Genomic DNA, 72,089 nt, shown 5'->3' with positions numbered 1-72,089 from the left:
TGGATTTGATGCATTTTTATGATACAGTATGATTTGCACTGGTAGTGTTAGCTTTGGTCACATAATTATCCTTTTTTTTTTTTTTTTTTCTGGTGAGAAGATTTAAGATCTAGTCTCAGAAAATTTGAAGTATAGATGGTCCCTGCCTCACAATGGTTCATTTTAGGATTTTTTGACTTTACGGTGGTGTGGGTGCAGGAGCAATATGCATTCAATAGAAACAGTACTTTTGATTTTTGAAGTTTTGCATTCTCCTGGTCTAGTGACATGTAGTATGATACTCTCTCATGATGCTGGGTGGCAGCAGGGAACTACGTAGCCTGGAGAACAACAACCAATGCACTTAAAACCATTCTTTGCCCAGCCAGTCATTCGGTCTTTCACTTTCAGTACGATAATCCATAAGTTACATGAGATATTTAGCATTAGTAAAAATAGTCTTTGTTAGATGATTTTGCCCAACAGTAGGTAAGTGTCCTGAGCATGTTTGAGCAACGTTGGCTAGGCTAAGCTATGATGTTTGGTAGGATAGTTGTATTAAATGTGTTGTGACTCAGGATATTTTCAACTTGATGCATTTATGAGGATGTGACCCTGTCATAAGTCGAGGGAGGTCTATATATCATACATTACTGTGACTATAATCCCTATACTGTGTATTTGATTTTTAGAACTTACTCATCTTCTAGTTCCTGGTTCATACCTTTTAGCAACATATAGCTCCTTGATTCCACATCTTAATCTTTCCTTATTCTTTAGGTTTGCATATTCTGGAGAAAAAGGTGGTGGGGATAAAATCATGAGAGAGGGACAGAGGGGAAACTGCAGATGTTTAAGAAGAATGCAAGAGCCACACACATTGGCAGCCAACAGATGTTTTGTTTTGAACTGGTGTTTTACATTTTTAAATTAGTTCTAACAGTTGAAAAACAAGACGTTTTATATATATAAAAAAATCCAGATTTCTGGCTTCTGTGAGAATAGGAAGATCTAGCAGCTCAGGGACCACTTTTGGAGCAGTAATTGATTGAGCTGAGCATTGGTTATGACGTTGGGTCCGGTGTGATCTGTCCAGGGCACTGAAGCTCCTAGCTATTCCTGCTTGATTCATTCTTATTAACTACCTGCCCTTTGTAGGCATTTGCTTTTTGATTCTAGGTCTCATTTACCATTATGGCTGGTCTGCTTAAGCAGCAAAGTAAATCAGCCTACGAGTTTGGTAGGTACAAGTGAAAAATGATGATTCCCAAGGCAATTAGTTTAGGATATATTAAGAGTGTTGAACTGGTATCAGCAATTAGGTTTAGAAAACAAACTATTTTGGTAAATTTAAAGTCACCTAATTCTTGATGATAATTTTTAGATTAAAATTTAGATAATTTAAAAATTTAATTCTTTGTTCATATCAAAAAAAAGTATCGTATTCCTAAGAGAAAAGTATTAAGTTAATATGTTCTTTCCTATTGGTTTAGAAAATATATTTATTCTTTGAAGTTGTTAATTTGTAATATATGTGGAAAGCTAACTGATTTACAAATTACTGTGCAAGCTAATCTTATGTTCAAAGTTGAGCAAAGATGATATATGTCAAGAGGGATTTTTTTTTCTTAATTAAGTCTCCAAAGAGGAGTGACCAATTTTAAAAACCGCATTAGAGCTTTCTAAATGTTTGATTTATTTTCCCTAAGAAAAATAAGAATTATATCATTACCCTCCAATGGATAGAAGTTTTCTTCAAAGAACATCAAAGCACATTAATTTTTAAAGTACATTTGCCCAAAATTAATAATTCATTGTTATGTTCGTACTTATATAGTGAGAGAAAATATTCAGAAATAATCTAGTCCAAAATTTGGTATCATTTAAAAGGGGTTCACAGGTTATAAAGTGCTCTTATATACGTAATTTATTTAATACATGAGACAACTTTGTGATTTTAATAGTTATTCCCTTTTATAGACCCTCAAGGTGAAGGAACTAGTAAGGGGCAGACTGCTTTAGCTTTCCTACTTCTATTATTACACCACTTAATAAAGGATTGTAATAAAGGAAGCAAACAGTATAACTAACCTTGTTTTCCTGCTACATATAATAAATACTTCCAGTGAGGTGTTTATTTGTGGTCTTCAAATCCATAGATTCTTTTCTTTTTCCTTTTCTTTGGCTATTGTTATTTTGGGAAAGGGGATTTTTAATTACTATTTTTTTTTTTTTTAAGGTTGAGCTTTTATTTCTTAAATCCTTTACTTGGCTAAGGTCAGCTTCTTATTTCTGTTGATAGGTCCTCATTTTTTCAGTCAGAATGGCAAATTTGAAGATATTACTGATAGGAATTTATTTTGTTTTCCCCTGTTTTTTGTTTTTTTTTCCTTTCTTTTGGTTTTTCTCTGCTGGAAGCCTAATGGGAATGCTGTGGGAAAAAAAGCAGCAGTGAAATGAAGTAAATACAAGTCTTCTAGAGTTAGGGGGGAAAAAAAGAAAAGTTATAGGAGGAGTCTTTGGACTTTGCAAAGGTTGAGAGGGATTAGCCTGTGGGAGAAATATCTGACCTGTTCGTTTATGTAGACATGTTACTTGGCAGGCTACTCTCTCTTTCTTTTTTAAAAATTGTGCTAATATATGTATAACAATATTTACAATTTTTATGATATTTTTATGATTTTAACTGTATAACTCAGCATTATTAGATACATTCATAATATTGTATAATCATCACTACTATCTGTGCACCAGACTTTTTCATCATCTCTGACGTTAACTCTGTACCCATTAAATAATCATTTCCCATCCTCCATCCCCCCCAGCCCAGCCTCTGGTAACTTCTACTCTATTTCTATGAATTTTCTTTTTCCAGATCCTTTTTATATCATATAGTATTTATTTTTCTATGTCTAATATTTCACTTGGAATAATGTTTTCAGGTTCCATTCATATTATAGCTTATCAAAATTTCTTTCCTTTTTATGTTTGAATTGTACGTATATATCACTTTTGTTTATTGAGTATTTTTTTTTTTTGCTTATCTATTATCCATTCACTTGTTGATGGACACTTGTGAATAGTGCTGCTATGAACATTGGTACGCCTGATTCTGTTCTAATTCCTGTTTTCAATTTTTTTGGTGGTATATACCTAGGAATAGAATTGCTGGGTAGCATAGTATTTCTATGTTTGCCTTTTGGGGTATTTTCAAACTGTTTTCCAGCTCCTTTTCAAAAAAGCTTATTTGATTTTTAACATCTGGGTATGCTTATGTTTATTCCTTTCCTGGAGACCTTCCATGCTTGTATTTCAGGTGAAGAATGGAGTCCAGGCTCTAATGTGGCTTGCAAAGCCTTGCACATTTCTTCTTCATTATACCCTTCCCATACCCTCTTCTCCAGCTACCTGGAACTAATCCCCCAAAATATGTTTTTTTGTGTTCTAATTCATGCCTTTGTTCTGTTATTCCCTTTGTATCAAATGCTGTTTCCTCATCCCTGGTGTCTGAGATGCTATTCTGTTTCAGGGTCCAGCTTAAATACCTGTCTTGCCTGTCTTCTAAGTTTGAATTATTTACTCTTCTGTTTTTTCCATGATACTAGTGGATTCCTGTGGCTTAGCCTTTTCCTACTTCTTGTGTCTTTAACCGTATATTCGTAATTACTTGTAGACATTTTGAATTGAAGAGTTTAAAAAAATCTTTTTTTTTTTAATTTTTATTTATTTATGATAGTCACAGAGAGAGAGAGAGAGGCAGAGACACAGGCAGAGGGAGAAGCAGGCTCCATGCACCAGGAGCCCGACATGGGATTCGATCCCAGGTCTCCAGGACCGCGCCCTGGGCCAAAGGCAGGCGCTAAACCGCTGCGCCACCCAGGGATCCCTCAGCTCAGGTCTTGATCTCAGGGTTATGAGATCGAACCCTGTGTTTTGCTCTGCACTCAGCCTGGAGTCTGTTTGAGATTCTTTCTGTCCCTCTCACTCTGTCCCTCCGCCTTCTCACATATGCACGCATGCTCTCTCTCAAATTATAAATTAAAAAATTCTTCCTCTTTATCTTTTCCCTCCATTCTTTCCTCATTTTCTTCCCTTCTCTTCCTCTACCTTCTCCTTCCTCCTTTTCCCTTTTCTTCCCCTATTCTCCCTCTTTTTTTCCTCCTCCATGAAATATCATTATTATTATTTATGAAATTGGTCTATTTTGGAGTTAGTTAACTCTTTCCATGTTAGAGTAGTTTTTCTAGATTTAGAGATTAAGGGCAAGTAAATAATGTTACATGTATTGTGCTCACTATGTATTGTGGTCACTATAAATAAATTGCCTCATGATGGAGATTTTGTTATTCTGGGCTTTCCAAGGTATTCATTTTCCAACCACAAATAAATGTTACATTGATGAAAAACACTTTTTTAGGTACATCAAAATCAGTGACTTACTCCATAGCATTATTATAGTCCCTTAAGTATGTAAGCATCAGGGATCCCTGGGTGGCGCAGCGGTTTGGCGCCTGCCTTTGGCCCAGGGCGCGATCCTGGAGACTCGGGATCGAATCCCACATCAGGCTCCCGGTGCATGGAGCCTGCTTCTCCCTCTGCCTGTGTCTCTGCCTCTCTCTCTCTCTGTGACTATCATAAATAAATGAAAGCTAAAAAAAAAAAGTATGTAAGCATCAGTAAATTAAACCTTATATTTTCTCTTTTATATCAAAGAAAATTCTCAGGTCTCTTGAGAGTCCTAATTTTATATAAAATTAGGAGGAATACTTCCTTAATGAATCAGCTATATAAGGATCTGTATTTTAAAATACAGTTTTTAGGTAAGGAAAAGAAGAAGAAAGAATAAACAAAATGAAGATGTTTTTAGTAATGTGATCTCTTAATTCTGTACTGTTCTTTGTAAAACATCTTTAATGAGGAAAGCTGGTCCTTGAGACTTTAGTATTTAACTGCGTGCTTGTCAGGGTGGACATTCATGCAGTTGACTTTCCTTGGCCAGTGGATAAGAAATAAAATTCTGTTACACACAGACCTTGAAGCTCACTTTGATAAATCATGTGGATATTCTTTATTCATTCAATCATTATTAGTTCAATATCCAGTTTCCAATAAATGTATAGGTTGGGCCATAGAAAATGATTGAGAGATTATCTCCTCCAAAATTTGTAGTCAACTGAGTGTAAGTGCAAATATATCTAAGTAATATTTAAGACAAATTATGAAATCATAAAATAAAAGTTTGCAGAGGAAAGAGTGATTTAATTAGCTACTAAGAAGGTTGTTTTGTTATTTTTGTATTTGTTTATGTTTCTATAAAAGAAAATAGAAAGTAAATAGTATGATAGCAATATAGATGATTATTTATGATTACTTAAGATTCTCAGTCTTAGCTGATTTGTCACTTTGTCATTGAAGTTTTGGTAGGGGCTTTATATAGCTGTTCTGTGTAGTCATTGGTCTGGACACAAGGCTTTGTTATCCAGGCATCTGGCTCTACTTAAGGCTTCTTATATGTAATAAAATTTACTAAAAATTTTCTTGATTATAGTTTCTGTAGTTGGAACAAGCTTATCTCTAGGCCAGTGATTCCAAAGTTGATTACATACCACAGTTAGTTAAAAAGTTTAGGATGAAATTCTAATAGATATTTTTTCTATGGTTGTGTGTATTTATTGTATATTAATGTATGATGTGCCTCATAAACCATACACACACACACACACACACACACACACACAGATTTTAAAAAGGAAGAGGCAATGTTGAAATAAACCATTTAAAAATGTTTTGCATATTGTGATGGAGTCATGCTACCATTACCTGTTATTTTGAGGCATAATGTATATATATGGTGGGGTTCACTGTTAAAGGCAGTAAGATGTGAATCCACGTTCAACTAATCTTTATATTGCTTTTTAAAGTTACTGTCATAAACTAAAAAATGGAAGAACAGATAAATGAAACCAGGAGCAGGTTCTTTGAAAAGATCTACTATTCAAAGAAGATCAACAAAATTGATCAGCCTCTAGCCAACCTCATAAAAAAGAGAAAGAGAGAGAGAAAGAGAGAGATAAGACTCAAACAAAATCACAAATGAAAGAGGAGAAATAACAACCAATACCAAAGAAATGCAAACAAGACTAAGAGAATATTATGAAAAATTATATGCCAAAAAATTGAACAACCTAGAAGTAATGGATAAATTTCTAGAAACATATACCTACCGAAAACTGAAGCAGGAAGAAGTAGAAAATTTGAACAGACCAGTTACCAGCAATGAAATCAAATCAGTAAACAAAAGTCCAGGAACAGATGGCTTCATAGGTTAATTCTCTCTAACATTTAAAGACAAGTTAGTACCTATTCTTCTCAACAATTCCAAAAAATAGAATAGGAAGGAAAACTTCTAAATTAATTCTGTGAAGCTAGCATTACCAAAACCAGCTAAAAATACTACCAAAAAAGAGAACTACAGGCCAATATGTCCGATGGACATAGATGCAGAAATCCTCAACAAAGTATTAGCAAACTGAATCCAATAATACATTAAAGAAATCATTCACCATGATCAAGTGGGAAATATTTCCAGGATGCAAGGGTGGTTCAGTATTTGCAGATTAATCAATGTGGTATATCACATCAATAAGAGAAAGTATAAAAAACATATGATCATCTCAATAGATGCAGAAAAAACATTTGATTTTATTCATTCATGATAAATTCCTCAACAAAGTAGGTTTAGAAGGAAATAGAACTGAATATAACACAGGCCTTATATGACAAACCCATAGCTAACATACTCAATGGGGAAAAACTGAGAGCTTTTCCCCTAAGGTCAGAAACAGGGCAAGGATGTCCGTTCTCACCACTGTTATTCAACATAGTACTGGAAGTCCTAGCCACAGCAATCAGACGAGAAAAATTAAAGATATCCATACTGGTGAGGAAGAAGTATAACTCATTCTTTGCAGATGACACGATATTGTATATAGAAAACCTTGAAGACTCTACCAAAAAACTGCTAGAACTAATAAATGAATTCAGTAAAGGCATAGGATACAAAATCAATGTACAGAAATGTTGCATTTCTATACACTGAAAATAAAGCAGCAGAAAGAGAATTTAAGAAAACAATCCCATATACAACTGTACCAGAGATAATAAAATACCTAGGAATAAACTTAACCAAGGGGGTGAAACACCTGTACTCTGAAAACTATAAAACATTGATGAGAGAAATTGAAGACAACAAAAAGAAGTTGGATTTCATGCTTATGGATTGGAAGCACAATTATTGTTAAAATGTCTATACTACCCAAAGCAATGTGTAGATTTAATGCAATTACTATCAAAATATCAGCATTTTTCACAGAACTAGAACAAACAATCCTAAAATTTATATGGAACTATGAAAGATCCTGAATAGTTAAATCATTCTTTAAAAAGAAGAAATTGGAGGTATCACAATCCATACTTCAGGTTATAATACAAATCCCTAGTAATCAGTATGATATGGGCACAAAAATGAACACATAGATCAATGAAACAGAATAGAAAGCCTAGAAATAAATCCACATATGGTCAATTAATCTTTAACAAAGGAAAGAATATATAATGGGAAAAAAGTGTGTCTTCAACAAATCGTGTTGGGAGAATGGGACAGCTACATGCAAAAGAATGAAACTGAAAAGAATGGAGTATTATGCAGCCATAAAAAGAATGAAATCTTGCTATTTGCAACAGTATGGGTAGAGCTTCAGACTATGGGGCTAAGTGAAATAAGTCAGAGAAAGATGAGTACCATATGATTTTATTCATGTGTGGAATTTAAGAAACACAATAAATGAGGAAAGGGAAAAAAGAAGAGTGAAAAACCAAGAAACAGACTCTTAACTATAGAGAACAAACTGATGGTTACCAGTGGGAGGCGGGTGGGAAGATGGGGGAAGTAAGTGAAGGGATTATAGAGTACACTTATCATAATTAACACTGAGTAATGTATAGAATTGTGGAATTATATTGTACACCTGAAACTAATATAACACTGTATATTAACAATAATGGAATTACAATGAAAAACTTAATAGAAAATGTTATTGTCATACCAGATTTTATTTCTTAACTCTGATGAAGTACTTGAAGTAGGAATAGGTAAGAAACAGCTCTCCCACAAATTTACTCATTTGTGATTGTGTGATCAGAACTTCTTCAATATAGATTCTTTGACAAGTGTATGTCGTTTCTTTGTGGGTGCTATTGTTAACACTCCATGTTATGGAATGCCTTGTTTTCTATCAGGATCTCACTTATCCTAACACATTACCATATGACCTATCAGCATAAGGAGGGAGTGTTAATCCATATACTAAATATTAGTAATGCTTAATTCGAAGTAGAAGTGGTAATGACCCATTTGCTCATTTTACTTAATCCACTTCGGAAATCACTATTGTAGACATGCCCTCTGGGGGCACAGGTCTTTGAAAGTCTCATCAAAACACATTCTCTTTATGGAGTTATTTTTTCTCTTTTAACAGTGATTTTCTTTTCTTTCTAAGCCTATCCTTCCTTTACTCCTAGAAGAAGTTATAAAATAAGGTAGTGATAAAAGCAACCTTGGCAGGTATGAGAATATCATTGTTATTTATATTTGAAGTAGTCAGACATGGTAGATGTTAACTGTTTTTATTCCCTTTATGAAATGAAAATTTATTTAATGTATTTATTATACAAAAATTTAATTATAGTAAAAAGGAGATGTTTCTTCTCTCATTGGTTATATTGAATATAGTTTGAGAAATTTAAAAACTAGTTTATATTATAGATTAACTTTCTCTAAAATGACAGTAGAGGGCACTGTGGTATTTGGTTTTTCAAAGCCTATCTTAAAATTAGAAAGTTGTTGGCATTTTTGTGTGTAATATAGTGTATCTATTCAACTAATCTGTTGAAAAGCTATGCAACTCTTTGTTCTTTGCTTTTTCTCTCCATTAGGACTAAAAAAATTTTGTTGAGTACTGGGAAGTGTGACGTATACTCTTTTTCTGGGTTCTACATTTGCCTTTGTTTAGTGGATGAAAGAAATCCTTTAAAAATAGTCATTCTTGTAAATCTCTTCACTAATTTTTAAAGTTTGCCTATGTGAGATTTTCTTGATTAAAGTCAGTAAGATGAGAAAAATAGCTTTCAGTGAACATGATATAAGAATTTAATTAAACTTTTGAAAGATGATTTTTTTAAGTCCTAGCATCTCTAACCGTATGTCAGATATAATTTTATTTGCCTCCAGCCTGTCAGAGATAGCGTGCCCAGAGTGACAGATTACCCGTGTATTACAGCATTCACTGAGGAAGCCAGTCAGTCTGAGTCTGACAGGAAGCCTACATATTTATTCCTACCTCCTTAACGAGAAAAGAAGAAAAAGATTATTCCATAAAATTTCCTCAGGGAAATTATTTGAAAATCCCATTTATATTTTAAGAATGTAATTAACCTTAATTGGGTTGTATAGATTTTAAAGAAGATAAATCTCAGTGATGGAAAACAGTATTTATAACACATTTGCAGTGCACTGTACATTTTTCTCTCTTCTCCATTTACAAAGCATTGCAAATCTAGAAGACAGAATGATCTCAACTCCTTCTTTGGTCATTCTGTTATAAATTAGCTGGAAACTACTAGTATTAATGATTATATTTTTATAACCTTTGTCTGCAGTTCAGGAGCTATTCCAGGATCTACTTGATGTGTTACCAGTTTTATGAAGGTGGACACTGAGAATCTGTGATGTGCTCAAGATCACATAGCAAGATAGTGAATGACTTTGTCAGTGATATACCTTAATAGTTATTCCCTAAACCTATACCCAATTGACCAGTTGATATTTCTTCAGATATTAATATTCTTCAGAGCTATATAAATTCTGGAAGTAGCTTGATTTTTATTTAATTAATTTATTTTTTAAGACTTAATTTTTAAAAGTAATCTCTCCCCCCCAACATGGAACTCGAATTCATAACCTGAGATCAAGAGTTGCATGGTCTACTGACTGAGTCAACCAGGCATCCTCTGATTGATTTTTTTTTTTTTTAAGATTTTATTTGAGAGACAGAGCACAAGTGGTAGGGAGCAGCAGATTCCCCACCGAATAGGAAGTGCGATGCTGGGCCTCGATCCCAGGACCCTGGGATCATGACCTGAGCTGAAGGCATTTAACCAACTGAGCCACCCATGCACCCCAGGCACCGCTTGATTTTTATTTCAAAATGAATGTTTACTATTATAAATAAATAATCAGTTTTGATGTGTAGTTGTTTGGTATTTATTTTCCTATCACCTGTAAAGTTCATAGGAAGCAAGGATCTTTTAAAAAATTCCTTCTGGCACAGACAGAATAAATAAGTTCCATGAGGGCAGGAAATTTTGTCTGTTTTATTGTCCCAAGTGTCTAATGTCTGGCACACAAGTGTGCAGTAAATATTTGAAAAAAATTGGTTGAAGTTGGGACACCTGGGTGGCTCAGTGGTTGAGTGTCTGCCTTTGGCTCAGGGTGTGATCCTGGGGTCCTGGGTTCAAATTCTGCATTGGGTTCCCCTCAGGGGGCCTGTTTCTCCCTCTGCCTATGTCTCTGTCTCTCTCTCTGTCTCTAATGAATGAATGAATGAATGAATGAATGAATGAATAAACAAAATCTTAAAAAATTTGTTGAAGTTATAAGTTATTTAATCCATTATCAATTTAAAATATTTAAACCTCCTAGAGTTAAGTTTGGATATAGCAAGACTTTTTTGTTCTTTGGAAAAGGTTTTATTTATTTATTCTTTAAAAAGATTTTATGTATTTATTTATGAAAGACAGAGAGAGAGCGAGGTAGAGACATAGGCAGAGGAAGAAGCAGGCTCCCTGTGGGGAGCCTGATGTGGGACTCCATCTGAGGACCCTGGGATCACAACCTGAGCCAAAGGCAGACGCTCAACCACTGAGCCACCCAGGTGCCCCTGGAAAAGGTTTTAGAATGAGGAGAGGGGCACCTAGGTGGTTCAGTCAGTTAAGCATCTGCCTTCAGCTCAGGTCATGATTCCGTGGTCCTGGGATGGAGCCCCATGTTGGGCTCCTTGCTCACCAGGGAGTCTACTTCTCCCTGTCCCTCTGCCTCTGCCTCTACCCCTGCTTGTGCTCTCTCTCTCTTTCTCTCTCTCTCTCTCAAATAAATAAATAAAATCTTAAAAAAAAAAAAACATAGAATGAGGAGAACAAGTACTCTGCTACTTATCCAGCAGTGGTAAGAGATGGTTTGACAGTTTGAACAGCTAGGCACCAGAGTAGCATATGCAGACCATTGTCAAAGAGGAAATTATGAGAAAAAGTGCTGTTAAAGTAGTAAATAAGCACAAATTTATATTGTAAAGTAACTTGCTAAACATAAAGTTGATCAGTTGGAATGCAAAGTGTTTTAAAGTACTATAGTTTTATTAGTTTGAGCTAATTGGAAGTAGAATTAGGTTAATAAAGGGAACATGCTTTAAAATAAATAGGTAATGATGTTTTATGAGCCTGTCAAAGTAGAAGCCAAAAAATTAGTTTTAGCTTAAATCATAGTTATGGTTTTTACTCATAAAATGCTGTGTTTTTTAAAAATAAATATTTCCTTCAGTAAATATTTTTGCCCCTTATGTATTGTTGTTTGGCCAGAATGATCACAAATTACAGCAAAGGGAGATCTGAGATTCTGAATTTCATTTATAATACAAACTAATTGCTCAAGTATTAGGGAAGAAATGAAGGGGAGATCAATATTTGGTATTTTAGACAATGAAGAGGTAGGATAAGAAATTGTGTAGGAGAAGAAAGGCATCCCAAGGTGGAGCAAGGGGAAGAGCAAAGCTACTCCTTCATGTATTGAACAGTATTTATTGATAGCACAGTATTTACTGTGCTAGGTGCTGGGGTGAAAAGTGAAAAGGCAAAGTCTTTGCCCTCCTGCAGCTTAACACTGTAGGGAAGGAAGCCCACCTTCAGAAAACATGATGCTAAGTAGTAACAAAATGCCTCTCTCTTACTAATTAGGTTAAACATTCTGTTTCCACTGCATTTTTACATTTTTTTTAAAACAACAGCTGTATTGAGATATGATTCACATACCATGGCATTCATTCTTTTAAGGTATACAACTCAGAGGTTTTTATTAATGTTAGCAGAGTTGTGCAAACATCACCACTATCACATGGTTTTAGCAGGATTTTCTTTGAAGACCTCTTTTCCAGATCTTTCTCTTGAGCTGCCTTCTTCTTTTGGTATCACATCCTGCTTGTTAGGCTCCACTAATTACTAGCTGATTGTCCTGTCATTTTCGTACAGTGCCTTCAGCTGTAAATTTCTCAGCCTGATCCCGTTACATTCAGGCAGGGATAGCTTTTGAGGCCCCCTCTTTGAGGTTTGCTCTGACTGCAGGTGTGCACTTCTTAGCTGTCTCTTCCCTAGGTTCTTGCTGGTTTATCATACAGCTTACTGGTCTTCATTAAGGGGAGTTATTATCTTTGAAAGCACATGGAAGCTTGAATTTGCTCACACTCTGTTTCAAATGAATTTCAGTTCCTTGGGGGAAGAGCTTTAGAGCCCTGTTTTCTTATAGTCTGCCTGTCTTGGGCAGACTGTCTTAGCCACTATTCTGGGCACAGGGTTGAGCAATAGCCTCGCTGCTTCTGGAATAGAACTTTTGTCCTGAGGGCAAACTAGGTTGGTTGAAGACGCTTGGGGCTCCAGCATTGCCAGCCTCCTGCACTATGGTGAAGCTTCTCTTCTATAGGTGGAGGCTGTATGGAGGAAGGCAGCCTCTGCTCTTGGCCACACTCACCAGGAATGTAACCTCTTCTCTTAGGGTTGGAGGGGATGAGAAATGGCCTACCTTTTTTGTGACGTATGGGGTAATCCCCGATGAGGAGCTGAGAGGGAGCTCTGTTCTTGCGGCCACACCTACCTGGAGTGGAGTTTGTGAACTTGAGCTGGGGCAATGTCAGAAATTGGTTATGGTTCAGATGCCAGACTGTCCCAGTACCAAGTTTTAGTAGATTTTCTTGAATAATGTTTCTTCCTTTGGATGTGCTACTAGGACAGTCTCCAGAGACTTTCAATGATCATTTTTGTTGTTTTGTTTTAAACTTTTAATTTTCATTCTAGTTAGTTATCATACAGTATTATATTAGTTTTAGGTATATGATTTAGTGATTCCAGAATTCCATCCATCACCTGGTGCTCGTCATGCTCATCGTAAGTGTCCTCCTTAATCCCCATCACCTATTTCCCCCAGTTCCTTATCACCTCCTCTCTGGTATCCATCAGTTTGTCCTCTATAATTAAGTCTGTTTCTTGGTTTACCCACCCACCCTCTTATTTTCCCGCTTTGTTTTGTTTCTTAAATTCCACATAATAGTGAAATCATATGGTCATTTGTCTTTCTCTGACTTATTGTGATACGCATTATATGCTCTCACTCCATCCATGTTGTTACAAATGGTGAGATTTCATTCTTTTTACTGCTGAATAATACTCCATTGTGTGTGTGTGTGTGTGTGTGTGTGTGTGTGTGTATACCACCTCTTCTTTATCCATTCATCAATCCATCGACACTTGGGCTGCTCTCATAATTTGGCTATTGTAAATGATGCTGCTATAAACATAGGTGGTCCATGTATCCCTATGAGGTGAGTGTTTTTATCAGCTTTGCTTATTTCATTGGGCTTTGGGTCTGTGAAGCACTTTCCCTGTCATCATAGAAGTGGAACTTTACATACTACTTAATTCCAAATCTTCCTAAAATTCAAAGATGTGTTCCCAATCCAGGTAACTGAATTTTTGTTTTCTTTTATGTACAGAAGTTTTGGTCATATATGAAATCCAGAGCTACCAAAATCCAGAGCAGTTCCTTGCACTATCTCCAGTGTCATACTGAGGACTTTTATAACCACTATATGTGTGATGAACTAAAGATGTTATTTTCAGAGTTTATTTTACCTAGTGTTTTTTTGCCCACAGAAATCTGCAGTGTCTACCCAGCTTATTTACGTGACTGGATTTTGCAGTCTTTTGACTTCACTGATATGTGGATGTTTCCTTTATAGGATAGTTGACGTTTTTTCACTTTCTTTCATAGTTTGTCATATAACTTACAGACATCTAAGATGACATCTATTTTTTAATAAATATATATTTTTAAGTTTATTTAAGTAATCTCTACACCCAGCATGGGGCTCCAACTCATGACTCTGAGATCAAGAGCTGCATGCTCTACTGACTGAGTCAGCTAGGCACCTTGGTGATACTCATTTTAATTCTGAATTTTTAAATTGGCTCCATCTGTTATTAAATTATATTTTGTAAAAGAATTCTACTGACATCTGATTGTGCACTTCAGTCATATAGAATTTCATATAAAAATCAGAATCTTAAAATTTTAGAATTTGAATGTACTTTATCTTCTTCATCTTTATACCCAATGAGTAATCTTTTTTTTTAACACTTTATTTTTTCATGAGAGACACAGAGAGTGGCAGAGGGGGGAGCAGGCTCCCCACAGGGAGCCTGATGTGGGACTCGATCCCAGGACCTTGGGATCAGGACCTAAGCCACAGGCAGACGCTTAACCACTGAGCCACCCAGGTGCCGTGTAATCTTTTTTTTCTAATTGCAGCCCTCTTTTATCACTTTACATAGTATAGTATGTCACTATACATAGTTCCATCAACCACTCTCTTTTCCTCTCTATATTTACTTGTGTTTACTCTTCTTGTGACCACTGAAAGATATTCTTCATCCCTATTAATCTGCTCAGATTCCTGAGAGTTAATCCATGGTAGGGCAGAGTAATCATGGTGAGTCATTTCAGACATCACTGGAAAGGGAGTATATTGGTTTTCCTTGGGTTAACCATCTATTCTAGGTTCAGTGATGGAGAGGGGAGATGGGATCATGTTGTACAATATATTTCTATTTCTAAGATATCACCTAGACAATTTCTTCAATAGGAGCATAGGTTTGACAGTTTCTTACAGAATGAGGTGGTAGATACAATTGAACCAATTTGCTCACATTCTATGGCTTATTAAAGTAATCATTTCTTACCTCAAACTATAACTCTACATAGGTTAAATTGAGGAAGGTGTTGATAGCAGTCAGTTTTGTGGTAGTAACAGTATGCTGTTGGGAATTCCCTTAAATATAACATTCATTTGTATACTGTTGTAATGTCATGTAACATCTGCCTGTGATAGTGATCTGTCATGAAAATTTACTCCCATGATATCTGGCTGCTTGATGAATTTCATACTATAAACACTCATATCAAATATGGGATTTAATGGTAGAAGATTCATGTGTATTTTTTTTAAGATTTTATTTATTTATTCATGACAGACACACACACACACAGAGAGAGAGAGAGAGAGGCAGAGATACAGGCAGAAGAAGCATGCTCCATGCTCCCTGCACGGACGTGGGACTTGATCCTGGATCTCCAGGATCAGGCCCTGGGCTGAAGGCGGCGCTAAACCGCTGAGCCACCTAGGCTGCCCTCATGTGTATGGACACACAGAAACTGGTCATTGGTTGCTTCTAAGGCAGAGAATCCTCTGGTTTGGAGGACCGAGATGGACGTATGTACTTTATTCTATTTGAATTTTGTAATGAGTTGTATGTGTTACTGAAACAGTAGTAAAACACTAAGAAGTAAGTAAAATAAAAACAAAATAATAACAAAAGAGAAAATAAATGAATTAGACATTCTGTGGATATAATTCTAGCTAAATATAATCTGGTGGCCTATTTCAGTTTCTTCTTACATTGATAAGCTCCTTGTGTTCACTGATGGCAAATTTGATTAGAATTCTTTTCTAGGTGGTAATCATATTCTTATATTTTATCATTATATTGTTCCTTCCAATATCAGATGATTAAGAAGAGTTGCCAGGTTTCTCTTTGACATAAGATCTATTCTTGATTTGTAATGCCAGTTAGAAGTGTAGCTTCATGAATAAAAAGACCATGGTGGTGGCTTATGAGTATTCTTCACTAGTGATAACTAAGATTTTTTGAGGTACTTTAATCTATATAGATGGTACAGAATTTAGCTGAATCTTTTTCCAAACTCTCATTTCTAAAGTCTAATTGATTAAATTCATTCTTGGTGTTTCATTTTAAAAGACTTTAGCAAATCTCTTTACATAAAGAAGAGGCATTATGTTCAAGTTTTAGGTTATTGTTATATCATTGTACTTTGAACATTTACAGGATTTCTTTTTCTTTCTGCCCTTTAGCCGGCCTCAGGAAGTATGTTTGTGTCCATTTCTACCATTGCATCCTCTGCACATCTCTACTCATTTGTACATAATTCAGCATCCGGCGGAGGTGAGTAAATTTTGTAAAATACATAACTTCAAATAGAATATCAGTATATAAGAGGAAACACCTTGATGAGCATATGCATACCTTCTAGCTCTTTAACATTTCTGAAAATAAATTGATGATAAATGCTTTGTCTTTGGGAAGAAATTTCTTTTATATGTTATAGTATAGTGTCTTAACGCTTTAGAGACAGATAAAAATTGTTATTTCATAAAACTGTAATTCATACAAACAATAATTGAATAGTGGAGAAATTTAGAATGCCAACAATTTTGTGTGAAGATGAGATTTTTGTGAGTGAAGAACTAAGAAAATCATTGCTTTTAAATTTTGATCATAGCTTATATTTCTTGATATTTCTTGTTAAAGTAGAAGTAACTGTCAATATTTTTAGCATTACAAAATGAATGTATAGTTTTATTTAAGTGAATAGAGCAAATATGTATAAATTATATATTTTGCTTATAAAGACTTTTAAATTAGTACTTTCCTGTATAGGTGAGAATTATGCATGTGCTGGTGTGTATGTGTGTTTGTAATTCGTAATTAACTGCAATAATGAAGGGAGGGAGGGAAAGATTTCATTGATAACCATAAATGATAGTCACTGTAAAACTAGTTGATGCATGATACGAAGTGGGTTTTGATTAACTGAAGTTAAAATTCTTTTAGCGTTTGGGAACTCAGGACATAATCTACTGAATCAGACTTCTGAAGAAGGAATAATTTTTCTTTTAAATTTCTGAAGAAATCTTTAACAAAGACTTAAAAGATATCAGTCTGTCTTTTCCCTTTCCAATAATGAAAACACTTATTTTTGTATTGTAAATTGTTAAATATTCCATTTGTTGGGTAGCCTTTTAATTTTTTAATTTTTAAGTTTTTTAGTGTTAACAACATGCTTTTGTTAGGATTTGAATAATTTGGTCACTAGCTTTTTTTTTTTTTCTGCATTTAAATTTGCAACACTCTGCAGCTCAGATTTTTTAAAAATGATAGTTTACTGGCCATAACAGTTTTGGATAAAACTTGACTTTTGATGGTGAATGCTTTTTTCCTTTTGCAGTGTGTATAGTATGGTGTCTGTTCATTATCTCACTATTTTGTATATTTCATTATTTCCAGACATAATATTGCATTTAAAATGTAGGTGGTTTCATTGATTTATGGTAATTTTGTTTTCAAAGGCCTCTACATTGGTAAGAAGGAAGTAAAACTGTCACTATTTGAAATGACAGGGTACTACAGAAAACCCTAAAGACACCACCAAAAACTTTAAGAACTAATAATTGAATTCAGTAGAGTTGCATGATACAAAATTAATATACAGAAATCTGTTGTGTTTCATTCTAACAATGAAGTAGCCAAAAGATAAATAAAAAAAATCACAGTTATAGTTATGCCAAAAAGAATGAAATACTTAGCAACAAATTTAACAAAGGAGGTGATGGGGCGCCTGAGTGGCTCAGTCAATTAAGCATCTGCCTTTGGCTCTGGTTGTGATCTCAGGGTGCTGGGATTGAGCCCCGCATGGGACTCCCTGCTCAGCAGGGAACCTGCCTCTTCCTCTCCTCTCTGCTCATGCTCTCTCTCACTACCTCTGTCGTGTGCTCTCTCCAATAAAATAAATAAATCTTTTAAAACAAAAACAAAACAAAAACAAAAACAAAAACAAAGGAAGTGGAAGACCTATAGTGTGAAAACTATAAGACATTGATGAAAGAAATTGAAGATGACATAAACAAGTGGGAAGATATACCATGCTCATGGATTGGAATAATTAATCTTATTATAATATTTATATTGCTCAAAGAATTCTACCAATTCAGTACAATACCTTTTAAAATATCATTATCATTTTTTCACAGGACCAGAGCAAATAATCCTAAACATTTGTATATCACCACAAAAATAGCTAAAACATTCTTGAGAAAGAAGAGAAAAACTGGAAGTATCACAATCCCACATTTCACAATATACTACAAAGCTGTAGTAATCAAAACAGTGTTATGGTACTGGCTCAGAAATAGACACATAGATCAATAGAACAGGATAGAGAGCCCAGAAGGAAACACGCTTTATGGTTAACTAATTTACAAACAAAGGAGGCAAGAATATACAATGGGGAAAAGATGGTCTTTTCTATAAATGGTATTGGGAAAACTGGACAGCTGCCTGAAAAACAGTGACCACTTTCTTATACACAGAAATAAACCCAAAATGGATTGAAGTCCTAAATGTGAGACCTTAAACCATGAAGCTTCTAAAAGAAACATAGGCAGTTAAGTCTTGGACATTGGCCTTAGCAAACATTTTTATAAATATGTCTCCTCAAGCAAGGGAAACAAAAGCAAAAACATAGTGTAATAAATAGTGTTAGTGGGATGCCTGGGTGGCTCAGTGGTTCAGCGTCTGCCTTCAGCCCAGGGCATGATCCCGGAGTCCTGGGATCGAGTCCCACGTCAGGCTCCCTGCATGGAGCCTGCTTCTCTCTCTGCCTGTGTCTCTGCCTCTCTCTCTTTCTCTCTCTCTGTGTCTCTCATGAATAAATAAATAAAATCTGTAAAAAAATAAATAAAAGTTTTAAAAAAATAAATAGTGTTAGTACTACACTAAAATTAAAGGTGTCTGTACAGTGAAGGAAACCATCAGCAAAAGGAAAATGCAATCTGCTGAATAGAAGAAGGTATTTGCAAATGATAAATCTGATAAGGGGTTAATATGCAAAGTATACAAAGAACTTATACATGTCAACATCAAAAAACAATAATCTAGTTGAGAATAATCATTGTACCTGAAAGAAGACATACAGATGGCCAACAGACACAAAAAGACACTCAACAACATTTATTAGTAAAATGCAAATCAAAGCCACAATGAGATATCACCTCACTCCTGTTAGAAAGACTAGTATCAAGAAGACAAGAAATAACAAGTATTGGCGAAGATGTGGAAAAAAAGAAACCATTGTGTACTTTTGGTGGTAATGTGAATTAGTATAACCACTATGAAAAATATGGAGGTTCCTCAAAAAATTAAAAATAGAAATACCATATGACCAATAATTCCATCAGTGGGTGTTTGCCAACAGAAAAATGAAAACACTAATTATGTATGTAGAAAAGCGCTTAAGGATAAAATAAAACTGTTATCTCAAAAGTAACAAAATTATCTATAAGGAAGAAATGTTTTGTGAAACTATGTTGCCTTTGCTTATGAACAATGTCTTTGTAGCCATAGTGATGTAAGTGCTGCTTATTGATTTAACTAAAAATATTAGAAGATGTGATGGTAAGGAGTAATAGAAGAAAGATAAATCCTCATTTATTATAAGAGGCTGTGGTTATACAGTAAGTACATTAGTTAAGAGTAAAGGCTCAGGAGCCAGATTGCTTGAATGTAAAGCCTTAATAGCTCTGTAAACTGTAACTCTGGGCAAGTTAATTAAACTCTTTGTGCTTTAGTTTCATCATTAGTAAAATGGACATGATAAAAGATACACTTCTTTACTGGTGTATTGTGGGTGGTAAATGAATCAGTTTATCTTTCTATCCATTTATCTATAATGCACTTAGAATTATGCACATTAGAGTCAGCTGTGATGATGATAAATGGTAGTTTGTAAAGAATATTTAAAATTGATAAATCAAGAAATAGTAAGACACTCATATTTTATAGAAATATGGCGATAACTACTAGAAGAAATAGCCAAAAGAGTTGAAGTGATTGCCTCTGGGAAGTGGTGGTGGGAAGTGTATCTGGGAATATTATAAATCTTTTGGCACTGCACTATTTAATTTGACATACATACATATGTTGTTAGAAGTTTGGAGAGTAGGGCTCATGGGTGGTTCACTTGGTTAAGCATCTGCCTTCGGCTAAGGTCATGATCCCAGGGTCCTAGAATCAAGTCCCACAACTGCTTCTCCCTCTCCGTGCTGTGCTGTGTTCTCTCTCCTTTATCTGTCAAATAAATAAATAAAATCTTTAAAAAAAAGTTTGGAGAGTAGTTTAAATAGTATGTGTCATAGTCTTATAGCGAGAGTAAGGAGGAAAGAAAACAGTAGGACATACTAGAGAATGTCCTAAGCCTCTCTCCTCACCTCTCCTCATCCCATTTGTCATAGTTGCTGCTCTAAATTGGTTTCAGGCTCGTCACAGCTCCACATGTTCTTTTTAGTTGTAAATCCCTGCAAATTCTGACCCTCCTGTTTTATTATCCAACTTAAGGGTAGATGAATTTACTATCAGTATCTCTAGATTTACCCTTTTTTATTATTTTAATCAACATGTCAGAGACCTAGGACAAAAGTGGTTAGCACAAAGATGTTCCTGAAGGGTGAGTGTGTGTGTGTGTGTAGTGTGTGTGTGTGTGTGTGTTGAATACTGTTACTAACATACTTTTTGTTTCTGTTACAAAGATAAGTAATGTAATTATAAACTTATTTTTAGTTACTTTAGTAAATTCACATATAACATTACTCTTGTGCATTAATATGTTATACATATTAATGTGCTATAATAGTCAAATTGTTTACTGTGAGAATGTATGTAAAGCAGTGTTATATAAATTGATAAAGGTAATGGGTCTATCTGTAGGTGAACTGGCTAGAGAGGGGGTCTGTCACTTACTTGATCAGGCTTAACATACCCAATTGGGCCAGTGGAGAAGAGCCAGACAGTGACTGATCATTATAGACCAAAATAACCAAGAGGGAGGCTCAGGCAAAATAGCAAATCAGCTGGGTATACCAGGATAAAGGATACAATTCTTGTGACAAGAAAGGTGGTTTTCAGTGTTGTAAGCTAGGATGTTGGGAAAAAAAAACACTGATAGTTTAATGGAGTTTACAGGAATGGTTACTAGATTTCTCTGTTCTAAAGTTGTTATATTTTCCCCCTTTCCATACTCTTTATTGTTGGCAGTGGGCCATAAATCTAGCCAACATTCAGGTGAGTAGGAGAGATTAAGCTCCAACTTTTGGAGTAGGGAGTACTTATGTTTATTACTTGGAATTCTTCTATAAGGAAGATTTGTCTCTTCTCTCCTATTTATTTATTTTATATTTTTGGATCATGATCCATACACTTTGCTACTTCCTTTGTTACTCAAATTATTCCATTTTGGTCATTAGGAAGTTCTGTGTCACTTTGATATGTCCCATGATTTTGTTTTTTTCAGCACTTCTTTCTTTTCTGGACACAAAGATTTAGGCAGTTATCTTCAAGTTGACATAGTACAAAATGTAATTACTACTGAAATAAAATTTCCCAGAATGAATTATTCATTTTAGTTAAATAAAAATGTCATTTTTCATACTTTTAACAAAGATTTTAAGAGAGAGAATGAGAGAGGGAGAGAGAGAGAGAGAGAGAGAGAGAGAAAGCATGAGGAGAGAGAGGAGTAGAGGGAGAAGCAGAGGGAGGGGGGAGAAGAGAGGAGCCCCACTTGGGGCTTAATCCTGGGACTCCCGAGACTCCAGGATCATGACCTGAGCCAAAGGAAGATGTTTAACCGACTGAGTCACCCAGATGCCCCTCATTTTTCATAATCTTAACCATTATTTAGGTTAATTTATCTTCTTATTCCATCAGTAAACCTCTAAACACAAGTAGAATAAAAATAAGCAGTAGTATTTAATACTGATGAATCAGAGAAACTATAGCTCTTATTATTAAACTGTGGTCTGTAATAAAAGTCATGTGAAAGTTTTATATCATGTAGTGTATCAGATATTCATCATGAATGTTTTAAAAGTGTGTTTGTCTAAGTGAAAATCTATGTTTTAATTATTTTTTTTAAAGGAAAGCAAAGTGTTGCGGACAGTTCCCCTATTAGCAGCATGCCTCCCCCAGGACAAGTGTAAAGTCAAGACTGGTCGTCGCTTCAGTGAAGAAAGGTAAATTATCTGGTAGGGCAATTCAGAATAAGTCTTACTTAAACAGATCTTTAAAAAATGGTTCCCTTCACCTTATCCATCAGACCAAGAGCATGGTACATTGGAGGAGGTGAAAAAAAAGTGAAGTTTTGCTTTCTCCTTCAGAATAATACAAGACAAATCAAAATATGAACAAAAACACCCTCAGAAAACATAGACCAAAATGTAATAAACAGAGGGATTATCTGAATTCCATAATAATATCTGTTGAGCCTAAAGGGTGTATATTTACTGTTTATTTTTGTTAAAACTGTCTTTAAGATGGTAGAGTACTTAGATTTAGTTGTGTTTTTCTTTTTTTCTAGATTAACAATTATATGTGATACACATTTATATAAATGTACACATATTTATCCAATTCTAGCTCATTAAGGCTTTCCTGAGGCATAGTGACTAGGACTATATTGAGTATTCTTGTTATAGGCACACCACATTTTCTTTTAAATGATAGAATGCCTTCTCCTGTCATATTTAAAATATTCTTTTTAATGAGGCCAAGTATTTTTATAGGCAGCAGTCTATTAGTTGATAATTTCAGTGACAGTTCTATAATATTCTTGGATCTTATTTCATACTCTATTATGTAACCCAATATCATAAATATATACTATGTGCATATTTGCATTTTTCTACAAGTCTTTTCTTATCTTTGAAGCATATTTTTTTTGCTTTCATGCCCATTCACAAAGCCTTCACTAATTATTTTGATCCTATCTGCAGTTAAGTATATTTTTATATGCAAAATTTAATTTCTTTTGAAAATATGGAGATTTCTTTTTCAGTCCAATTATGAACATGCTAAGTAAGGCTAGTACTAGCTCCAAGCCCAGGAATTGGCCAAAATTTTCTCTTCCTTTATTATTTTAGGTTCTTTTATTATTTAGTTTCAAATTATGAAAATAACATCATGTTAGAACTTTATAAAATCATTTTTTCCTTTCTCTGAAACTATTTTTTAGGGGCAATTTTCTCATATAAAATTTTCTTTTACTTTGGCCTCAGAGATGAGACTTGCTCTGAGGTTGGTGCTGCTATTGTGAATTTTCCTATTTTGTTGGGAATGCATATGAAATCCAGATCCCTTCACATGGGGAGCATTCACATCATTTACATTGTGACATTTCTTTCATATAGAGGCTCTTTATAATGAATGGTAGTCTCTTTATAATTCATAGGTGTATATAGATATATCTGAATTTGATCAGCTGCCAGCTTGGATCCAGGTTATTTTATTGCAAAAGTGGTGAGTATCTATACTGGTAGAAATAGAAACTATCTGGGTCATCCCTGACATTTGGTTATCTAACCCTTCCACAAATGTGTTTGTGGATGAGAAACTTGATGCTTTTTCAAATAGCTCATCCCATTTTGAATCTATTATATTAAGTAATTTGGTTTTTTTCCTCTGGAGCCTAATATAGTCCTTACTCAGTAAATTATTATTCACTGATGGATTTTTGAACTAAAGCCAATTAAGATTGTTATTTAGATGGTAATCTGGCAATCGAATGATATTAACTTAAGCTTTTGTTAGAGTACCTGTTGTAACCATGGAGGAATGGTTAAGAGATCTACTGCTTTTGGTGTCCTTTGTAAATGGAATTTAAAAATAATTACCTTCAATTTTTTGCCTCTAGTATATACAAAAATTTGGGTTTGGTGTATCAACTCTACATCCAGTGACTTTCTAAATTCATTTGGTACTTATTGAAATTGTTTTGTATGTTCTCTAGAACTTTCTGTGGGAGTATTATTTGCAAATAAGGTTATTTCTGATCTTTATGCCTTTTATTTCTTTTTCTTGCTTAATTGCAATAACTGGGAACTTTAGTACAATGTGTATTAGGAGTGGTGAAAGCCAACATTTTTACTTTGATCTCAATCTCAAGGGACACTGTAAAATATGATATTGACTGTACATTTTTGTAGATGTTATTTATCAGTTTGAAGAAGATGCCATTTATTGTCTTTAATTGACTCTTTAACTTTTCCCTTTAGGGTTATTTTATTGCTTGCAGACAGAGGCTGTCTCATTCATTATTATATCTCCAGTACCAAATACTTTGACATGTGTTTTTGAAAGAAGTACAATAAGAATAATTAAACTTTTTTTTTCCCTCCCAAGCCATTAAAAATATTCTTTTTAAATTTTTAGAGATCCTGAACTTTCAAATGTTTGTCGGAAGTCTGATACATTAATATTATATCCAGGGGCTGAAGCTGCTAATTTGGAAGAATTTATATTAGATTCTCCTACTTATCCTTCCACAATCATCATCATTGATGGTACATGGAGCCAGGCTAAGGACATTTTCTATAAGAATTCTTTGTTCCGACTCCCCAAACAGGTAAGCTAGTATTTTAACATAGAATATATACAAATATGTAATTATGTACATTGTATATGTTTTCTGTGGGGGGATACACATTTCTATATATGAATTAGATGCTATTTATGTGTGTGAATGCTTGTACATAGATATGTATATGCTTGCTTGTGTGTTTGGTATGTAGATGTAGAAAATTTGAAACCTATTTACCTTTCTCAATTCCTACCACCAAACTTCACCGTAATTTGGGCATTTGCTATATTAAGAGTATCTCAAACATTTAATCAGTGAAATTTAAGGATTAATTATTTCTATGTGTATTAATGTTTTGTTAAGTGTTATGTTTAAATACTTTCATCTGGTAACTAAATTACCTTGTTCTTACTAGGAATGACTGAATTTTTATGAAATACTTTTTTGTCATTTGTTATTATAATTAGATTATCCCTCAATTTGTTGATGATGATACACTTCCTATAGTGAGCCATTCTTGTGTTCTTGGAGTGAATTCCACTTGATCATTTTACATTATCCTTTTGATATATTGCTGAAACTTTTATTTGATTCTGTTGAATTATAATTTATATGTTTTTTGTACTTTTATTATATTATCAGGTTTGGGTACTAAGATAATCTTAAGTTCACCAAATCAGTGGAGAGATTTTAATATTTTTCTATGACCTGGAATAGTTCAAACAATATTGGAATTCCTTGCTTCTTAAAAATTAGAATGAACTCATTGGTGAAACCACCTGCTCCTGGTCTTTATAAAATGATAACTTTTAAACCCTTCTTTCAAACTCTTAAGTTTTCTCCTATTTGGTTCAGTTTTTTAATAACTTTTATCTGTTTTGGGTAATTATTCCTTTCACCTGAGTTAACAAATTGATTGCCATACACCTGAATATATATATATTCTTAAATACTTAATTTATTCTGAATTATGTCCTTTCTTCTTTCTAATCACTCACAGACACAGACACATGCACTTTTTTCTCTCTGAACATACTCAAAAGATGTTTCTCAATTTTAAATATGTTTTGAAAGTATTAGCCTTTAGATTGTTTTAATGGCTATTATACTTTATTCTTATTTCCTTAATCTGTTGTTTTATCTTGATCACTTGCTTTCACCTTTTTCAGTTAATTTTTCCTGTTTTTATAAGATTTTACTGTGTATTCCTTCCCTTTACTAAGAGTAGTGAGTTCCTTCTTTATTTTTTTTTTTTTTTTTTTAATTTTTTTATTTTTTTTATGATAGTCACAGAGAGAGAGAGAGAGAGAGAGAGAGGAGAGAGAGGCAGAGACACAGGCAGAGGGAGAAGCAGGCTCCATGCACCGGGAGCCTGATGTGGGATTCGATCCCGGGTCTCCAGGATCGTGCCCTGGGCCAAAGGCAGGCGCTAAACTGCTGCGCCACCCAGGGATCCCGAGTTCCTTCTTTAATAATAGAGAGAGAAGGCTGTGATATTTCTTCTTAGTGTGACTTTTACTGTATCTTAAAGGGTTGGGTTGACATTTTTATATCTATAGCATTGGTATAATTGTAATTTGTTTTGATTTCTTACTAACCATGGATTATCAATGACTTCTTAATTCTTAGGTGTTATAACATTTTTGTCCCTGTTTTATTTTTATTTCTTATTTTGTTGAATTTTGATAAAAGAACATTGCCTGCAGAATTTTGAATTTGCTTATGATTTCTGTGTAATTACATGGCAAATTTTTGTATCTGTTCTGTGACTATAACAATTCACATTCTCAGATTTTTCTTTTTACTCTTATTTTTGTCATATATGAGGTGTTTGATACTGAAAAAGGTATTTGAAAAGCTTCTGTTTTTGTCTTTTAAATGAAGTTAGCTCTGCATTTCTAGTAGCTTTTGTGTTATATGTTTATCTGTTTTGTTGTGAACATAACAAGACTTGTACTTAGTGACAAATAACAGTGAACCTTTGGTTCTGAGATTCTCATCTCAAATTCTTTATAGTTCTCATTCCCTTTGATAATGCAGATACGGCTTTTAGATGAGACTCATATGTAAAAGAGATGTAAAAAACAGCCAACATGCTGAATGCTTTCAATGGGCCAGTCCCGATTCCAAGTGGTTTACTTGTATTAACTTGCTTACTTAAGTGTTCCCCAAAGTATCGTTACTGTTTTAGGTAACACAGGGAGGAACATAGACACAAGACATGTTCAATAGTTTGCTTTAGAGCACACAGCTATTTCAGAGCAGAGCTGCCACTTTAACCCACCTAGTTTAGAGCCAAAGCCAGAGTGACATACTGCTTCTGAAAGGGAAATGCCATTGAGGCTATTTACCTAGGATAGCTTCCACAAGAACCAACTCTGAAAAGGCAGGCAGACTGTTAGGTTGCCACACACTTTAGGCAAAATTTATGTTCACATTACAATTAGATATCACCCAACATACAAAGGAATTTTAATGGAAGTCTTATATCTGTAAAATGGTTTACTGCAGATATTTGAATTTTTTTTCTTTTTCTGCATGCTTGTGTTGTCTGCATCTTTCATTTTGTGGTAACTACACAAGTACCATAGAAATGAGTTACAAAGTCAGGTTAAAAAGATTAAAAGATATTTTAAAATATATAAGGGCAGCCCAGGTGGCTCAGCGGTTTAGCGCCGCCTTCAGCCCAGGGTGTGATCCTGGAGACCCGGGATCGAGTCCCACGTCGGGCTCCCTGCATGGAGCCTGCTTCTCCCTCTGCCTGTGTCTCTGCCTCCCTCTCTCTCTCTCTGTGTCTCTCATGAATAAATAAATAAAATCTTTAAAAAAAAATAAAATAAAATATATAATTTAGCAGATAAGGACATAGGTAAATTAAATAATTTTCCCAGTTCTACTGGGCCATATATTTTTATCACTTTTTCCTTTTCTTGTTTTTCCAAACCAGAAGCAAATATAGGTGGATATTTGTTTAACCTTGAAATGCATATATTACAACAGATAAAATAAAGTGCTTAAAAGAAATATTAGATTTGACTACATGAGGGGAAATCTCACCATAAGCTAAAGTGAAAGGCAAATGGCTTTCTAGAAATCTGTGAATCAGATAAAGGCTTCATAAGCTTGGAATTCTTAGAAATCAGGTGAAGGTGAAAAAAACCTGAAAAAAAAAATGGGCCATACATGTGAAAATAAAGTCACAAAATAGAAAATAAATGTATTTATAAGTGTATTATAAAATATCCTATTATATAACAATATGATACTAAATTGTCAACCTTTATGTTGAAAGAGCATCAAATTTCCCGAAGTTTCAAGAATAACAAAGGTCCCTTAAATGCCCTAAAGTTTTGACATTACTCATTATCAGTCTATGTGTGTATTTTATGCTATTCTGAACTTTTTGAGAGTTAAGGAATAGGTATCGAAATTTACTTTTTGAAATTGAAATGTTGCCATCTCTAGCAAGAGCTCTAGCAAGAATGTCTTTTCCCAAATATTATTCCTAAATATATTTTTTTGCCCTAAATAATACTTAGCCCAAATATATGAGTGTGGGTTGTTGGTTAGACAAAATGTTTCTAGAAGTTGTAAAAACCAATGAAATCTGTACATTTACTCTTTCTTAAAAAAATTTTTTTATATACATATATATACACACACACATATATATAACATACATCTACACAGATAGGTAAGATGAGGTGAAGAAGGGATTGATTTTTTAAAAAAATATTTTATTTATTTATGATAGACATAGGGAGAGAGAGAGAGGCAAAGACACAGGCAGAGGGAGAGACAGGCTCCATGCCGGGATCCCGACGTGGGACTGGATCCTGGGGCCCCAGGATCGCGCTCTGGGCCAAAGACAGGTGCTAAACCGCTGAGCCACCCAGGGATCCCAAGGGATTGATTTTTAAATGTAACTACATGTATCTCTAGACATTCACAAAATAATATTGATAATTGTAGTGATTTTATAGTAAAATATAGAACTACATTCTCTAACACTAAAAAGATTTGCTTATTTTTAATATATTCTTCCATTCTTAAAAAATTTCCCATTCATATGTAATGATTTTTATTTAATCAGTAACTGTTCCCTGGCTTTCCCGGAAAGAATTTTGTTTTATTACATAATAAACTTTCCAAGGGGCCACACTTTAATAAGTGAATGCAATTAAGTTATAAGTAGCGTGCATTGCTTATGGATAATTAATGACAGAGCTCCAACTCTAACTCCAACAAAAAAGAAAGTACACCTGTCATGTCACTGGGAAACTGAGAACCAGTAGGAGTGGCTTCAGGCTTGCCTGGATCTGGTTCTCAAGCAGCTCTCTGGTTTTGAGGTTTGCTTCCCTATGTGTTGGGTTTAATTTTTTACTTCCTTCCTGCTACTGGAAGTAATCTGTAGGAAGCAGCTGATTAGTCTCTTCTTGGCTTCATTTGTCTTAACAGAAAGATGATTTCTCCTTCCCAAGGCAGATTCCTGGATGGTCCTATTTTTGGGATTGGGGTAGATGGTGGTATCACTATTGACAGCAAGACTGCGTGAATCTGGAAATTTCTCCAAGGACATGAGGTGTTGTTTTCAGGACTATTTAAAAGCAGGGATGGGCAGACCAAAAACCCATAGATAACCAGACACCACTGTACATCAGTTGTTTGATTATAAAAACATGTTTGTTCATTTCTTGATTCCTTCACAATCAGTGCTGGATAGCAATATTTTAATAATTCTCCCTTATGGTCTTGCTCACCAAGGGAAAAACAAAAATGGAAAACATAAAATGAAAATTCAGTTCTTCTCTAAGTTTCCCAAATCTATAAATAATGTATAAGTTAATTAACTTTTATTTTTAAATGTGATTTATCAGTTTTCTTTATCCCATCAATACACATATACTTATCCACCTGCTTTTTTGCATAAATTTGTCTTAGCTGTTACTCTTAGTTTAGCTGATCTATTCAGTTTTTGTAGTAGTATAAATATTTTGCTACAAATACAGAAGAAAAAATGGTAGAAAGAAAAAAATCAAAGGTATTGATTATTTTTATTGGTAAAATCCAAGGTATTGCTTCCTTTACAGAAAAAATACATAGCTTTTTTTCCCCCCAAATAAGAGAATAATCATATGTAAACTGTACTTAACCATGGAATGAAGGAATTGTAATACAAACCCATTAAGTTGGCCTCTTTTTAATCTAGATTTCTAATATATCCAGACCATTTGGCAGTGAATATCTTCCCACAGAGGAATTTTACACAGGACACTCTTGACATTGGCTAGGAATAAATCCAAGGTGAATATGGAAATGTTTGTGGAGGCTCCCACCTTTCTTCATAAACTTATTTTCAGTGAGTTAATTTGCATTTCCTTGCTTTACTGCCTATAAAACTTCCACTAAAGCTGAATTTCTTACTTGATAAACAGAGCACTGTTGGGAGCACTCACAGACTAAAATATCTTCATGAAAACTATTTCGTGTGTCTACATAGACCTGTTGCGGACCGGATTATGTTACATTTCTAATTGTGTAGTTCAAATTCATTATTATCCTCTTAATTTTTAAATTGAGATATAATTGATATATAACATTATATTAGTTTCAACTGTATATAACATAATGCTTTGATATTTGTATTTATTGTAAAATAATCTAAGTCCAATTAACATCTGTCAACATAGTTGTCTTTCTTGTAATGAGAACTTTTAAGATCTTTTCTCTTAGCAACTTTCAATGTACAGTGTGGTATTATTAGCCATATTTACCATGCTGTATATTATATCCCCATGACTGACTTACTAAAAGTTTGTATCTTGTTACCCACTTCACCTATTTTGCTTCCCTCCACCTCTGGCAACTACCAATCTTTTCTCTGTATCTAGGAGCTCATTTTTAAAATTATTATTATTTTTTTAGATTCCACCTATAAGTGAGGTTATATGGTGTTTGTCTTTCTCTGCCTGACTTATTTCACTTTGCGTAATACTCTCAAGGTCCATCCATGTTGCAAATGATAAGATTTCCCTTTTTTAATGGTTGAATAATGTCTACTATGTGTGTGTCTGTATATGTACATATGTGTGTATACACATAGGCACACACACATCACATTTCCTTTATGCATTCATCTGTCCATGGACATTTAGACTGTTTCCGTATCCTGGTTATTGTAAATAATGCTGTGGTGAACATGGGGGTGCAGATACCTTTTCAAGTTTAGTGTTTTTGCTTTCTTCAAATTATCTTAATTTTATCTGAACGTTCATGTTTGTTTACTTCTATTACCAGCATTGGGAGTTGGCTTACTTTTTAATACCCTTTCCTTTTCAGAAGACACAATTAAAAAAAAATTTACAGAGTAACATGTAAAAGATTCTGGAAAACAAGGGCACAGTACAGCCTCATGGAGACAGAGATTCTGAATAGTGTGTTTTACTTGTTTGTTTAGTGACTTCCATGCTGTATCTTCCAATAAATATGATTTAAATTATTGCCACAGCAAAGTACGTATTTCATGTCATGAAACTTCAGTATCCTTGGGGCATAGTTAGAGGAGATGAATGTTAAATACAGAATGCCAAAGGTTTATGATGTCAGTGATGAACTTTTTTGATCTTTGCACATCATTCATAATTTTTAGGCAGACTGTATTCATACCTCTCTGGGTCTCTTCTGGCTCATGTGTTGAAGTGTTGTGTTCTCCTCATGGGCTATGAGGCTTATCTTCAAGGTTGTAGATGGCATTGTATTTACATATGGAGCTTGAGTTAACTTGCTTCTGTTGAGAGTATGATTCTAGGTTATAGAACGTAAATTGGTAAGAACTATGATCTTGTTCTTTGTGAAAGAATAATTTAAAGAAAGTTCTGAGAAATATCTATGTGAGGGATACCTGGCTAGCTCAGTCAGTAGAGCATATAATTCTTGATACCAGAGTTTGTGAGTTCAAGCCCCACATTGGGCCTAGAGCTTACTTAAAAAATATATTAATAAAAAGAAATCTCTATGTAAAAATCATTGCTTCCATACTTCCATTGTTCCTCACTGAATTCTTAGTTGTGAACTTGTCTTTCTGAGAGAAATTCTTAAATCCCTTGGCAGTTAATATTACAAATTTTGAAACAGAAGGAATCTTAAATATTAATAAATTCTTAGCATTTTAGAAGGGAGGAAGCTACAGGCCAGCAAGAAATGATTCTTCAGAAGTTGCAGCCAGTTATGGGGAGAACCAGAAGTGTAATCTGCTTCTCCTGCATTCTAATTCAGCATATCAGGCTAGCTCTAGAATTGGCTAATTAAGAAAATTTAGATTGAATTTATTTGAAAATTAACCTAAATTTATGATTTTGTATCATGAATCATCTGGTCTAACCAAGTGCTTAAAGTTTAAGACATTTCTATTCTTGAATAAGTCAGGTGGAGGTGTACCATAGCAGAGCGTGGAAGAATGTACCCTGCCTTCCTTGTCAGACTGTGGTTCATGGACCAGCAGCATTGCCATCACTAAGGAGTTGGTTAGAAATGCAGAGTGTGGGATGCCTGGGTGGCTCAGCGGTTAAGCATCTGCCTTCAGCCCAGGGTGTGATCCTGGAGATTGGGAATCGAGTCCCGCATCGGGCTCCCTGCATGGAGCCTGCTTCTCCCTCTGCCTGTGTCTCTGCCTCTCTCTCTCTCTCTCTCTCTCTGTGTGTCTTTCATGAATAAATAAATAAAATCTCAAAAAAAAAATACCGAGTGTCAAGTCCCAGAATCTTCATTTTAACAAAATACCCAAGTAATTCTTCTGTATATTAAAGTTTGAGAAGCACTGCTGTACTAGAGATTTTAAAATTGAGATATAATTCACAACCTTTAAATGTAGCCTTCTAGAGTGTACAATTCAGTGGATTTTAGTATGTATACAAAATTGAACAACTATCACCATTATCATATTCCACAGTATTTTCATGTTTTGAGTTTCTTTCCCCCCAAGACTTTCTACCCATTAGTGGTCACTTTCCTCCTTCCCCATTCACAAACACAGGCAATGCACTGCTCTGTTTGTTGTCTCTGTAGACTTACTTATTTGTGTCAGGCTTTTTTCACTTTGCCATGGGTGTTTCTTTCTTTCTTTTTTTTTTTTTTAAGATTTTATTTATTTATTCACGAGAGACACAGAGAGAGGCAGAGACATAGGCAGAGGGGGAAGCAGGCTCCATGCAGGGAGCCCAATGCAGGACTTGATCCTGGGACTGTGGGATCATGCCTTGAGCTGAAGGCAGATGCTCAACCACTGAGCCACCCAGGCATCCCAAGCCATGGATGTTTCAGACTTGATCCATGTTGTAGCATGAGTCAGTCAGTACCTTACTCTTTTTTATGCCTAAATAATATACCAGTATGTGCGTATATCACATTTTGTTTATAATTAATCCATTAATGGACATTTGGTTTGTTTCCACTTTTTGGCTCTTGTGGATAATGCTGTTATAAATATTTGTAGGTTTTTGTGTGTATACCCCTTTTCAGTTCTTTTGGGTATAACCTGGAAGTAGAATTGTTGGGTCATTTAGTAACTCTGTTTTTAACTTTTGAGGAACTGTGGAACTATTTTCTAAGGCAGATGCACTGTTTTACATTTATTCTAGTGATGTATGAATGATTCAGTTTCTCCACATCTGAGCAAACCTTATGTCTTGTGTGTGTGTAGTGTATTTCCCCACTGCCTATGATGTTGAGCATATGTATGTGCTAATTGGTCATTTGTATATCTTTTTTTGACAAATATTTTTCAAGTGCTTTGCTGATTTTTAAGTTAGCAATGTTGCTTTTGTTTTTAAAAACAAAAAGATTTAAAAAATCTTTTTAAAAAAAAGATTTTATTTGAGAGAGAGAGAGAGAGGGAGAGAGAGAGAGAGAGAGAGCACTCATGAACAGAAGGTAGGGGCAGATGGAGAGGAAGAAGTAGACTTCCCTCTGAGCAGGGAGCCCGATGTGGGGCTCTTTCCCAGGACCCCAGGATCATGACCTGAGCTGAAGGCAGATGCTTAAAACCCTCTGAGCCACCCACGTGCCCCTCGTGATTTTGCTTTTTATGATTGAGTTGTAAGCATTCTTTACATATTCTGTAGAATAGCCTTGTATCAGATATATGACTTGCAAATATTTTCCTCTTTTCTCTGGGTTGTTCTTTTACCTTCCTGTTGTGTTCTGTGATGTAAAGAAGTTCTTAATTTTGGTGAAGTTCAGCTTATCTATTTTTTTCTTTTGTTTCTTGAGTACTAGATGTTTTAATGCTTAGAGAAAATAAAGTAGAAAAAGACTGGAAGCCTTGTGTGTAAAAGTTAAAGAAGAGTTCAGATCTGGGAGAAGGGCTTATGAGTCTCTGGATACCAAATGCTAGAAATATTTTCAGAAGTTAAAAAACTGTTACTTTATTAAATTTAGTTTTCCAAACATTCGTATAATGGCTATTATGTGTCAGTTACTTTTCTAAATACAAATATTAACTCATTTAATTGTCATATTGATTTAATATTATTTCCATTTAGTAGAAACAGAAATTGAGACACAGACTGGTTAAATAACTTGCCCAAGCTCACACAGCTAGTATGTGATGGGATTGGTAAAGAATTCTAACATAGACATTTAAAGGTTTTATGTCAAATACAATGTTGATATTAAGGGGATGGAAGAATTAATTTATAATCTTAATTACAGAGAAGGACATTGAAATTCCTTGTGAGAGTATGTGGAGAAAGGTTTAGGGCCAATTTGGAAAAACTGTAGCAGTTTGGGTAAGGATCCGACGCCATACTAGAGTATTTTTCAATCAGTAGTGTGATTTATCTGAGAATTCATTAAATAAACTTTATTTTTGTGATTTTAAACTAGACTTGCCTATATAATCTTTTACATATATTTATGTACCTTTCTTATGAGAGATTAGAAATAGTTACATACATTTTCTCATATCTCTGTAGTAATTATCATCTAGCTGGTGTTGAATGTCAGATACTGAAAAATTTTATGGCCTACACGTTGTTCATATCATTTGGACAACTCATTAAATCCATGAAAAGAATAATTTCATGAATCAAATAGTCTACCTTTGAAAGAGGAGAGGGAAACTGATGATTCTTGATGTGTGGCAATACAGGGCCTGTTAACTATTGAGACAAATCATCGTTTAAAGCAGTAATAATCTCCCTTGCCTTTGTTCCAAGTAACCCCCTAACTGCATTTCCTTCTTTGCATCTTTTTTAGAGTTAAAAGTATCTTGCATTTCCTTCCAAAATTTTTGTGTGTGCTCGTATACATTATAACAATATATACTCACTTCTAAGGCATGTGCACCATTCAAACATGCTTTAACTGAGGTACCAGTGCTCAGAAAGCTCTGAGTGTACACACACATGAAGATATTTACAGAGTATTGTTTCCCAAGGCTAAGATTTCACTTCTGAGCATTAAGTCTCATATATAAGGCTCAAAACAGGGGAATTCCCAAAGATGGTGATAGTCAGAAGCCAGCCTGTGGTATTTAGTCATAGCAGCCTGAGCTAAGATACATCTCCGTATCTTAGAGAAATGTCTTCCTGAAAAGGAAAATGGGAATGTAATGTATATTATTAATTGTTATTCAGAAAAGCCTTTTCATCTTTTTACTCAAGTAGTTCATTTATCTGTTTTTTTCTTTTGTTACCTGTGTTTTTGGTTCATATCCAAGAAATGATCGCCAAATCTAATGTCCCTAAGCTATTCCCCTTGTTTTCCTCTAGGAGGCTTTTAAAAGCTTTGGGTCTTTCTTGAATCCATTTTGACTTCATTTTTGTGTATGGTGTAAAATAAGGGTCCAACTTTATTTTTTGCACGTGGGTACCCAGTTTTTCCAGTACCATTTATTGAAGAGACTGCCCATTCCTCATTTTCCTAATCATCTTTATCTCATTGTTTTCTGATGTATTTAAATGATTTTTTCTCATGCATATTTTATTTTTTCTTCAGTTTCATTTCTGCTTTTTTAGAGTGTAATATTATTTCTATTTTTTTCAATAATAGCTTTAGAATTTTTTCTTTTATCTTACCTATTATTTCATAGTTAATGTTTAATATCCTTGAAAAGACAGAAAAGTTGTAATCTAAAATTTTTTCTTCTAGAATCAGTCTTCTGATGTGTTCTCTTTGTCACTTGTTTGTATGTTTGCTCAGTTTATTCACTTATTCATTGGTTTACTAACTCATTCATGCAGCATGTATCTGTTGAATGCTTTTTGTACTCCCATCCTCCACTTTGATTGTTCTCTTTATTTTTAATGAACTAGAGTAGACCTGATCTCTGTCTTCATGGAGCTTACATTTTACAGTGATGATAATTTATTAGGTAATAGGTAAATTATTATCATTATCATTATAAATCATTATATTAAAATAATTTATTAGGTGCCCACCCTATACCACTCTTTCCTTCCTCCCCCTCTTTTTGCTGTAGGGTTTATTATATTGGTGTTGGGCTAGAATTTCTTGGTTTACTTTGCTTGGGATATGGGTATTCCCATCAAGGCCTTTTCTTTAGACAAACAATGGTGCAAACAGTCTTCATTTACCTGGGAGCACTATTTTAAAACTTGGCTTCTAGCATTGGGGATTAAGTAGAAAAAGGAAGCAGGGTTATTACTTTTCTTCATAAAATGTTATTACAGTGAAGATAGTTTACTTGATAATTTGGACATCTTCGCCCTTAAGATATACCATGCGGTTTAGGATGGAAGTCACTAGAAGAAACAAATGCCCTTAAAAATGTATATCTAACTTAGAAAACTTTTTATTTAAAATGAATATATGAAGAGAATTGAAGAATATACAGAGTATCATTTTATTTTGTACTAATGGAAAAACTTCATTGCTTGGGGTTACCTGAAAGCTAAAAAATAACAGATTATATGAAATCTTAAATATTTATAGTTGTAAACACAGTAGATACATTTTCCTTATGAATTCTCACATTGACATTGAAAATTTTCATTTAAAGTCATTTCTCAAGAACAGCAAAAGTGGTCATTCAGTAATAACAGAAAATGAAAATTTCATTTCTCAGGAGTTTCTTGTTGATCTTTTAGACAGATATATCTATATATCTATATCTATATCTATATCTATATCTATATCTATATCTATCAAGATAACTTTCTGTAAAGATTTTTTTAGGGTATCAAAGGATACCTTTGTAGGTACCAAAGGAGAGCATGATGTGGTAGTTCACTTGCCATCTCTCTCTCCTTGTTTTTCCTTTTTGCATTTCTCTTTTTGTGCTGTGTCAGAGTATAGTAGGTACATAGTCTCCAATAGTAATATTTTGAATTGTCCTTTATCATTTGCATTATCCTGCCCACATGATAACTATTATGACATGTTTGACTTGTGACTAGCAGCCCAGTAAGCCCATCATCAGCAGTTTCCTTGTTTGGATCATATGGTGAATAGATGCCTATAAGATTAATCATCACGTACTTACCTTTCTTCCCATGAAGCTTCCTAAAAATTTCATATATCATTGCCTTGTATTTATTTTGCAAATGTATAATCCTTTTCCTGTTTAAATTTTGTTTTGTAACTCTCATGCAACAAACTGCACATTTAAAGTGTACAGTTTGCTAAGTTTTAACATATGTATGCACCTGTGAAACCATCATCACAATGAAGATAGTAAACACATGTCCATCACTTACCAGATTTTCTCGAGCTTTGTGATCCTTTATTTCCCACTTCCCCCATCCTCAGACCACCAGTGCTCTTTCTGCCACTATCAATTAGTTTGCATTTCTTAGAATTTTATATAAATATAATTATACATTAATACCATTTTTTGGTATTTCTTTCACTTGGCATAATCATTTTGCAGTTTATTCTTTTGGCTATGTATCAGAAGTTCATTTTTATATTATGTGGCTAAACCTGCACTTTGTTTATGTGGGCATCCGTTGTACACGGATCTTTGTACAAGTGTATGCTTTTTTTTTTTTTAATTGTTTTACCCTAGGGATGGGATGCTTGGATTCATATAATAGGTGTATGTTAAAAAAAATTTTTTTTGGCACTTTTGGAAAAGTGCCAAACTATTTTCCAAAATGCTTTATACCATTTTATATCCCTTCAGTAGTTTATGAAAGATCCAGTTTCTTCACATCCTTGACAACACTTGATATGAGCAGTCTTTCAAATTTTGGCCATTGTAATAATTGTATGGGAATATCTTTTGTGGCTTTATTTTACGTTTACCTAATGATTGATGATGCTGAGCATCTTTTCACATGCTTGTTTGCTATCTCTCTTCTTCGGTAAAGTGTAAAAAAAAGCCCATTTTTAAATTGGCTTCTTGGTTTTCTTATTAATGAGTCCGAGAGTTCTTTTTTCCTCCCTCTTCCACTGCGGACCCTTGAATCTGACAGTTCTTTATATATTCTGGGTACAGGTCCTTATTATGTATATGATTTGCAAATATTTCCTCTAGTCTGTGGCTTGTCTTTTCATCCTCTTAGCAGAGTCTCTTTGGAAGGGTAGAATTTCTTAATTTTGATGAAATCCAATTAATGCATTTTAAAATACATGTATGTGATTTGTAAGATAAGGAATCTACTAGATTTATCAGCTTATTTTGCCTTTATGGATAAAGAATGGAAAGAGATAAAGTTTCAAAATTTTTATGGCTAACAAAGCCATGTTACAGGTATTTAAATCTTCTGAAATAGAAACAAGAGTTAAAATTCTATTACCAGGGCAGTCACTTATGAAGGAAGACAACCAATTGAAAAAACAGATTTGTTAGATAAAGGCTGTAGTCCCAGGACATGCTAGGACTTTTTAACTCTAGATGATTTGAGAGACTACTTTATTACAAATAAACGTTTGAAGGATGGTTTTATCACAGAAAATAGAACAGGATGATTACAGTTGTAGCTTAACAGCCTCCATCTAGACTTGTGTTCTTATAAATGCTTTCTGTTGTGTGTTATCAGGACAGGCCTTGTGACTTAGTGTTTTGCCCTTTGCAGTCACAGGAGAAAGAGCCTGAGCATCTCTTCTTATCTTTCTGAGATTCCTTTCACTAGCAGTTGCTAATTAGGAGTGCCTGTGTTCTCCAAGATAAACCAGAAATTCCATTAGTTACCAGCTCCTTGGAGGAAAGAGCAAGGCTGAGAAACTTAAATATTTATAGTATGAAACAAAAAAAGGGGAAATGTATTTTAACTCAAATAGGGGGCAAATAATGTTTACATACATTAACACATAACATACACATATAGATGCTATATGTACATACACACAAGTATCTAATGCAGCTATTTAACAAAGATTACTTTGTGTTTTGAGATTTAAATAAAATTGTCTCACATTTCTTATGAAATATGCTGTGGAAGTTTTCTGTAAAAGTATTATGATCACCTCTTGTCTCAGTTCCTGTTCTTGTCTTCCATGGATTTAGCCTCGTGTCTCTGCAGATGTGGAAGGTTGCCTGTCTTCTACAGTTTGCCTGACATCACTGACACAAAGTGTTCATGTGTATGTATACTAGACACTAATGACTATTGGGTTAGATGAAATTATAGGGCTTGCAGAGGGTTATAACATGGTGAGCTATTTAACACTGAATGTTCAGGAACCTTGTTCTTTCTCCACATGCTTCTAGTTCTTTTGCCATGGTTCTCTCTCCCTCTTTGTGTCTCTCTTTCTGCATGTCTGTTTCTTCTGTCTTCTCTCTTACCTCTCGACTTGTCACTGCTTATCAATTAACTAGAGATTTAGACATGTCTTTGATTCACTGTTTGTTTATATATCTCATTTTGTGGAAGGAATTTTCCTGAGCACAGGTAGAAACCTTAATGTTAGCTGGTTAAAAAACCTTAAGAAAATGCTTATTTCTGCCAAATAAATGTGTATATTGAAAAAATGGTGCCACAGTTACATATATTACTCTGTAACCTTTTTTTTTTTGATATATGACATATTGTTGTGGGTCTTTTTTGTGTCAGTACAGTACATAACTATGATAATTTATGTAGTTATTCCTTTCACTGGACATTTAAGATGTTAGTATTACATTTTAGTGAGCGTCTTTTTTTTTTTAAGATTTTATTTATTTATTCATGAGAGACACACAGAGAGAGAGGCAGAGACACAGGCAGAGGGAGAAGCAGGCTCCATGCCGGGAGCCCGATGTGGGACTCAATTCCAGGACTACAGGATCATGCCGTGAGCCAAAGGCAGACGCTCAACTGCTGAGCCACCCAGGCGTCCCTTTAGTGAGCATCTTTGAACACATTAGCTTTTTGAACATTTGAGAATTTTTATTAAATTCCTAGAAGTAAATTTTGAGTCAAAAAGTATGTACTTTTTATATTTTGAAAGAAAACAGTCTCCACTAACAGTCCATGAAAATGTCTATGGCTCCATACTCTCAACAATCCTGGGTATTATGTTAATCATTCTAACTTTTGCTAATGCGATGGTATAAAGTGGTATCTGATTATTGTTTCAAATATCTTTTTGATTGAATCATCTATTCTTGCTGTAACTCCAAATTTAATATAGATGCTAATGGTGTGCATTAAAAGATGTTGAGTATAATTAAAAACAAGGAAATAGATTTTGATTCTGTATTCTTTGTGATATAATTTCACACTAACATATATGTAAAATTACCTAATATAAATGTTATTTATATGTAGCAAAATGTTATTTCTTTTTAGCTCTGTCATTTCATTTGATTGAATTTCAGATATGCATTATGATATGGTAATTAGATTATGGTGATGATAAATATGGCAGAGACTATTACTATTATTTTTATTATTTTATTTTTTATTTTTGGTATATAACTTTTTTTTACATTTCCAGGAAACTCAACTTTATTATTATTTTTTAAAAGACTTTATTTATCCATTCATGATAGACACACACACACACACAGAGGCAGAGACACAGGCAGAGGGAGAAGCAGGCTCCATATTGGGAGCCCAATGTGGAACTCGATCCCGGGACCCCAGGATCACGCCCCGGGCCAAAGGCAGGCGCCAAACCACCGAGCTACCCAGGATCCCCTCAACTTTATTTTTAATGGGATTTTTGTCTTCATAATGACAGTACATCATGTTCAAATACTCAACTTTTAAAAAAGAGTTATTTTTTTTATTTTAGAGAGAAAGACAGAAAGCACTTGAGTGGGGAGAGAGGCAGAGGGAGAGAGAGAGAAAGAATCTCAAACAGACTCTTCTCTGAGTGTGGCGCCTGAAGCTGGGCTTGATCCCACAACCCCGAGCCCATAACCTGAGCCAAAATCAAGAGCTGAATGTTCAACTGACTGAGCCATCCAAACACCCCCATAATACTCAACTTTTTTTTTTTTAATTTTTATTTATTTGTGATAGTCACAGAGAGAGAGAGAGAGAATGAGGCAGAGACACAGGCAGAGGGAGAAGCAGGCTCCATGCACCAGGAGCCCGATGTGGGATTCGATCCCGGGTCCTCAGGATCGCGCCCTGGGCCAAAGGCAGGCGCCAAACCGCTGCGCCACCCAGGGATCCCAATACTCAACTTTTAAAGAACATGTAGAGGTGCTCAGAATCTTCTGTAGATAGTTAGCTAGAGATTTGGAGGTCCTTCCTTTTTCCCTGAAAATCCTGACAGGCTTCAGAGGACCAGATCAGATCATACGTGTATTTTCAAAGTATTTTAATCCAGCCTTAAGTGTTACTGAGTTTTTACTTTGTAGAATTGTAATCCTTTTAACAATGATGAGTATTCCCACTAGATTATAGTTTATAACTAATGTTTTAAGGAGGCCATTTATTTATCTTTAGTTACTATGATGTACAGTGTCCATTTCTCTATCAAAATTTCTGTCTTTTGAAAAGAAGAAATACTGTCAACATTCTTTGAACTTACAAAAACACATTGATAATCCTTAACCAATTGTGTGGCAGTTAGTTTTCAAAGCTATTTAAAATTTATCTCATATGTTTCCCTGAAAACCTTTTAGGCAATATTGTTCCCACTATGTAGTAGGAATACTGACTGTGGTTTTATCATTTTGGCCTTTGAACATCAGTAAACAAGTCTTTGGTGAAAAAAGTGGAGTTTTACGATGTATTGTTTTCACTCTAATAATATTGAAGATATTTTTAATGACTAAAAACAAAGATAAATTAGTAATAAAATCTGGTGTCCATATGTATAGATACACCCAGAGAATACAATCTAATGTCAAATATATAGAAGGTTCATATAGTAATACAAATATATATTTATATGTAATAAAAGGATATAAACAAATTTTTTTTTTTTTTACAAATTTTTAGTGATTTATAAGCTTAGAGCATCTGGTCCTTTGATATCATTAAACTATGCATGCAGTCCAAATCTCAAGATCCATATGGCAATCAATTGCATATACAAGAAAGAAGATGTCTCAAAAATTATTATAGACTTATGAGTTCTAGTATGTTTTAAGTCTGTTGTGAATAATATGTTGATTACCATATAAAGTAATAGGCATACTTTTCCCAAATGGAAGTGATTATGATTGAAAAAAGTACAGTTCTTGGTTTTACCCTCTGCATTGATCAGAAACATTTTAAACTATAAACAGTATGTTCTCTAAGTGTGAATAAGATCCATTGTGATCATTATGTTGAAGAAAAGTTATGATAAATATTTGGATATAACTATGAATTTAACAGCAAATACTCATTCTTATCTAAAAATGTGATTTTTTTGGTTTTTGGTTTATAGAAATTGGGTACTCTTACCAGTTTATATTATTTGATCTTTATTTGAGTATAAATGGGTTATAGTTGTCACATATGCTAATTTTAGCTGTACATTCCCACAGATATACTACTTATATTTCATCTATCATATAAATGTTTATTGAGTCCCTATTTTGTTTAGGTACTATTCAACACAGACAACATATTTAAAAAAAATCTTTTTGCCTTTGAACATCTGATAACTGATATTTCAAGTAGCACATTTGCAACTCTCCACTATTCAGTACTCCATCAACTGAAATAATGATCTTTTCATGAATTATTTTGTTTCTCAAAGGATTACTGGATACAGTGATAAATGTTGATACAGCATAAGGTGAGACAAGGTTTTGTTATGTGATCATATCGACAAATTCTTATAATATGCTTCATAGTAAATTGCCCGAAATATAGAAATAATAAAAGAGAAATAAGTATGAATCATTAACAAGAACTTAAGATTATAGTGAACCATCCAGTTTAATTTTGAGTTTAGCTTGTGTTAAAAATAAATATACCTAAGGAAGTCATTTTGATCTCTTGATGATCTGAATTGGTAATCTATTTTATGGATAATTAGGACACACTTAAAGAACTTGTCTAGTTTATGTTGACGGATCTCAGACACAAATTGCAGCCCATTGCCATACTTAATCAGATACAATATATCACTTTTATTTAAACTCACATGGTATATACCACAACGTATGCATATCAGCGTATAGCGTTTTTTCCAGTTACATGAAAAGTGTGACTTAGGCTAGATAATGAACTTTACAGAAAGAATCATATCATATGCATTTTGGTGTGTGTTTTAACTTGATTCTCAGTAAAAATCAAATTGTTGAAAACTGAACTGGTCAGGATTGTAAAACCAAAAATTTGGTTTTCCCAAAATGTGATTGTTTTATGCTGCTTAATTATATATGTATTTAAACATAATTTGACATTTGACAATGTTAGATTGTCAGGCATACTTATGGTGCAATGTATATACTTATGCATTTGGAATCCCCCCTTTATTCAGTGTTTAGAATTTTGCAATTTAAAGAGAGATCATAGGTTGTTGATATTGTGGTTATCAAAAAATGCAGGCAAAATATCCTGGAAAATACCTAAACTGATTACAAGTTTTGATCATCTTTAATATAAATAATCATAAATTTAATTTTATTTGCATATTAAATTTTTTAGTATAGTTAAATCCTGGGGGAATGTAAGATATATGTGAATAAAAGCGTGGGTAGTGATAATGATTTTCAGACCCTCTGATTATTTTTTCCACTATTGTTTTTTGTTTAAATCTATTAACTCTCTTGTCCAGTCCATCTTAAGGCAAAATATCTTATCTTTTCTGTATGTTCTGATTGTGATTATGCTTCCTGGGTGGATAAGAGGTTTTCTTTTCTGTAAACTGAGATATCCTTAATTCAGCTTTAATTTTGCCCTCATTATCTTCATAGTAACACCATGCCTGCTAAACCTGCACAAAGTTTTATAGCATTATTTTGTTTACAGTTATTTATTTAGAGATGTTCATATGACAATAAGTAAGTTTTATTTGCATTTAATGTGTTATAAGCGGAAATATTTCTAAGGTCCATAGGCTAAAAAGTATAAAAATGTTCATATTAGTAGGATTTACAATAGTCTCAATTCTCATGAACAATAGAATAGATAAATTGTAGCATATTCATTGGAATATTCCAGGTGATAAAAACTAAACCACGAGTAGTAACATGAGTGAATTTTATCAATATAATATTGATACAATGTTTCAGTTTCTTTTTGTGGATGTGGGGGTGCAAAATGAAAAAGGAGCATATGAGGTTTCTGGATTCCTGTTATACTCTATTTCTTGATTTGGGTGATGGTTACAGAGATATGTTCACTTTGCAAAGATTCATTTATGATTTGGGCCAACTTCTCTATGTATTAAATTTTCTTTTAATATAGTAAACTTGAAGAAGTTTATAGATATATAGATATATATACACAGTCGATTCTTGATATTTGTGATAGTTAAGTTTTATAAAATTACTGTAAACACTGAATATTCAGCCATTGGCCCTAGGAGAAATATAGGATTAGTTTCCTACAAGCCTCTGGTTCCAACAGTTTTGTCAATCAGTCAATGCATAACCTTGTTTTATGTGTGTTTTTGTTTACAGACACCTCATTTAATACATACCATTGATTGATGAACTGAACTTACGGCCAATAGCACCATATAACTCATACCTGAGTGAAGCTTATCTAGCATGCATATTTTCTCAATAGGGTACATCACAGCCTTTTTGTGCTTAGAAATGCTAGATAGCACTTTATTACTATGGTGGGGGCCATTTTAAATGGTGAAATCACCAACTAAAAGCACAAAAATAGACAAAATGTGATATTTTAATATATTGAGAAAAGGGTACTTGTAAACAGTATGAGAGCGGAAAGCCAAGAAGGCAGAGCATCACTGTGTTCTACACTGTTGGGATAACATGTGCTTTGAGCAACTACATTTTTCACTCTTCTTTGCATGAGCATGTTTACAAATAACACTGAAACCCAGAGTATTGATCTTGGACTTAAAAATTAATTTTAGCAAGTAGATAAATTTACAAATACAGAATCTATGAATAATAAGGGTTGACCGTTAGTATGTGTTTCCTGCTATTAACCTAAGTAAATATTTTTAGGTCAAGTGTGCAGGAGGGCTAAGGATAACTTCTTGTCTCTTTGAACTAAATATTTTTAATGACAATTAAAAATATTAAAATTAGAGCACTTGTCTTTTTTTGCATCAAATTACCAGTTTTCATAATGATCATAATTTTTGATGACAAACTTTATTAGATTTAAATTTTTATCTTCTGATTTTATACTGATCAGGAATTCATTGTAACATTGCATATTTATTTGTTTTTGCCCAGTAGCAAGTGACCATTAAATTATTAATTTTCAAGTAGCGTCATGTATCTTTTTCAGGATAAATTCTTATCAAGGTCAACCTTTAGAAGACTTTAAATATACCATTATTAAGAATTATATTAAGAATTAATTTTCAAAGAGTAATTTTACTCTGAATTATTTGCAGTGATGCATATTTCAAAAAGAAATAGCTTTTAGTATAGTTGATTTTACACACTGAAACTTTTTAACCTCTTTTAAGTTTTTCATAGGAATAGAAGATGTGCCATTTTAGATCAGGTCAGGCCAGTGATTTGTACAGCCTACTATACTGTTTTTGACAGGCAACTGCTGGTTCCAGGTATCTATTGCTGTATGTACAGAAAGCAATTAACATAGTAGGCTCAGGGCTGCTTTTCTTAGAAACATGCTTGCAAGAGTGGCCTCTGGGAATGTGAATAGTAAATAGTTTGCTACACAGATACAAAATTTTCCCTAAATGATAGTGGCTCACTGTTCTTAAACTCTGTGCAAATGCTGTGGTCTATGATGAACACCTGCTGTTCTCTGGGTACAGAGAAATTTGGTATGTGCTGGGCAGAGGGGTGCTTACATGACTGTAATGTAGACTGTCTGGTAGACAACACTTCACGCAGGCTGCCACAGTTCACTGTTGGAGGATTTAAGCATGTCCTGTGTGACTTTTCTGCAAGAGGTGTCTTTGAAGCTTGTGGTTGGTTTCCTTTGTACTGTGCCACATGTGTCTTTTCACTTTGCTGATTTTGCTTTATATTCTTTTGCTGTAATAAATCTTAGCCATAAGTTTGACTATAAGCTGAGTTCTGGGAGTCCTAGTGAATCACTGAAGCTGTATGTGGTTTTGGGGACATCTGACAGACTGCATAACAAAATCCTTTAAAATTAGTATCTTAAAACAACGACCATTGTATTGTACCTTATAGTTTTGTTGGTCAGGAATTCAGTCATGGTCACTTGGTGGTTTTCATCTAATATGTAATCTGGGTCCATGAGTTTTAGGTATGTATCAGGCACTTTGGCAGTGATGGACAAAAGGCTGTGTTCAGCTAGAATCGTTGACTGGAGTGCCTATATGTGGCCTGTGCCATTAGAACCTTGACATTCCAAATAAGAAATCACACTACCCTGGATAAGCAGATCATTCATTCATTTATTTTATACTTCTGAGATGGCCTGTGTTTTTTTTTTAAGCTTTATTTATTTATTTGAAAGAGAAAGAGAGGAGGGGGGAGGGAGACAACCTCAAGTAAACTCCCTGCTGAGCACAGAGCCTGTGTGAGGCTCCATCCCACAACCCTGAGATCATGACCTAAGCCCAAATCAAGAGTCGGAGGCACATCTGACTGCACCACCCAGGAGCCCCTGCATTTTTATTCTTAGCTAGAACAACTGGAATAATACATTCTCTGTATCACCACGTATTTTACAAGTTGTTAATTCCTTTTATATTTCCCCAGACCACCTTCTCCAAGTTAAGGAATTTCTTTTTGTTCTGTTGAATAATTCTGTGTTCATGTTATCCATACCCTGTGTGATGTTATTAACATGTAATATCTCTTGGTTCTCATATTTATAAGCAGAGTATGTTTTTATTATTTCCTCTTTAGAGAGATATTATTCTGGTTGATTTTTATCCTAATACTTCCCAGATTTCATTTTTTTCATTTGAAAATGAAAAATCTGACCTGTGGGCAGTATGATAGGCTCAGATGCACCATAATGTTTGTTCTCTAGAAGAACTCTGGAAGCATGAATTCCCTTTGCAGAAAATATTATTGCTTTTTATGACTAGAAATCATTCTTACTTAATATGGGAAAGTTTCCAACCTGTGATAAATGTTTCATGTTTACTCACAGGTTTGTTATTCTTAGAGACCTCTTGGAGCCTTTTTAAATGGATAACATGAAATGCTCTTGAATGTTCTCCATGGTTAATTTTAGCTCATAGTTTGATATTTTCACATTTGAGTTCCTTCAGAACTCCTGAATGTTATTCAATTCTAATTTATTTTCAATGATCATGTTTATTTTTCAGTATTAACAGTATATACTATCTTTATGGGATATTAATGCAAGTTAGAAAATAATTTAGCTTGTTTTGTATAATTTCATTTTAGCAAATTGTAAAGTGGTTTAAACGAGTATTTTTTTTTAATTTGTTTATGATAGTCACAGAGAGAGAGAGAGAGGCAGAGACACAGGCAGAGGGAGAAGCAGGCTACATGCACCGGGAGCCTGATGTGGGATTCGATCCCAGGTTTCCAGGATCGCGCCCTGGGCCAAAGGCAGGCGCCAAACCGCTGCGCCACCCAGGGATCCCGAGTATTTTTTTTTTTAAACGAGTATTTTTAATAGTCCCATGTCATAGACAAGGAACCTGAGCCTCAGGTGTTTTACCAAACTTAAAAGTCTAAGAACTGAAATGAAAATGGTGGTCTCATGACCACAAATCCCATTGCTTGTCTTTACTATCCCTGAGCACCCCATTCAATTTTAGGAGCACCAGTGCTTCCATCCTTAGGGTTTAGTGTTGAAATTTTGTGTGGTGGTGGGGGATCATCCTGATCAAGATGGTGTAGATTATTAGGCACTTTACTTGCATCAGGTTTGAACAGTTGAGGTTTTGAGCTTGATATTTGGATACTCAGGGTGAACCCTGAACATACATGGTTGCATATAGTGGACTTTCCCTCACTGAGAGTGGCTCAGTATAGATGACTGAATTTCAGCCTAGATTTCTTTTTTTTTTTTTCAGCCTTAATTTCTGATTTAACGTTCCACTTTCTCCAGTGGTACTGAACTCTGCCTTAAATCCCCACTTTCCTAATTCTTGCTCTTAGAAATTGGATCACCAAAGCTCCACCCACAGGCTGGAATCTTATTCCAAAGAAGAATCATGATGGTGCCCATCACTCAGTAGTTGGAGTGCTTTTAGCTATTTAACCACCATTTCAGTGCCACTAAAGACATGATAATTTACATTGAAGGTCACACTCTTCTGAGGCTTGCTATTCCCACCTTCTTCCTTTTACTCATTAGCATATGTTGAAATCCATGCCATGGTAAAGGCTTTCAGATTCTTTCCATCAGAGTATGCTAATGCCTTAGAACAATCCTAAACTCTTAATTAGATGTAGAATCTTTGCACTTACCATGTATTCATAGTATCTTCTGAACTGTTCTCATTAAAATGGAATTGAGAATTCAGGATCTCTTTAAAGTAAGAATTTTCAATCTGGAGTTTAAAGCAGTCATTAATTAGAGCCTAGGTATACATTTCTGGGTCATTTCTAGGTAGAAGCTAAGGGAAAGGCTATGGATGATGTTATCTAGAATGCGAAAATAGAGTAAAAAGAAAAGAATAGTTAAGGTTGGGCCTTGAGGAGCATGAGATTTAATGACCAGGGGAGGAATTTGGAACCGCAAAGGAGATGGGCAGTGTATAGACAGAAAGAAGGAAAAGTAGGGGAATCTGGTGTTTTGGGAGCAAAGGAAGAAGAGTGTTACTAGAGTTGCCTAGGAAATTACTTAAGATGAGAATTGGGAAGTATGCATTAGTTTTAGTGACATGATGCTTATTGTTGGTTTTAGTAAGAGCCTTTATTATTATTAATAGAGCAATGGGATGGAAACCAGGTAGCATGAATTAAGGGGCAGGTGGAGGTGAAGAATTGAATCCTGTTAATGTAGAAAACTAGTATAGTTTATATCTCAGGTAGAAGGGAAATGGGATAGAAACTGGATGGAAATGTGAAGTTGGTAGAAAGTGTTCAATTTATTTCTTTTTTCAATAGAAGAGACTTAAGAATAATTATAAGCCAGTAGGAAGGATTTAGTTGAGGGAGAAGTCAAGTGTGTCTTAGAGAGAAAGGATATTTGATATTTGATAATACATAATGTTTCCAAGGAAGCAGAAACAAAAAGATGAATAAAGCTGATTTGAACAATCTTTTACAAGGTTTTTTTTTTTTTTTTTTTTTTTTTAAATCATATGCTTCCATTTCTCTTGGGTAAATACCTGGTAGTAGAATTTCTTTGTCTTTTGTTTAACTTTGTAAGAAATGACCAGACACTTATCCAAAGTGCTTCCACCATTTTATTTCCTTATCAATATTGTATGAGAGTTTTGGCTGTTCCACATCCTTGCCAGTATTTGTCAGTGTTCTAAATTTAAGCCAGTCTAATGGCAGAGTAGTAGTGTTTCTTTGTGGTTTTCGTTCGCATTTCCCTGAGATTAATGATTTTAAGCATCTTTTCATTTTCTTATTTGCCACTTGTATTTTTTATTTAGTGTCTGTCCTTTCGTATTTTGAGGGAGAGAGGTTATTTATTTTATTATAGAATTGTAGTGGTTTAAAATAATATTCTGCAGACAGGTCTTTTCTCAGACATATATATAGCAAATGTTTTCTCTTCATCTGTTGATTTCTTAATGTTCTTAATGTTGATTTTGAAGAGAAGAAACTTTTATTTTTAAATCCAGTGTATCAGCCTTTTCTTTTCATAGTTTGTGTGTTTTCTATATTAAGAAATCTTTTCCTTCCAACAGGCTAAAAGATTTTCTCCTACTTTTCTTTTAGAAGTTATGTATTTTTAGCTGAGTGATCTATTTTGAGCTGATATTTATAATCTGAGTTAATTTTTTTTCTATGTGGTTTGGAGTAAAATTTTATTAAAAAATATGATACCTAGTTCTTCTAGCACCTATTGGTGAAAAACTTTGTCGTTCTTCTTTTGAATTACTGTGACTTATTTGTTGAAAATGCTTTGACCATGTGTATGTCAGTCTCTCGGCTATCTGTTCTGTTCCTTTTATGTATGTGTCTGTCTTTAACATTAACACAATACTGCCTTGATTATTATAGGTTTGTAGTCAGTCTTGAAATAAGAGATTATAAGCCTTTCAACTCCTTTCCTTTCCATTCCATTCCATTCCATTCTGTTCCCCTCCCTCCCTTCTGTCCGTCTGTCTTTCTTTCTTTCTTTCTTTTCTTTCTTTCTTTCTTTCTTTCTTTCTTTCTTTCTTTCTTTCTTTCTTTCTTTCTTCTTTCTTTCTTTTCTTTCTTTCTTTCTTTCTTTCTTTCTTTCTTTCTTTCTTTGTAAAAATTGTTGTGGATTTCCTTTGCATTTCTGTATACATTATAGAATCCATTTTTAATTTTCTAAAAGAAACCTGCTGGGCTTGATTGGGATTGTATAGAATTCCCAGTGGGAATGGGTAGAAGAGTGAAATGGCCTTTTCCAATCAGATGTACATTTTAGAAACCTCACTCTTCAGAAACCGTGCTATAGTGGGGTGGAAGAGAACAAGATTAGAAACAGAACAATTCTGGTAATACACCATTCTAAATACTGTAGCTTTATGTAGTAAATCTGGTAATGTAAATCATTCAGCTTTTGTTGTTTTTAAAAATTGATTTGCTAATATTCAGTCATTTGTATTTTCATGTAAATTTTAGAGTCTTCTTGCCTGTCAATTTGTACCAGTCATCTGCTGTAATTTTGATTTGGATTACATTAAATTTGTAGATTAAAAAAAATCTGGAGATCGATTTTGAGAGAATTGACGTCTTAACAAAATTTAGTCTTCTAATCCATGAACATGAACATGATATATCTTACTATTTCTTTTTCTTTCTTAATTTGTTTTAGTAAGTTTGTGGTTTTTATGTTTGGGTCTTACGCATATTTCTGTATGTATCTCCAAATATTTCATATTTTCGATGCTATTATAATAATGTATTTTGTTGACCTAATTTTCAAATTATTGCAAATGTATAAGAATATAATTCTGTATATTGGCCTTGTTTCTCACAGACCTTTCTAAAATTAATTATTATTGGCATTAGGTTTATTTTTTTATTTATTTTTATTTTTTTAGCATTAGGTTTTTAATAAATTTCTTAGGTTTTTAGAAATTCTCATGATCACATGGAAGTCATTCTTTGATGGTGAGATGATAGAAGAAATTGTTATTTTTGTTGTGGAAATTTTGTGAGGAAAATAATAAAAAATTTTTCCCCAAAATGAAACATTTTCAGATGAGTCTCAGTATAATTGCTCATAGGATAGACTTTCCCCATAATATCAAAGATCAATTGATTCAAATTTTGATAAATTGCAGATATTTTTATTTACCTTTAGATTTCATGTGATAAAACATAGCACAATATTTTGGGTAAAAAAATACGTTGGGTAGGTTCAAATGTAGGAAGAAAGGTTATCAATTTTTAACCTAAAAATTGAACTCAGAGCATAGATATTTTTTTGAATCTTTAAAATCTGTCAAGAATTTCAGTTAAATATGAAAGAAACTTCATGTGTGTTAGTTGCCAACGTTTGTTGGTTGCATGGTAAAAGAATTTCACAAAGAATTTTCTGTATTTTTAACTTCAGGTCAGAATGTTTGCCAAATGTTCCAAAATAAAGAATAAACAAAAAAATACCATTGCAATTTAAGTTTTTATATCATTATAATAGTTTAGAAGAATTAGGTAAATTTGAAGCTTAAGGAAAGGAAACAAAAAATTGAAGAATTCTTTGTTGATATTATAAAGTTACTTTTCAATTTATATAATACTCCCATGAATTTGACATTAATAAACTGTTAACATAAGATTTAGTGAGTTTTGGGATGCCTGAGTGGCTCAGCGGTTGGGCACCTGCTTTGGGCTCAGGTTGTGATCCTGGAGACCCGGGATCAAGTCCCAAATTGGCTCCCTGCATGGAGCCTGCTTCTCCCTTTGCCTGTATCTCTGCCTCTCTCTCTCTCTCTCTCTGTCTCTCATGAATAAATAAATAACATCTAATAAATAAAGGATTTAGTGAGTTTACTCATTAGACAGTCATAATTTTTAAATTGATATGATTTTGCTTCTGAGTTAAAGCAGAGATTTTAAAAAGATGAACTATTTTAGTCAATGTGGATGCAAATATTGAAGGAATATATTTATGTGGTACATGAATGTGTTATTTGAAAACTTTGAAGTATATTTGGAAGAACTGAGTTATGTGAACTACTTTTTAAACTGTATTTGGTAAAATTGAATACCAATTAAAGATTCATAATTAAAATTTAGCCTCCTAATTAAGATGTTCTATATGTAGAAAATATGCAATGAATTTCAAATTGGACCTAGTTTTTTTTCTTAAAGATTTTATGTATTTATTTGACAGAGAGTAAGAGAGAGCACGAGCAGGGGGTAGGGGTTGAGGAGAGGGAGAAGCAGACTCCCTGCTGAGCAGGGAGCCTGACACAAGGCTTGATCTCAGGACCCTTAGATTATGACCTGAGCCAAAGGCAACACTTAACCAAATGAGCCACCCATGCTCCCCTGAATTTAGTTTTAAGAAAAGAATATAAAATCTCTTAATTTTTATAGTGATTATATGTTAAAATAATATTTTATTTTGGATCTTTGTGGTTAAATATATTATTAAAATTAATTTCATATTTTTCATTTTACCTTTTAAAATGTGGCTATTAGAAAATTTAACACTATATATGTAGGTTGAAGTATATTTTCATTAGATAGCACTGAGCTAGATCATTTTATTGTCTTGCCTATAGGAAGTTTTGTGGGAGTTTTCTGGATGCTTGAGGTTAAAAGAAATTTGAGCTAAGGGCAGTTTTGTCTTAATTCAGTCACTAGTAATTTCTTGATTATCTTGGTTACATCAGCTGTTCTGTTAATGTATTTTATTATTAATAAATAATGCATTTTTTTTTACTAAATTTGAATATTGTGATCCAATGGATCTTACTTGGTTGCTGGCATACATGAAAGTATGTACTAACATGAAATGAATTTGTGTTTGTATATATTAATTACTGTAACTTCTAGTGAGCCATATTAAGGTACTGGTGGTGTTTAAGCCTCCTATTGCTTGCATTCTTTCAGAGAAGTATATTATTCAGAGACGTTTTGCATAGCCACAATTGAGAGTTGGCTGTGAGAGGCACTGTATGCACTGTAGACTTTCTTGCAACAGCTGTCACAGTTGGCAAAGGTAATGCTGGAGCAGCACTGCATTAAATTGGCCCAGTGGACAATTAATTCAGAGAAAGAAGAATTGTTTGCATAGCAGGCATGCTTGGCATAGTTTGGCAGCTGGTATGATTATGTGCCTCAATTATAGGGCATGGTGGATAAAACTGCCTCTGTTTATGAAGTGATGTGGATTGTGTAGCAGGAACAGATGGCTGAAAAATACTTGACCTTCTAATACCTTGCCATTACTAATAATGAAAATAATTTTTTTTAAGAATCAGGAGAAATTTTTATAAATTTGGAAAACATCCTGAATACAAATGAAAAATTGAGCCAAATTTAGTCAGAAGAAAGAAGGCATATTTAAAATCTCTTTTATATAGCAGTTACTCATGAAATCTAATTATTGATACAAATTGTTACATAAGTGTATAAGAATTTTTGATTCTGCAGAATTTCACATTTAGTCCTCTGCATATTTTTGCTCTATTCATTTACCTCCTTAATAATGAACTATGTACATTTTAAAAACCACTTCTTACCTATGTATTTCTTTGACTTCTCCATTAAAGAGAATAAATAAGCCACAAAACTTGTGAAATTAGGCTTTGGTACTTTGGTGACTTGCAATCCTTAGGATTGCATTCTGTCTAAAAGTAAAGTCTGCCAGTTTTCAAAGATATGTAGAAATTTAAATGAATTAATTCAGAATCTAAGAACTTTAGAGTTTATAATGTGAATTACTGAAGAATATATACAAGACTATCTGCTTAAAACTTTATTGTACCTAGTGCAATGAAATGTGTAGGACAGGCCATAAGACATTATATGTATGAACCTAGGCCCTGATGTCACATTGTCTGGCTTTATATCTGATTCCATAACTTACTTGCTGTCTCACATGGCAAGTCATCCCTCTGCTCTTAGATTCCTCATCTGGAAAGTAAAAGTAATGGTAACATGTATTTGGTAAATGGTTGTGAGATTTAAATGACATAATATATGCAAAGCATTTATCATAGCTCCTAGCTTTTAGTGAGTACCTGTCAAATAGTATTTATTGCTCATGTACATAAGGAAATTTAATTCCTCTTGTTGGATAATTGGGACTTGACTATCTTAATCACTTTTTTTCTTAATCGATAGATTGTACTTTACATTGCATTATTACCAAATAGTAACAGAATGAAGCATCTATTCCTGAAACTAGAGGATCTTGAATTTCAGTAGAAAGCTGAGTTCTTCATTCTTTTCTGAAAAATTGTATTTTCCAAATGATACATTTTAGTATTAGAAAGCAATGACTTAATCACTTTCTTGCATCAGAGTAACTAAGTAATTGTTGAAAAGACTATAATTATCATTACTTTTTTTTGAATTTAATTTTTTGTAAAAATAATATATTGATGTGGTTGTAAAGTCAAAAGATACTGAAGAGCAGACAATGAGGAGTCTTCTTTCCACTTCTATGCACTGGTTACTCAGTTTCCTTTCTCAGAGGTAACCAATATGTCAAGATTCTTGTGTGTTCTTCCATATTTATTCTCTTTATGTACAACTAAATGCATATATTTCCCCTTTCTCTGGTATGTGGTAAATGCCTACTGATGTGTTCCTTGCCTTTTTCATTTGGAAATGTATTTTATGACCTGTTCTGTATCTGTATATAAAGAGCTTTTGCATTTATTCTTAGTTGCCTTGTATTTTGTATATGGATGTACTATGATATATTGCTTGATGTTAAATCATTCTTTTTTTGCTATTTGCTTTTTATCTGTTAATTTTTTCGCCTTAATTTTCAGCAGTTGCTTTGTATACATCTTGTATTGGTTTCTTCTTCTTCTTCTTCTTCTTCTTCTTCTTCTTCTTCTTCTTCTTCTTCTTCTTCTTCTTTTTTGTTTACTCATTTTTATATGAAGTGAATTTTTTTTTTTGGCCTGTTATTTGCAGGAAGCACCTGGGAGGGAAGGGCCAGAACCCTGGGAGGAATTTTCTTTGTTATCTTGGGTTTGTCTAAAATTTCACTGAAAGTGCCATTTATAGAAGAACAAATTGTCTTGGACTTATATCAAAGTTTGAAACTTCTGCACTTCAAAAGTCACTGTTAAGAGAATGAAAAGACAAGCCACAGAGTGAAACTTGCAAAGAATAGATTTGAGGAAGAACTTGTATTTGAAATATATAAAGAACTTTTAAAACTGAATAATTAAAAAAACAAACATATTAATTACAAAATGGACAAAAGTTTTGAACACTTTACCAGTAAAGATAGCTGAATAGCAAATATGCACATGGCTAAAATTCTACACCATGATTGGCAAAGCTGTAGAGTAACAGAAACTCAAATGCTCCTAGTGGCAATATAAAATGATGCGCCCACTTTGTAAAATAGTGTTTCAGTTTCTTAAAAACTGAAACATACATCTAATATATGATCTAGCTGTTCAATTCCTAGGTATTTACCCAGGAAATGAAAATAAATACCCATGTAAAAAATTACTTGTGAATGCTCATAGCAGCTTTATTAGTAATAGCCCCAAACTAGGAACAACACAGATGTCTATCAACAGGTGCATGGATAAACAAAGTGTGGTATATCCATTATCATGGAAAACTAATGAGCAGTAAAAAAACAGTAAACTGCCTAGAGCCACTGCTACTTGGATGAATTTAAAATTATTCTGAGTGAAAGAAGGTAGATAAATATGAGCACATAGTGTCTGATTCAGTTTATATAACATTCTAGGAAATTCAGATTTAATGTATACTGTCCTAAAGGAGACCTTTGTGGGCCTGGATGGGATGGATGGAGTCGGTGAGGGACAAGAAGATATTGCAGAGGCTTAAGAGAGGGTTGTGGTTACTAGTTCATTATCTTGATTGTGGTGATGGTTTCCCGGATATATACATATGTCAAAGCATGTCAAATTGTATAATTTAAACATATGTAGTTTATTCTGTCATTTTAACCTCAAAGTACTAAAAAAATAAGTGAAACAGATAATAGTCAATATTGCCAGAGTGATCAGCATTACAGTCCCAGACCACAGAATTCTTGCCAGGTGTGCCCACTTGCAGATGGTCATGTCAGGAGAGTCAGATCGCAACGTGTACAAGTTCAGCCATTCCCCTTCCTTTTATACACAAAGCCATTGCTCCAGCCTTTTATACACAAAGGGCTAAAGCAATATAGGTTGTAGATGCATGCAGGGAGCCACTTCTTGTGGCTGTGTGTGCTCCATCTGTGTCAGCATTCAGCACTATGCACTGTGATGGTATAGATCTGTACACTTGGATGTGAGCACAGTCTTAATTGATCATCCTCAGCCTTCCCAGAGAGTCAAAACCTGGTCCACACACATGGCTGAACTTGGTGCCAGGTACCCAGACCAAGAGTCAAATTAACTGGAAATCTCTGTGAATCATTTTAAGAGTCCTGTGGATCACCTTTATTAAGGTTCATGCCTATATCTCATACTCTCACACAAAGATCAAATGCTGTTATAACAGATTTTAAGTTAAAAGGCCACCTAGGAGATCGAGTAAGCGGCAGATCCAGGATTTGAAACTTGACCCTAAAGCCTTTATTCTTTCCACCATACCATGAAGCCACTTGAACCTGTCAGAAGACGTCAAATTAACCTTAATTAACCTTAATTAAGACCTTTTTTGCTAGTAACAGCATTTTCAAACTGGTTTTCCCTGAGTTCTTCCTTTTGGAAGGATATTCAGAATAGATCACCACTTTTTAAAAATAGGTAAGCACTGTATTTTTCCTGTTGTTAATTTGTATTTCTTGATTAACTTCTTAGTTCAATTTCCCACCCTTGTAAATATATTAGAATCAGAAAATGAAAGGATTGTATTTTCTTACTGATACTATGCTCAAGGATATAGGTCTCAGGTTCTGCTTTTAAAAATCCTCAACTAGGTTTTTTTTTTATATTTCTTAATGCCTTTTAAAAAATTATTACTCCTTTTTTCCTGATGCCTTTTATTCCTGTGACTTATTCATCTCATAACTGGAATCTTTTATCTAGCTTTTTAAAATTAAACTTTTTATTTTTATTTTTAATAATAGAGTGGGTTCACATAAAGTGATAAATGCTTCAGAGAAATGTACAGCTTTTAAATCTTATAATTTTAATATAAACTGAATATAGCTAAAATACTATTGGATAGATATAGAACTTAGAGTAAATAGCATCATCTCTTTCCACTAGCCCTTTGAACTCTGTTTCACTAATAATATATTCTTTAGTGGTCCCTTGACTTCTGCATGAATTTTCTCACTTCTTGATTTTACATGACATTTTCTGTGTCTAGAAGCCGCATTCTCCATACATTCCTCTAATTAACTTATATTTGTCCTATAGGTCTAACTTTCAACTCTTTTTTTCTCTAATTGACTCCCATGACATGTCTCTGCAAGATTAGGCTTTTTTTTCCAGGTATTTCCATAGCAACCTGTAGTAAGATCTACAAGTTCTCCTATCACAGGGACCTAATACATGCTATCGTAATTGCCTACTTATCTGTCTGTATTTTTCTACACTGCATGATATTCAAGCAGCTGATTGTCTGTTGTTCCATCCTTATATCCCCAGTGACTCTTAACTCCTTGAAGGCACAAACTTATGTCTAGTGTCCAGAATAGTGTCTGTCATGTACAGGAGTTGAGTAGATATTAAAGGATGGATGACAAATAATAGAGCAGAGATGAACAGACAATGATATTTTAATTGAATAGTTAATGTCACTGAATAAACACAGTCTGTAATAAAGTAAAACAGAAGCCAGACTATAATGTATTGTGCTGGCTGTTTGGATATGGTGAATTAAGGAAACCTTAGTTTTTAAAAGGTTATTGTAGGGTTCCTGGGTGCCTCAGTCAGTTAAGTATGACTTTGATTTTGGCTGCAATCATGATCTAGGGTCTTGGGATAAAGCCTTGCTCCAGGCTCTACACTGGGCATGGAGTCTACTTAAGATTCTCTCTCTCTTCCTTGCTTCCTCCCTCATCCAACTTGCGCACATGCACTCTCTCTCTCTCTCAAAAATAAATAAATAAAAGGTTATTATAACTGCCCAGAGAAATGATACAGCAAGTGTTAGATGATATTTGAAGAAATACATTTTTGTGAAAGGAAAAAACTACTATGATTTTTAAAAACTTTAAATTGGCTGGAGATTAGGGGTGAGATATTTTCAAGAACCAAACTCTTATTTTAGTTAGCTAGAGTAATAGAGTGACTTACTACAATAAGTTTAAATATTTATTGATGAACTTTTTTGTATGACTGTGCTAATAGTTTAGTTCAACTTTAGTTACAGTGAACTCACATAAGAAGGAACTGTATTCTAATGTTACTATTGTTCTAGACACTGATTTCTAAAGAAAGTTAGGAGGGTAATAGTATGGTGCATAATTAACATTTGTAGACTTCACCTTATGGACAACAGCATAATATTTTATGTTATTTCTTGAAATAGCCAAAAATAATGAAGGATTTCATATTTTTCTGGTTCTGTAGGTGAGGTTTTGAAATGTATACAAAAGGAACTTCATGCTGTATATGTATATAAATGCAAAATTCTGTTAAAGTTAGAAGTGTACATTTTTCTAAAATTTTAGTACTTCTGAAAAAATTTTATTTTACTTTTTAAAAGATTTTATTTATTTTTTCATGAGAGATAACAGAGAAAGGCAGAGACAAAGGCAGAGGGGAAAAGCAGCCTCCCTGTGGGGAGCCTGACATGGGACTTGACTCCAGGACCCCAGGATCATGACCTGACCCAAATGCAGATGCTCAATGCTCAGCCACCCAGGTGCCCCTGGTTATCAGTTTTTGTTTGTCTTTGCCTCTTCCTTACCCTTATCTGATTACAGAATTGTATCTACAGAAAAAAAAAAACCTTATAAATTACAAAAATTTGATATCTAAGTCTGAACTATACTATTCTCGTTCTTCTCTACTGATTAGGTACGAAAGTACAAATACTTGTCAAACTCCGCACCACTGTTTTCAAGTGTCATTTTTCAGTTGTTTATTTTCTGTCTCTTTTCTATGAAAAGATTTTGAAGAAGTTTTATCCTCTAAGATGAGTAGTGTTTGACTTGCCTTCATTTTATAAAAGAAATATTGAGGTTCTAGAAAAACAGAAGTTTCAAATAATGCTGGTAGTCATTAGAAAGACATAGTGTTTTTAAATTGTTAATACTCTTATGAAACGTCATATTTTATATGAGAAATTTCAAAAACTCAAATTTCATTCTTAAAAATAAGCAATGAAGATTTAAAAAATAGATCATGGTATTTAGAGTCATTGGAATCTGTGGTAAAAAAGGAAGCAAAGATAGGATTTGATTTGTATTCTTATAAAATTCATGTTACTTAATAGTTAACTATGTTATATAGTTAACTATGCTCTTTCTATGGAAATTTGAACATTTGAGAAACAAAAGGTAGTTTGCATGTTAAATGTTTTGCTGCAGAAATAAAATGATTATTCCAAACAAAATGTGTACTAGCATGCATTCAAAATCTAATATCTACCATTGAAACTAAAACTCAGATTACTTCTGTTGCAGAGTTACTTAGCAGTTAAGAGGATCCCATCATTTGCATGTCATACGTTTTGCTGATGGCATCTGAACATTAAGGTGACTGAAATGATTTTTTTAAAAAGATTTTATTTATTTATTCATGAGACACACACACACAGAGAGAGAGAGAGAGAGAGAGAGAGAGAGAGAGAGACAGGCAGAGGGAGAAGCAGGCTCCATGCAGGGAGCCTGACTTGGAACTCCATCCTGGGTCTCCAGGGTCAGGCCCGCCAAAGGTGGCGCTAAACCGTTGAGCCACCTGGGCTGCCCTGAAATGATTTTCAGTGTGGTGTAGTAAGCCTTATAAAAATACTGAAAATCATACTTCTTTTTAATTGTTAAGATAAATCCCAAAAGAAAATAGTTACTTAAATTAGGGAGTGTAAGGTATGGGTCATATATAAGTTAAACTGTGACTCTTGTTGGTTAGTTTAATGTTTGGTAGTTTTAGACTAGTATGTGTTAGGAAAGACCATGACATGTATGAGAAAGACACTACTTTTTCACGTGTGCACAAAAATTAACTAGCTAGATAGCATCTTGTTTTCAAATGATGAGTACTCTGAATGAAATGTAGCACCATTTGAACCGCATTTTGGTACATGATACTTGCTAGTAGTGAGTTTGTAATGTCTGAAAGCCTAAAAAAAACCATGAGAATTGAAATAACTTGTAAATGGAAAAAAAACATGAGATATATTTTTTAAAAAGGAAATAAGGAAAAATAGTAACAATTTAGTTGTGTCTAGAATGTGATGAAAAAACCCATTCCACTTGAAAATTAGGTAGTGTGCTTTAATGAGCTTTTTGAAAATTCCAAGGAGAATCCCAACTGTTACCATTTGATTAAGATGAATCGTTTTTGAGCTCATTAATTTTTTAACACAGATTGTCTCTGATGTTGGGGAATCTAAAATTCTGTTTATTATAAGACATGTCCTAATTTTAGAGTTGTTAGAACATGGGGAGAAAATGTATGTTTAAGAATCAGTGAAATACACGATTATTGTTCACAAGTAGAAAAAGGTAAAAGAACTTGTCCAAAGTTATAAAAAGTGATTAACAGTCTGGATGTGAATTGAGCTCTAGTCTCACTATAGAATTCTTTCTTTTAACTGGTAAAATATAGGGCCTTACCTGTAGATATCTTTGTAATATCAGTGTGTGAGATGATAAACAACAACAACCAACCCCCTGCTTCATGGCATTCCACTGAATAAATGTACTTAGTTTATGTAATCATTTCCCTATAGCTTTATATTTAGTTTATGTCCAGCTCTTTGTTATTATATAAGCAGTAAACAACCGAGTACATGTGTGTACATGAGGATTTATTTGTGGTAGGTAACTAGAAGTGAAATGGCCAAGTCAGAGAGTATTTATCTTCTAAAATCTGATGGAAACTATAAAGTTGCCATATCAAGGCTGTGCTGATAGATTGGAGGATCTGTTTTTCTACACCCACTGAAATAATGATTAAATTCTACCTAAACTGGAATGCCTGGGTGGCTCAGTCGGTTAAGCATCTGCCTTTGGCTCAGGTCATGATCCCAGGGTCCTGGGATTGAGCCCTGCATTGAGCTTCCTACTTAGCAGGGAGTCTGCTTCTCTTCCCCCTCCCTTTCCCTCCACCCTAATTGTGCTCTCTTTCTCACTCTCTCAAATAAATAAATGAAATCTTTTTTAAAAATTCTACCTAAACTGATTGTGGAAAATAATCTCTTACTGTCTAAATTTGCATTTCCTAATATATTTTGGAGAGTGGGCACCATTTTATGTTTATTATTATTATTATTATTATTATCATTATCATTATTTTTTTAAAAAGGAGAATTCTTGGGTTTTAGGTTGTAGACAGTAATGGCTCTGTTGCCTAGAGATCAGGATATGGAGGAAAGTTCTAGTATAAGTGTGAGTGATCTAGGCCATCAGCAATGATGAATTATTCTAAATATTTGCTCTAAATCTAGATCCCCATTACTTCTGAATTTGGTCCTTGTGGATCTACAGTAGTTTTCTCCAGCATTTCTGGGATGTGGTTGACTTCATTTCTATCAGCCAGTCCATTCACTTTTTAGCTATTGTCTATCCTAACAATTTTTCATCAATTAATAGCTCTTTTCTTGGCTTTTAAGAAATTGTGGTAAAATTTTTTTAAATTCCAGAATTCTTTTTTTTTCTTGCAAAATTGAACCTTTGTACCCATTAAACAGTAGCTTCCCGTTCCCCTTCTCTCTCATCCCTAGACAACTCCCATTCTGCCCACTGTCTCCATGAATTTGACTACTGTAAGTACTTCATATAAGTAGAATCATGCAATATTTGTCCTTTTGTGACTGACTTATTTCACTTAGCATAATATCGCCAAAGTTCATCCATGTTATAGCATGTTGTATGTTGTAGCATCTATATTGTAGATTTTCCTTCCTTTTTAAGGGTAAGTAATATCCCATTGTATATATTCCACATTTTGTTTATCTTTTTATGGACACTTGGGTTGTTCCTACCTTTTGGCTTTGTGAATAACGCTGCTATAAATGTGAATGCACAAATAGCTCAAAACCTGCTTTTAGTTGTTTTGGTCATATATCCACAAATGGAATTGGTAGATCATATGGTGTTAAAACTTACACATGGAATTACAGTCCTCACATGCAATCTTTACAAAGTCATGAATGGAAAACATTGCTGTGTCCCTTTCTTTTCTTTTTTTAAAAGATTTTATTTATTTATTCATGAGAGACAGAGAGAGAGAGAGAGAGAGGCGGAGACATAGGCAGAGGGAGAAGCAGGCTCCATGCAGGGAGCCCGACGTGGGACTCGATCCTGGGACTCCAGGATCATGACCTGGGTCAAAGGCAGGCGCTAAACCACTGAGCCACCCAGGGATCCCGCTATGTCCCTTTCCATGAAATAGATTCCCTACCATATAAAATGAAAATCTCAGTGAATAGTATTTTGCTTTTTCTTACCATTTTCTGAATAGAGCTTTATAATTAAAATGTAATCAGAACAAATAGAGCCTTTCTCTTTGCTTCAAGGGCTAAACATGGACAGAGTCAGTTGAATATTTTTCTTACATCTAATCATGCTAGCATAAAATTTTTGATTTAGCCAAAGGACTGAGATGTATTTGTGTTTTCCTTTACTATATTTCCAAAGTGTGTATATATACACACACACCCCTACACCTATACACCTATGCACCTTGTTAGCAAAAGTATTTTTATCACCCAGTGTCTTTGAATTTTAATTAGATAAAGTGGAAAAAGCTTTTAATTTTGAATATGCTCATAGCATATAATTTGTGACCTAAATGTGGAGAAAAATTGGTTTATGTCTTTCTTTCAAGATTCAAATACTTATAAATTCTGATCTTTGGCAATAAACAAGTCTGTATTTTATTAATCCAAAAACATTTACCTATTTTCTTTGTAAGGTTCATGGAAATATTTATTTCCTCTAACTGGTGAAGTTTTCTTCCTAACGTAAAGTATCTAAGGCACCTTTCCCCCCTCACATTTATAATAAGGTTGAAAAGGTAGCAGAAACATCACATTAGATTTCAATATTTTTGTTTTAGTATTAATTTTTTTTAGAGAGTGTATGCACATGAGTGGGAAGGAGGGGTAGAAGGAGGGGAGGGAGAGAATCCTAAGCAGGCTCCATGCTCAGTGCAGAGCCGAGTGCTGGGCTTGTTCTCTTAATCCTGAGATCATGACCTGAGCCAAAAATCAAGAGTCAGATGCTTAATTGGCTGAGCCACTGAGGTACCTCACATTAATATTTTAACCTACATTTATGGAACTCTTTTTGTTAACTAACACCTAATTAATTTTTGTGCATAAAGAAATTCTTCCTCATTCCTGTGTCTTTTTGCCTATTTTCATAGCACATTTCCTTTTGAAGATTTGCTTCATCATTTTATACAGTTGATAATTATTAAAAAGTATAGAATTATCTCTAAGCTATATTGTAGGTAGGAAACCCCCCCCCCAAAAAAAACAAACTTGAAGAACAGTGTGTCTAGTGTAATACCATATATGTAAGAATGGAGTTGGGTGAGAGGGAGACCATATAAAAGAGAGCCATCTATACATTTGCTTTAGGCACAGAATATCTCAGGAAGCACTGTCAAATTAAAATAAATACAAAGTTAACATTGAAAGAAACCCAGTACAGGGGAAGGTGGAAAGAGTTCTTTAGCTTCAGAAAATAGTACCAGTACATAGATTCAGGGTTTGACGTTGAAATAGTTCATTTTCCTTCTGAATTTTAAAGTTTTGTAGCATGACAGCATATGCAATGACATTTAAAAAAATTCTGTAACTTTCTCTGTTCTTATTTCTTTCACTGATTTTATATCATCCTTTTTAAAACCTCTTTTTTTGGAATAATTTACAGAAAATTTCCACCAAAGAAAGTATGGAGAATTCCCATATACCAGCTTTCGCTAATGTTGACATCTTACATGACCATGGTACATTTATTAAAACTTACTTAATAACATTGATACAGTATTAATAACTACAGTACAGACTTTGTTCACATATTACCAGCTTCCCACCCCCGCCATGCCCTTTTTCTGTTCCAGGATCCAGCCTAGCACACCATGTTGCACATAGGCAGGTCTCTGTATTCTTTGACACTTTTGTAGCCACTGGTTTTCAAGGTCATCATTGAGTCATAGTTTTTCTTATGACTTTGACTCTTGAGGAGTCCTGGTCAAGCATGTTATGCTCAATTTGGGTTTATCTGGTGTCTTCTCATGGTTATACCATCATTATGGATTTTGATAATACAACAAAGATGGAGTAACTTTCTGACTTCTATCAGGGCATACTTGTCAATGACAGGGTTAAATTTGATCCCTTGCTAATTTATGATGGCGTCTGCCATCTTTCTCTACTGTAGGGTCACTATTTTTCAATTTCTGTTGCCTGTTCATTGGAAGTGAATCACTGAGTTCAGTTAGGTTCAAGGGGAGGGAAATTAAGGTCCATGTTCTGGAAGGAATATCTAAATACAGTTATTTGGAATTTTCTGTAAGGCAATATCTACAAGTCTTCCTTTCTCCCTCATTTTGTTCTTGTGGTTGTTTATTTATATCACTATTGACTCAGGTACTTTTTAAAAAATTTAAAATCAGTAGCCAACATATAAGTACCTCATTGGTTTCAGAGGATATTTGTTTTATTCTTTGGGTTAAAATCCATTTGTATCCTTATTTTATTGTTCACAGTGTTTCAGCTTTGGCTATTTGGAGGTTTTTCTGGTTGGTTCCTATGTCCTTTTGACATGGTTCATTCCTTTTTTCCCCTCTTTGTCTTTTCTTAAGCACTTCCTTACTTTCTCTCATTAGAAGGTACTTTCCTGCACTAGTCCTAAAACTTTTTCTAGCTCAGCCCTTTCTCCTAGGACTCCTGGCTCTTGTTGATAAATTGTGTTTAACAACCAAGCCATGGGCTCTAGGTATGCTTGCTGCTACTAGGGTGTCAATTTTCTGGGCACTCCCAGTTAACAGCCCTAAGAAGATATCTGTGCATACTAACCCACGTATATGCACATTTCTATTTCTGTATGTACATATCTGCATGTATATTAAAGCAGGTGAATTCATAGTGCTGTCTCCAACTCTAACCCAGCACCAATGGGATTCATTCCTGCTTTTCTCCTTGCTTATTTTGAATTCTTTCTCTGACCCTGAGAAACCTGGCCACCATTTCATTTATTTGCTCAAAAAGGACACATGCAATTTAGTCTCATGGTTATTATCTTTTTTCTCATAAGAAACACATTTACCACCCAGAATACTGTGTTTTTGTACAGTCCTTTTCTCTTTAGCCTAATGGTATCAAGTTAAAATACCATTTTCTAAAGTTACTTAGGTCAGCTCCATTTTCCCCCATCATCTTCAAATAGATTATTTTACATTCCTTCTAGTCATTAATTACTAAAAGTATGGTGCTGCATAAAATAATGATACATTGTATGATGATCTGAAATATTGGCAGAAAAATATATTAAGAAACCTTTTGTTGCTCTTATTTCAAATAATATTTTAACATAGATCTATTATAAGATTTCCAGAAGTACAGATATTTGTTTTGTTTTTCTAAGTATTTATCTTTAAAATGCAGTGATTTTTTCATTCATACCATGTTTTATACATTTATACATATAATCAAAAGTCTGAAAGATATTACCATCTAATGATTTTTTTTCTAAAATAGAAAAACAGTGTTATTCTCAGATGCAGTAATCGTTTCCTAGGTTTACAGAACATTGAAGATGAAGAAATCCTGTTTATTTGTACATTTCACCTTGTTTAGTCTTAGCTAGCTTCTTGGAGTGACAGAATATAACAGCTGAGGACTGAGGATAGGGAAGATGAGTTAGGAGAACAATGAAGGAAAACACTGTTCTGTTTGTATGTGTTTTTAATTAATGGGAAGTAATTTCCTAATCCAGCTAAGGAATTTGTTTACCTTCATTGTTCTATAGTTTTGAATATCTCCCAGTTCCCCAGTTAATGATTTATTTTAAAAAATGAGCCAAATGTCAGTAAATCACAGAAGTTGTGATTTCACTAGTCTCAACAAAATTCAGATTTTTTTCTATTTTGTATATTTCTCTTCATACACAGTGGCCTTTTCAACAGCAAATAAAAATTTGGACGTAAAATATAAACTCTGGTATATCATTGAATGTAGTTTCGCTGTGGGAAGTGGGTTCTATCTTTCTTTGAAATTGTTTGAGCACTTTTACTTAAATTTTTTACAGTCATGCTAAATTGTTTGTAAGCAAATCTCCTTTTTGGGGTTACATTTTAATATTTACTGAGTGGTATGTGAGGGGTCCACATTCCTTGGTCTTTTCTTATTTTTAATAGTAACTCCCACAACAGAGAATAAATATATTTGGAACCATGTAGTGTTTGATGATTCAAAGCACCTCTGAAGAGTTCTGCTATTGTATAAATTTTTTTTTTTTTTGTAACTGTCACTAAGTATCCCAATATAGAAACCACTTCTCTATCTCTTTTCTTAGTCTTAGGCATTTTGTGTCTGTTGGTGAGCTCCTTTTCCAGTATACTTTCCTCAATGGTGAGGAAGAAGTATAGAAAAAATTATAAAGCAGAGCTCCTGTCTGTCCTGGGAAAGAAATGTGACTGGTTGGCTTGCCTGCTTGTTTGCTTGCATGTATACTTTTAAACATTTTTTTATGTGCCAGGTCCTTTGTTAGGCATTATAAACTCAAGATGAGGAGAGAGCAAGATCTCTTTTCTTAAGGAGCACAGCTGATTTGGGATAAACAAGTTCATAAATACAGTACAGTGCAGTACTCCATGAACAATCATAGCAGATATTTGGGGAGTAGATAAATAACATGCATCCCAGTGGGGGAAATGATGGAATGTTTCCTGTAGGAGAGGTGTTACTCACCTAAAGGAGATATCAGGAGTTACCCAGGGGAGGAGCAGCAGAAGGAAGGACATTGGTATGAAGAAGGGAGAGTGTCAAAGAAGAGAAAGCATCGTGCATATAAAGAATTATAGGCAGAATTCCCCTGGGAAGCCATCTGGCCCTGGACTCTTGTGTCTTGGGAGGTTTTTGATGACTGCTTCAATTTCCTCCCTGGTTATTGGCCTGTTCAGGTTTTCTATTTCTTCCTGTTCCAGTTTTGGTAGTTTTTGGCTTTCCAGGAATGCATCCGTTTCTTCTAGGTTGCCTAATTTATTGGCGTATAGCTGTTCATAATATGTTTTTAAAATCGTTTGTATTTCCTTGGTGTTGGTAGTGATCTCTCCTTTCTCATTCATGATTTTTCTTAATTTGTATCTTCTCTCTCTTGTTTTTAATAAGGCTGGCTAGGGATCCCTGGGTGGCGCAGCGGTTTAGCGCCTGCCTTTGGCCCAGGGCGCGATCCTGGAGACTCGGGATCGAATCCCACGTCGGGCTCCCGGTGCATGGAACCTGCTTCTCCCTCTGCCTGTGTCTCTGCCTCTCTCTCTCTCTCTCTCTCTCTCTGTGACTACCATAAATAAATAAAAATTAAAACAAAAGTTAAAAAAATAATAAGGCTGGCTAATGGTTTATCTATCTTATTAATTCTTTCAAAGAACCAACTCCTGGTTCTGTTGATCTGTTCCACAGTTCTTCTGGTCTCCCATTTCGTTGAGTTCTGCTCGAATCTTTATTAACTCTCTTCTTCTGCTGGGTGTAGGATCTATTTGCTGTTTTTTCTCTAGCTCCTTTATGTGTAAGGTTAGCTTTTGTATTTGAGTTCTTTCCAGTTTTTGAATGGATGCTTGTATTGCGATGTATTTCCCCCTTAGGACTGCTTTTGCTGCATCCCGAAAAGTTTGAAGGGTTGTATCTTCATTCTCATTAGTTTCCATGAATCTTTTTAATTCTTCCTTAATTTCCTGGTTGACCCTTTCATCTTTTAGCAGGATGGTCCTTAACCTCCACGTGTTTGAAGTCCTTCCAAACTTCTTGTTGTGATTTAGTTCTGATTTCAAGGCATTATGGTCTGAGAATATGCAGGGGACGATCCCAATCTTTTGGTATTGGTTCAGACCCGATTTGTGACCCAGTATGTGGTCTATTCTGGAGATAGTTCCATGTGCACTTGAGAAGAATGTGTATTCAGTTGAGTTTGGATGTAAAGTTCTGTAGATATCTGTGAAATCCATCTGGTCCAGTGTATCATTTAAAGCTCTCGTTTCTTTGGAGATGTTGTGCTTAGAAGACCTATTGAGTATAGAAAGAGCTAGATTGAAGTCACCAAGTATAAGTGTATTATTATCTAAGTATTTCTTCACTTTGGTTATTAATTGATTTAAATATTTGGCAGCTCCCACATTCAGGGCATATATATTGAGGATTGTTAAGTCCTCTTGTTGGCTAGATCCTTTAAGTATGATAAAGTGTCCCTCTTCATCTCTCACTACAGTCTTCAGGGTAAATTTTAGTTTATCTGATATAAGGATGGCTACCCCTGCTTTCTTTTGAGGACCATTTGAATGGTAAATGGTTCTCCAACCTTTTATTTTCAGGCTGTAGGTGTCCTTCTGTCTAAAATGAGTCTCTTGTAGACAGCAAATAGGTGGGTCCTGCTTTTTTATCCAGTCTGAAACCCTGCCCCTTTTGATGGGGTCATTAAGCCCGTTCATGTTCAGAGTTACTATTGAAAGATATGAGTTTAGTCTCATCTATTCAGTCCTTGTTTTTGTGGATTGTTCCACTGAACTTCTTTTTAAAGGGGAATTTTAAGAGTCCCCCTTAAAATTTCTTGCAGAGCTGGTTTGGAGGTCACATATTCTTTCAGTTCCTGCCTGTCTTGGAAGCTCTCTCCTTCCATTTTGAATGAGAGCCTTGCTGGATAAAGTATTCTTGGTTGCACGTTCTTCTCATTTAGGACCCTGAATATATCCTGCCAGCCCTTTCTGGCCTGCCAGGTTTCTGTGGAGAGGTCTGCTGTTACCCTAATACTCCTCCCCATAAAAGTCAGGGATTTCTTGTCTCTTGCTGCTTTAAGGATCTTCTCTTTATCTTTGGAATTTGCAAGCTTAACTATCAAATGTTGAGGTGTTGAACGGTTTTATTGATTTTAGGGGGGGATCTCTCTATTTCCTGGATCTGAATGCCTGTTTCCCTTCCAAGATTAGGAAAGTTTTCAGCTATGATTTGTTCAAATACATATTATGGCCCTCTGCCTCTTTCGGCGCCCTCGGGAACCCCAATTATACATAGGTTTTTCTTCCTCAGGCTGTCGTTTATTTCCCTTAATCTATCTTCATGGTCTTTTAATTTTTTGTCTCTTTTTTCCTCAGTTTCCCTCTTTGCCATCAACTTGTCTTCTATGTCACTCACTCGTTCTTCCACCTCATTAACCCTCGTCGTTAGGACTTCTAGTTTGGATTGCATCTCATTCAATTGATTTTTAATTTCTGCCTGATTGGATCTAAATTCTGCAGTCATGAAGTCTCTTGAGTCCTTTATGCTTTTTTCTAGAGCCACCAGTAGCTGTATAATAGTGCTTCTGAATTGGCTTCCTGACATTGAATTGTAATCCAGATTTTGTAACTCTGTGGGAGAGAGGACTGTTTCTGATTCTTTCTTTTGAGGTGAGGTTTTCCTTCTAGTCATTTTGCTCAGTGCAGAGTGGCCAAAAACAAATTGTATTGGGAAAAGGAGAAAGAGAGAGAAAGAAGGAAAGAAAAGATAAAAAGAAAAAAAAAAGGGAGAAAAAAAGGAAAATAGAGAAGAAAAAGAGAAAGAAAAAGAAAGGAGAAAAAAAGAGTGGGGGAAGCAATCAGAAATCAAAAAGAAAAAGAAAACACGGGGGAGTATCTTCTGATTCTGCATACTTTAAGTCCCTTGACTTCCCCTGGAACTTGTCCGTCCAGCTGGTCTTCTGGGGGAGGGGCCTGCTGTGCTGATTTTCAGGTGTTAGCACTTGGGGGAACTGCTCTGCCCCCTGCCTGGTGCAGGGCTCAGGGGGGGGTTATTTACCCCGTGAGGCCGCAGGAGGAACAACCCCAGCTGCGACAGCAGCTCTGGAGCCCTGGAGTCAGCTCCCGCAGTAACTCTGGAGCTCTCTGTCTGCAGGGCCTGGAGGCTCCGGGCGGGGCATCTGATTTGCTCAGCTCCGGGCAGGAGCGTCCTTGCGGTCCTGGGCCGTCCCGGCCTCCGCCTGTCCCGGGGTAGGCCGGATCCTGGGCTGTGTCCCGGCGCCCTAAGCTTTGGGGCCTGCGCTGTTGGATTCGGGCTCCCGGCCCTCAGCCCCCTCCGCGGAGCCGCCCCCGAGCCCCCCGAGCTGCTCCGGGTCCCGCCGTGCGCTGCAGCCCTTAGGGAGCTCGGCACACTCTCCCGGGGCGCAGGTGCCTGTTAGTGTCCCCGGAGCCCGAGGGCATCCCCGCCCTCCTGGGTCCTGCTCCAACTCCCCGCGAGCCCCTTTCCGCCCGGGAAGGTTGGTGCAGCTCCTGCTCCTCCGGGACGGGGCTCTCTTGTCCTGGGGACACTCGCCCCGGCCTCAGCCCGGCTCCTCGCGGGGCCCCTCCCCCTTGGAGGCCTTTTGTGTCTTTATTTCGTTTTCCACTTCTTCCTACCTTGATAGAAGCGCGAACTCTTCTTCCTGTAGCATTCCAGCTCTTTTCTCTTTAAATCTCAGGCCGAATTCGTAGATTTTCAGGATGATTTAAAGGTTATCTAGGTAATTTGGTGGGGACAGGTGATTTGGGGACCCTACCCTTCCGCTGTCCGGCCCCTCCTCCGACATTGATTTTCAAGGCAAAAAACACTAGAGCTGAATCAGTGAAATGCATTTCATGATAAGCACGAATGAGACATATGAGATAATTATAAACCCAAAATCATTTCATAGAGGAAACATTTGGAAGCATATTATTAAAAATAAATTTAAATATATACTTGGTTTGTGAAAGGCTTATGTAAACAACTTGAACACACTTAAGGAGAAAAACAGAGACAAAAACAAACTTATTTTTATGACCACTCCATAGAGGCTGAGTCAAATACATGTTTCAGTAGCAGGCTAGTATTAAAAAAAGAAAAAAAGTAAGAAAGAAAAAGATTTTGATGGAAATGCACACAAAGAGTTTACTATTCACTCATCAAATGTACATTCTTCCCCCAAAACAACAATATTAAGTTGCTATTCGCTTCGTTCTCATAAACAATGAAGGGATAGCAGCAGTTCTTTTATATTATTAAAGAAATGGATTCTTGAACTCGGGCTTATTTGAGGAAAAACTGCAGTTTTCTTATTCAGAGCCAGTTGTTCCCTGAAATTTTTTCTAGAGCTCTTGGACCCAGACAAAGAATGGGAAAGCACGGATTCAAAATTTCCTGGCTTGAGTCCTTGAATAGTTTTTGCCATTTCCTACACCTCCCTAGGCTTCAAGGATGTCTTTTTTGACTAACACTCCTTGAGGCTTTTCTGTTCCTTAACTGAAGAATGGCAACTACTTTCCCTCTTTCAAAATGTACAATCATTTTCCCAATGAAGAAGCCACCACCACTGTCATATCACTATCCTCTGACACGGAAGATTGTAAAACTTCTTCTTTATAGAATTCTTCCCCATAACTCCTACTACCAAGAGGACTCTCAGAC

General features: G+C 34.7%; 1 protein-coding gene across 1 annotated transcript; it reads left to right on the top strand.

Annotated features, from left to right (window-relative positions):
* The first annotated feature begins 15,620 nt into the window (after positions 1-15,620).
* Positions 15,621-39,668, top strand: LOC119876778 (tRNA-uridine aminocarboxypropyltransferase 2-like). The gene is made up of 5 exons (XM_038551652.1): positions 15,621-15,626; positions 16,261-16,377; positions 22,180-22,274; positions 24,469-24,661; positions 39,087-39,668. Exons 1-5 carry the CDS (start codon positions 15,621-15,623, stop codon positions 39,174-39,176), a joined length of 501 nt encoding a protein of 166 aa, XP_038407580.1. The 3' UTR covers positions 39,177-39,668.
* Positions 39,669-72,089: the final 32,421 nt, after the last annotated feature.

This window comes from Canis lupus, chromosome 11, assembly GCF_011100685.1.
Source record: "Canis lupus familiaris isolate Mischka breed German Shepherd chromosome 11, alternate assembly UU_Cfam_GSD_1.0, whole genome shotgun sequence".
NCBI lineage: Eukaryota > Metazoa > Chordata > Mammalia > Carnivora > Canidae > Canis > Canis lupus.
The sequence above is the reverse complement of the archived record's forward strand: the minus strand, read 5'-3'. Positions and strand labels throughout refer to the sequence as shown.

What these genes read in the sequence shown, in the direction of transcription:
- LOC119876778 (XM_038551652.1), top strand. An exon ending in TAATTCAGCATCCGGCGGAG is followed by an intron (nt 16,378 to 22,179) that starts GTGAGTAAATTT and finishes TTTTTTTTAAAG; the next exon opens with GAAAGCAAAGTGTTGCGGAC. An exon ending in TGTTCCGACTCCCCAAACAG is followed by an intron (nt 24,662 to 39,086) that starts GTAAGCTAGTAT and finishes CCATGGATTTAG; the next exon opens with CCTCGTGTCTCTGCAGATGT.